The 54,654-nt window shown below is 31.2% G+C and overlaps 2 protein-coding genes and 1 pseudogene across 24 annotated transcripts; all 3 read left to right on the top strand.

The window, feature by feature from the left end:
* Nucleotides 1-9,125: 9,125 nt before the first annotated feature.
* Nucleotides 9,126-10,788, top strand: LOC107891178 (probable aspartyl protease At4g16563; annotated as a pseudogene).
* A 12,944-nt stretch (nucleotides 10,789-23,732) lies between these two features.
* On the top strand, nucleotides 23,733-34,986 carry LOC107891179 (protein TRANSPARENT TESTA 9). 23 transcript variants are annotated; one of them, XR_005918182.1, is made up of 23 exons: nucleotides 23,733-23,974; nucleotides 24,236-24,287; nucleotides 24,592-24,668; nucleotides 24,760-24,893; nucleotides 25,117-25,213; nucleotides 25,401-25,458; nucleotides 26,438-26,546; nucleotides 26,683-26,803; nucleotides 26,901-27,090; nucleotides 27,828-28,177; nucleotides 28,721-28,809; nucleotides 28,983-29,038; nucleotides 29,590-29,652; nucleotides 29,823-29,963; nucleotides 30,224-30,329; nucleotides 30,484-30,558; nucleotides 30,704-30,753; nucleotides 31,190-31,340; nucleotides 31,432-31,598; nucleotides 32,407-32,705; nucleotides 33,085-33,270; nucleotides 34,593-34,682; nucleotides 34,816-34,986. XR_005918182.1 is itself a non-coding variant. In XM_016815879.2 (21 exons), exons 1-20 carry the CDS (start codon nucleotides 23,922-23,924, stop codon nucleotides 32,683-32,685), a joined length of 2,418 nt encoding a protein of 805 aa, XP_016671368.2. In that variant the 5' UTR covers nucleotides 23,733-23,921; the 3' UTR covers nucleotides 32,686-32,705; nucleotides 33,219-33,621. The 23 variants fall into 23 exon arrangements, 17 of the variants coding, with proteins under 17 accessions (XP_016671368.2, XP_016671367.2, XP_016671366.2 ...); XR_005918184.1 differs by having other exon boundaries at nucleotides 23,734-23,974; nucleotides 32,410-32,705; XR_001682137.2 differs by having other exon boundaries at nucleotides 33,219-33,270; nucleotides 34,593-34,986.
* Nucleotides 34,987-38,327: 3,341 nt separating this feature from the next.
* LOC107892520 (protein SMAX1-LIKE 3) lies at nucleotides 38,328-41,709 on the top strand. The gene is made up of 3 exons (XM_041100778.1): nucleotides 38,328-39,935; nucleotides 40,039-40,291; nucleotides 40,411-41,709. Exons 1-3 carry the CDS (start codon nucleotides 38,743-38,745, stop codon nucleotides 41,545-41,547), a joined length of 2,583 nt encoding a protein of 860 aa, XP_040956712.1. The 5' UTR covers nucleotides 38,328-38,742; the 3' UTR covers nucleotides 41,548-41,709.
* The last annotated feature ends 12,945 nt before the right edge of the window (nucleotides 41,710-54,654 follow it).

Here is a 54,654-nt window from a genome sequence, read left to right as displayed (position 1 = left end):
TTGTGTTTACTTATTTAAGTTTAAAGTGTAGGTGTCTTATTATAGTTATTATTATATAATTTTATGTTTATAATCCATATATATGTAAATCCATATACGTATTCATATTTTATTTTTATTTCTTCATATGCTACATATATGTACATATTTACATTGTTTTATTATATATATGTACTTTTATATTTTTATAATTTTAATCATATTGTTATTTACTTATTATTTAAGTTCTCATGATTATTTTAAGAGAATATTTTATTTTATTTGCTTATACATTGTTATTTGTGAATTGTTGGTTTGTTCTTTTATTTATTTTATTTTGATTGCTATTGCTTGTATTTTTTTATATACTTTGTATTTATTATGGTTTGCCATGCATATCAACAATGTAATTTGTTTTCACATTCTCTTATTACGACTTCATGTTTCGTTTACTCAATATGTCAAAACTTGTTTTAAATAAATGGCATTTTGTGTTTAGATTCGAGAGGATCGTACCCTAACTTACTGGGTTTCGATTTTACGATAAATCTAAATGCACGAATTTTCGAACTCAAATTTCAAAACGATCTCGGGATTAAAAAAGGAAATACGTCCTAACTTACTGGTCGTGAACTCATTTTAAACCCGAGACGGCTAAAATATCTTTTAAATAAGTAAAATTCTGGCATTCATTCACGTATTGGGAATTTGAGACATTGTATTCTAACTTACTGGATATGATTCTCTTTCTCGAATAATGTGAAATGTGCCCACTTTCCCAAAAAAAATTTTCAACGTTTTAATACAAGGATCGTATTTTTAAATTCTTCTAAGTTTTCAATTTTCGACATTAAGACATTAATAATCAACTAAGGTACCAATTTGGGCGTATCGAGGGTGCTAATCCTTCCTCGTGCGTAACCGACTCCCGAACCCATTTTCTGAATTTCGCGGACCAAACTTGTTGTTTTAATAAAATCAAACCATTTATTAAAAACAACCGCTTTTCGAGGTGATCCAATCACACCTTATAAAAAAAGATTGGTGGCGACTCCTGTTTCATTTTTTTTTTCAAAACCCAAGTCGACCCCGTTTATCCAAAAAATGGTGTCAACAATATAGAGTGATAACCGTTCAGAAGAGAGACTTATAAAAGGATCCAATTTAATCCAATTTGATTAGAAGAATTCATCTTTTATTGACATAATTTGATTATTGGAGTATTTCGTATATTTCTAAAACGGATAATCAAGAGACAAATACTTTGGCGAAGCTGGCACACGAGGGAAAACATAATTTGGGAGTTTTGAAACATTCCTGATCAGGGGGACTGGGCTAGCTTATATAGTCCAAATGTATCTCTTCTTTCATTTTCACCAAATATATATATAGTGACACTAAATTATGTATATATTTTAGTCTTAATTTATTGATATCCCGTCTTAAAAAATATTTACTCTGATACTATATAACACCTGGTTAGTGGGAAACGGGGGATCTCAACTAAATTAAGGAGGCTCATTAATTGTATGGTGTTTCAAGTTGGAAATGGCAACGGTTGACCAATCTTTTTGAGTAGATGCTCAGTCACTCTATTTGCTTTCTGTACATTGTATTGAGGCAGGATTGAGTTCCTCTAAAATTGTGCATGAATATAATTTAATTCTCTCTTCCAAAAGCAGAAATAAAACATGATCTGCATAAAAAAAAAAGATTTTGTTTGGAGACGATTAGAATATCTTAGGTTTGCTTTAGTATCTTCCCAAAATCATCATCTATTTATTTATTTAAAATGTCATGAAGAAAATTATGGAGTTAAAAAATTGATGAATATTCCCCAGATTTGGTGTTATCTGGACATGATCTTGAAGAAACTGTCAAAGCTTAAGTTGTGATTAAATTAAAATAGTTTCTTCCTTATAAGATTCCTTGATAAATTATTGCAAAGGCAACAGAAGTTCTCATTTTTCCAGGAACACATAAAATGAATGGTGTGTAGGGCCTAGGCCCCAGTAATCCCCAAAGCAAGTGGGCTGTCATTTCTCTTATTTAGGAATGCCTAAATGATGGTCTTACAATGCTTTCAACATTAAAGGTTTAATTGATTTTGGACCTTAATTTGGCAATGGTTTTTATATTGGGTCTTACCTTCTTCTTTTTTTATTCAAGTTAGTCTTTAAATTTGATCATTGTTGGTTTTTCCTTTGGGTTGAACTTTCTTTTTGTACAAGTTAGTTCATGAACTTGGCAATTGTTCCTATAGATGATAATATAATATTAAATTAATTAAATTAATTGAAAATATTATTCTTTTAAGTGATAAGTAACTCTTATCTAGTTATCATATTCTACAGTTTTTGTAGAAAAACTTTATCAGATTAATTTTATTCTAGATTATCAAACATGTGTAAAAAATTAAATCATTCAGAACATTAATTTTTAATTGATTTTTTTAACAATTTATCAAACAATGCCTAACTTGGACCCACAAAAAGTTCAAGTTCCAATGTAGAAGCATTGCCAAGTTCATGAATTAATTCGGACAATAGAGTTCAAGCCCGTTGTAGAACATTGTCTAGTTCAAACCACAATAGGATGAGTAAAACTCGATTCAATTAAAAAAATCGAAATTTGCTTTGAATTTCAAATTAATTGAATCGAATTATTCTAGTTATTAGGTTTTTTTTCAAATCAACTCGTATAAGTAATTCAAATTTTCAAGTTTAAGTTGAGTTGAATTTGAATAACTCAAATGACAAATTGATGTCAATATCCCTTGGGTCCGTGATAGTTTTGAAAATGTGTAAATTAGTCCCTCTCAAAAAAATTACAAAATATTCAAAATGTTTATAAAATATGTTTCCAAAATTTTATATATATATAAATTATAAATTCTATAAAAATTATTGAAAATACTGAAAATTATATAATAACGCTAAATTATTTTTTTAAAAATTCCAAAATCATCAACTTGTGTCCTAAGGAAATTATCAAATCAAGGTTAATATTCTAATTTTTTTATCTTATTTTGTTTTTAAAATAGTTCTTAAATATATATATATATGATATTTATGTTTTTAAACTTCAAATTTAGTCATATTATCAACAAGATTTCAATATGGCTAATTTAAAAAAGAAATTATTTGACTTGAATAAATTTATTCGACTTAACTCAAATTTCATTTCACTTGATTCTATTAAAAAGATTTCAAATCAAGTTAGGATGACAAAACAGAATTCTTCAATTCAACTAACTCAAAAAATTTTCACATGATTCGATCGAATGCTCACCCTACACCAAATAATACATTAACGCAAATAAAACCTATTTGTTTTTATCATTTCCTTGGTTTGAGAAGGAGAAAAAGAAATATTATTCCATGAACTTTTAAGGAAAAATGTCTAAATAACCCCCAAACCATTTTAAAAAAATCAATTAAGCCCCTCATAACTTTCTACATTCAATTGAGCATTCGAATTGGTGAAATTCATCAAAAAAGCCCTTTGATCGCCATTGGCCGTTTACTCGTTGACGTGACTGTTAACGACGCTAAGGTAGTAGCGATAGTTGCTGATGTGGAATTGAATAAAAATATTTAATTTTTTACTAGAATGAACTAGGACAAATGGTTGTCCAGGTTCATTTGGACCAAGACAACTATTTGTCCAAGTTCATTTGAAACATAATTTTTTTTAAAATAATAAAAAAAATTTAAAAAAACTATAAATTTAAAAAATATTATTAAAAGTTATCAGTTCTAATTATTTCAAAAAAAAAAAGTACAAGATTTATTAGTCCAATCCGGGCACCAAGTTAAGCCATTTATTTTTCCAGAAAGGCTGTTGGGCAAAAGCCTTCAAAAATGAGCTTCTCACCCGCTTTGGGGCTATTAGATATGTTTAGGGTCCAATAGTTAATTTAAGAACATTTATCTTTGACTTCACTGCCATGAGTTTTGGACATTGGTACAGATGAAGAAGTTGATGAATCAATCATGATTTATTGAAAAAAGGAAAGAGGACATTTGTTTTGTTACACCGAGACATTTGTAGGCACAATATGACATAAAAGGTTGGGGTTGGGGGTTTCCACTTTCACACTGTGACAAAATCATGAGTGTGACACCCCATTCACATGCATTCCCTTTTATCTTCCTATCTTCATCGCCTAGTCTACCCCCACCACCACATGCAACTCATGCCTCTCTATCAATTTTTATGACATTTGGGCGTGAAAAGGTAAAATTGTGTCATGGGTTTGTCGATGATTTTAAGGGTACATGTTTTTCACTGTGGAAATGGAAAATACCTTGAGTTGCCTTAAACTAATGGTTTGCATAACATTTATAAAATCTCAGTTGAGTTGTGGAAATGGATTTGTTGTAAAGAGAAAGGCATGTTTGATTTTGGTGTGAATTCCTACTCTTCAACCTTTGAAATTATCCAGTCCACTCAATTCTACCGGTCCCATGAAAGCTGCTGTGTCAACGCTTTCAACGGCTAATGAATTCTTTTCTTTTCTTTTTACTTCACCACTAATTTAAATTTTTAATAAAATTATCTTGTTTTACGTTAATATATTATATTAATCCAAAAAGAAAATAAATATATTTATTTATTTCTTTGATTATACGTATACATCAAAATTTGATATTTATGTAAAAAATGAAAATTAAAAGGGGTGATTATTATGAATGGAAAAGGAGAAGTAGTGTTACTTAAGGATATCAAATAGTTTTTTTTTATTTAATAAATGGATGGTATATATTTATATTTAATATCATATGATTAAAAAATTACATCGCACTTCAAAATAGATTGTCATGTTTGTTGGGGGTGCTGCATTTCTTCTTTAATTCAATTTAAGAGACATTTAATTGACTTGTAGGTGGTTGAATTCCTAACCAAATATATATTGATATTCCGAAGCTAAGGCACTCATTAATTTTATTTTTTTCCTAAAAAAATGCATGCCCAACTATACTTTTAATTAACTTAATACAGAAAATAGCATACTAAAAAATTAGAATATATTTAGATTTAAATAATGTTAATTTTAAACCTAAAATAATTAGAAGAGAAACCCAAACAAATAAAAAAAATATTGAAATAATTATAAATTTTTTAGAGAAAAACAAAAACTTATAATAATTTAGTGCTTTCTCTTTATCAATCTGCTTCTGAAACAAATTAAGCCTGGCCTCCATAAGCTGTCACGTAAATTATTTTCTTTCATATAATAATTTTTTTCATCCACAAATTTTATAAAAAAATATATTATTTTAATTTTTTATTCTTTTAATTTTTAGATTTGTATTTTTAGGTCAAATTACTCTAAAATGGATGAAAAAGTTAATATTTTTAACTTTGTTAATGTGACATAATGTGGATTGCTACGTGAAAAACATGTCAACATTTAATTAATTTTAAAAAAAATTTAAATATATTTTTTAATATTTTAAAAAAAATAATTAAATATCATCCATGTGATAATTCATATATATCACATCAATAAAGCTAATAAATGTTAATTTTTCGTTCATTCTGAATTATTTGACAAAAAACTGTAAGTTTAAAAATTAAAAGAGATAAAAAAATTAAATGAATAGTTCACTTAGAGAGCCAAAGATGGTATGAAACTGTGATTTTACGTCATCATTATTATTTTTCTAATAGAAGAATGACAAATCATATTTTTCCTCCTGATTTTTAACTTTTTAGTTGAATTTAAATTTTTTTCATGAGAAAAAAAGCTAAAAATCAAAAGGAAAAATTTAATTTGCCATTCTCCTATTAAAAAATGATAAAAATAACAATCCCTTCTCAAATTCATTATATATATTTTCGTTTTGGGGCAGTAAATGTAGGGCAAGAGGGAAAGGAAAGAAAGAGGGAAAGAAGGGAGATAGGGAAAAGTTATCCCTTTTTATATTTTAAATATTATATATGGAAAATTTATTTGATTTTTAAATTATATATTTAAAGTAATTAATACGCATGTATACTAAATAACTTCTTCAATTTAAATAATAAGACTAAATGATAAAAAAAAGTCATTTAAAAAAATGCGAAAATAGGTAAATTTTTGAAAACTTATAGTAATAGGCCAATTTTGGTATTTTTAGAGAAAACTCATAAAAATGCTTTCAGGAAGCGTTTTTCTCTATATTAGTACTAAAAGTGACAACATCATTTTTTTTAATTTTTTGATGCTACCTATTAATGTGGAAATAAAACTTATAAAACATGCTTTTATTTAGACTCGAAGTCTTATTTCTCTTGTTTTCTTAAGTAATGTGATATATGAGATATGTGTATATATAGACTCATGAATATATTTGCAACTTATTTCTAAATAATGTGAGATTACTTCCTTTTTGAACTAACAACATAAGATTAAAGGCTACATTACATTTTATAATTTTTTACTTCTAAAGTTTAAAAATTTTATTTATAATGTAACAAATGTTTTCCTTTTATGTTTTAGTTTTTTTTTTTTAGAAATTTTTTACGTGTTGATAGTTGTATTTATATTATGGTTTATTTTGAATAAAATTTTGTTTAAAGTGATGTGTTGAAATTTATTACAATTGTATAACTCATTTATATAGATATTAACACATATATTAATATTGTATTCACATCATTTTATTATTTAATAATCTGATATAGAGATTTAGTTTTAACTTTAAATTCATTTTCTTAAAACTAACACACATGGCTTATACATTATATAAATATAACTAATACGATATTATATATAAAACTTTAATCTATTTTTTTGGGATCGTAGAGTCATATTTTAGTATTAAACAAAGCATAAATGATTTGCTTGCCATTGTTAATTTCTTTGACACATAATTTCGGTTACCAGTCTTTGGAATTGCAGAAAAAGAAAAGAAAAGAAAAGAAAATATAGTGTAGCATTTAATTTTATGTTGTTAGTTAAAGGAGGAAATAATATCATATTATTTAGGAACAAGCTGCAAACATTTTCACGAGTCTATATATACTCATATCTCACATTGCTTCAGAAAACAAGAGAAATAAGACTTTTGGTCTATATAATGGTATGTTTTGTAAGTTTTATTTTCACATTAAATGGCACCAAAAAATAAAAAATAAAAAATTAGTGCTACTATTTTTAGTGTTGATGTGGTGAAACTAAAAACATTGTTTTGAGTTTTCCTTGAAAACACTTTTAGCTGTAAGCGTTTTTTTGAATTTTCCTTAAAAATACGTCTAGAAGCGTTTTACCAAAATCAGTACATTCCCATAAATTTTCAAAAAAATAATCTATTTTTTGTAATTTAAAAAAAGGTTTTTTTGGTAATTTAATCAAATAATAATGGATTCAAAATATTTACTCCGGACTTCAAAAAAAAAATCTGCACATTGACTTTGAACTGATTTAATATCCATCTCTAAATGATTATCATAAATTTAATTTTAATAATTAACTAAATATAATTTAAAATATTAATTCAATTGTACATGATAAATTTAATTTTAAATAATAAAATATAATTTTGGAATATTAAAAGGAAATTTATTATTATTAGATACAAAGGAAAGTTTTAACTCCATAAGCGAGATTATAATTTTCTCATGTATCAGACCTTAAGTTATATTTAGAAAATAAGACATATAACAAAATCTCAGTCCAATTTATGAAATAGAAAAATTTCACCACCTATATACTACCCATATTTAAAATTTTTAATCAATATATCCACTTCCAAATTAATTTAAGATGAACCACAATTTGCTAGTGAAAAGTTTATATATATACATATATTATATTATTGTTACAAGATCATTTTTAAATCTGTCTAATATCAATACCCAACCAAGTAATGCACCCTAAATTATTATCATAAAATTAAAATTTTTAATTAAAACTTTAATATATTAATAATGTTATAACAAATTTTAAAAATAAACATTTTTATTTAATAAACCCTGTAAGTCTTTTTTTTTTTTAATAGTGAGAATATAACTTACATTGGGTTAAATTCTGCATTAGCCTCTCTTCTCTATGTAAGTTATGGATTTAGTCTTTATACTCTAAATTGGTTTATTTTAGCCCATATACTTTTTTGAATTTTGAAAATTAAGTCTTGACCCAACTATTAGCAGTTAAATTATGCCACTAGTCTTGTAATATACGTAAATTTATAGATTTAGGGTCTGTTTGATTGCCAGTAAAATGTTTTCCGTAAAATAATTTCTGGAAAATGTTTTACTTTTCTGTAAAATGATTTACTAGAAAATATTTTCTGCTGTTTGGCAGATTTCCTGAAAATATTTTCCGGAAAAGTTATTTTTACATATATTAATATATATTAATAAATTTTTATATTTTAAATTATTTTTACATATATTGCAATGATTTATTTATAATAATACTCAATTATTAAGCTACAATATTAATCGTTATAAATTGAAAAAAATTAATATCAAATAAATTATTTATAATTGTGTTACAAAAAAAGTATTGAATAATTAAAAAAACAAGTTACTGAAAAATCGATAAACAGAAGCAATTTTCTACCGGAAATGAAGGAAGGAATGAAGGAGGCGATAGAGAGAAGAGCACAGAAAATGTCTTACAGAAATTGAAAGGGTAAGACATTTTCCTTAAAATGTAACACATTTTCTCTTGTTTTGGAGTTCATTTTCCAAATGGAAAATGTTTTCCGCCAATCAAAAGCTGAAAAAGTTAAAAATGATTTTCTGGAAAATCAATTCCGTCAATCAAACAGACCCTTAGTCTATTCTCTCCAATTAAATCATTCTTAGTCCTTATACTTTTTTAAATTTCTATCTCGATACAAAAGACAACCATTGAATCTATTAAATTACCTTTGTGTAAATGATATATGAAAATAATAAATTGATATGACATAACGCATGCGATAATATATGTAAAAATCACCAATTACAGGTACAAAAAAATGGTTATGGACTAAATCCGTAACTTGCGCATGATAAACGAAGTGGCATAATGGATAATTCAGTGTTTTACAATGTCAAAATAGCATCACCGTAATCGAACATGATACCTTGGTCCAGTTGTGCTGTTTACCGTTGGTATAGTATTTCTACTCTCTCTCTATAAAGAGAGAACGGGACAAACATCATCCCCACCGCTATGCCTATTCCCCCACTCAAATTCATTTCACTTTTAAATACCAATTAATATTACTTACACTTACTTCCCCTTTACAAATAGATAATCCAAAAGCAGAGCAAAAACAGAGATAACCATTCTTTTTCTTTTGTTGTTGTTGTTGTCGTCGTCATGGCTTCTCTTCCTTTCATCTTCTTCTTATCTTTCTTTATAATCTCCACAACATTGACGTCAGCCGGCGCCGCCGCCGCCACCATCAAACTCTCCCTCTCTCCCTTCCCTCACCCTTCTTCCTCCCATCCTTACCAAATTCTCAACAACTTAGTCACTTCTTCTGTTGCAAGAGCCCACCACCTCAAACACCCCAAAGCCAAGGCCGATAATACTACCTCTTCTCTTCTCAGGGCTTCCCTATTTCCTCACAGTTATGGGGGCTACACTATCTCCCTCAAATTTGGAACTCCGCCTCAAACCCTTCCTTTCATTATGGACACTGGGAGCAGCCTCTCCTGGTTCCCTTGCACCTCTCGTTACCTTTGTTCCCAATGCGCTTTCCCCAATGTTGACCCTGCAAAATCCCCACTTTTGCCCCTAAACGTTCATCTTCCAAGAAGCTCGTAGGTTGCAGAAACCCCAAGTGTAGTTGGCTTTTTGGCCCCGACGTTGCGTCTCGTTGCCAAGACTGTGAACCCACTTCCGAAAACTGCACTCAAACTTGCCCTCCTTACCTAATTCAATACGGTTTAGGTTCCACTGCTGGGCTTCTATTAGTAGAAAACCTTGTTTTCCCCCAGAAAACCTTCCAAGATTTCCTTGTCGGGTGCTCCATTCTCTCCAACCGACAGCCCGCTGGAATAGCCGGGTTCGGTCGGAGCGCTGAGTCTTTACCCTCCCAATTAGGCCTCAAGAAATTCTCTTACTGTCTCGTTTCTCGCCGGTTCGATGACACCGGCGTCAGCAGCAACATGTTGTTGGAAACCGGGTCGGGTTCCGGTGATGCCAAGACCCCAGGCCTTAGCTACACACCGTTTTACAGGAACCAAGTGGCTTCAAACCCAAATTTCAAAGAGTTCTACTACGTAACTCTACGTAAAATTCTGGTGGGAGATAAGCACGTCAAAGTTCCGTACAGTTATTTGGTCCCAGGATCAGACGGTAACGGTGGCACCATCGTGGACTCGGGATCAACATTCACTTTCATGGATAGACCAGTGTTCGAGGTAGTCTCGAAAGAGTTCGAGAAACAAATGGGAAATTATATAAGAGCGCGTGAAATAGAAAACATATCGGGTTTAGCCCCATGCTTCAACATTTCGGGCTATACTTCAATAAAATTCCCCGAATTGAGTTTCCAGTTCAAAGGAGGAGCCAAAATGGCATTGCCTTTGGTTAATTATTTCTCATTTGTCGGTGATGATAAGGTTGCGTGTTTGATGATCGTTTCAGACAATGTGGTCGGCCAAGGCTCACACGGCGGTCCTGCAATAATACTAGGGAGCTTTCAGCAGCAGAATTATTACATCGAATTTGATATGGCAAACAATAGGTTTGGATGGGCTGAACGAAGGTGTTAGTGAGCTGCACTTTGTTATTTTGTGTTTTGGCCTTGAATATGGAAGTCATCTTTTTCTTTTGCTTCTATTTTTAATGGAATGGTGACAAAAGGGTTATTAGCTTCTTCTTTTTTCTGTCATTTTTAATCAAAAAGTTTGATGATATTGAAAATTTTAATGCATCAATATACTATTATAACAATAATAGTGGCATCTGAGTTAGCAGCTTCCTAGTGATTTTCTTCCAAAGTAAGTATTCTTTTCTTTCAAAGGTCTCATCATCTTCCCTTTGGGCATCTTTCCCTTTTTCTCTTTATTTCATAAAATGGGGGCAACAGCACCTTCTTTATTACCTTCCTTTTTGGTGATTTCCTTCATGTTCAACTTTCCCGTGAAATATCATTATTTGGGTAAAGTTGCTTCCCAAAATTTACCCCGATTTTAAAACAAATATCCATTCCCAGCTGAGCTGATTTATAGTTTAATTCATTGAATCCTCTAAAAGTATTTCTAACTGTTTATTAAACCCATTTCTCTTCTTGTATATCTGTTTCACTTTAAAAGTAATTCAGAGAATTTTTATTTTTATTTTTATTTTTGTATTGAACTCTATTTCAACCAAAGATTTGAACGTTACACTATTATTTGAGTTTTATAAGAGTATATAGTTGCTAGGGTAAGACGACCATGAAAAATAGCAACACATCTTCCAAATCATCTGAAATTCTTACAAAAAGTTATCTTAACACGTTGATGGGGTTAGCCGGCTGTTTTGTCCACCTATCTACAAAACAAGCGAAGCTGTGGGGTTCAAACTTGGAAGTGATACATAGAATAGGTAGATTGTCTACAAAATGAAAATTAAATTACATGAAAACCAGCAATAGTAGTAGGACCACTTTGGTTGATAGTCTAGTGTTTCAAATGGGGTGTACAGCCATCCAATTCTCATCTTCTCCACCTATTCAATTTTAGTTTACAACAACACATATTATACCCTTTTTCCTTTTTCCTTTTTCGAATACTACTGAGTGTCTCTATTATAATTGCCTCAACAATCATGAATTCATGAACGACCTTTCTTCGTGCCGTTGATTATCAAGGGGAAAATATATATATACTCAGCAGATGAACTCTAAATCAATGTTGACAATGACTCTGAGTAGGAATGACATAACTTTTAAGTCATAGAAAAGAAAAAAAAGAAACGATATTTGGTGTGTGAATCACACGGATCATCAAACTTTGAGGTAGTTTGTGGCTTTTTTGGGGCCGCCTTCTAGAAATAATGTATGGTCGGCCTATACATTACTACAATGGGATTGTTTTGCTAGTGGGGGGGCTTCTTTCATTGGAGACTTGCACATTGCCTAAGTCAATTACGCCTGATGTTTAATAAAGGTGAAATTTCATAAATCTAAATTTGGTTTCCACAATATGACTAATCTTTAAAATGTTGTACAAAAAAAATTAAAATTTTGTTGATTGAACGCGTGTAATGATAAATAAATAAATAAATCATTCTCAAATATTTAATTAATCTTAATTTCGAATTTGATGATTATATAACTTTCAACCCTTCTTTTTCAAAAACATATAAATTGAAAGGGTATGCGTTTTGTTTCCCAATTTTAGTCAATTTTACCCTTTCGTAGTCATGGAATTGGAAAAAAAAGAAAGAAAAATTACAGGGTAACCAGTAAAACACTTTAGGACTATGAGTCGATGGAGACGTCTTGAATTATCCCTAGCAATACAATTAAATTTGAAAGATACACATATGCCCATGGGGATTCATCCGCATTTACCATAGGCGATGGGGATTTGTAAAACCATATAAATGCTGAGACTTTATGCCCTGCCTGTAGGTACATTCATCCATTCTGTTTTATATATTAAAAGTTAAATTATATTTTTAAAAATGGATCCTTTTTTGTTAAAAATTTAATTTATTTCTACTACTGAAAATTGGTATTGTCAACAAAATGACCAAATAATGACATGTGGCGTGTCATGTATATCTCATATTGACATATTTAGACTAATTTTTAATAGAAGGACCAGTTTACTTTTTGATCTAATGTACAATGACTACTTAAGCCAATCCAAATCAATATAAGATTCGATACGAAGAAAATCTAAATCCAAAAAAGTCCAAACTCAATAAAATTTAAACCCTAAAAATTTCCGAATTTTATAAAATAAATTGAAATTTAAAATAACACCATCCAAATCCACGGTGGCTGGATACGTAAAAATAAATTGGATGTAACACTTTTTCATTTAAATCCTTCTAACTTAAAAGTTATATTCCTTCCTTTGCACGTAAATAAAAAAGCAGAAAGAATTGTGGAAGTTAAGGTCTATTTCTCTTTTGCTACATTACTTAAAAGTTTTTAACTAACTTTCAATTTTAATGGGCATTAAATTGGATTTATTTTAACTTTTTCAAAATTTTAATTACATAAAAAGTTGCCCTTCTCATCAGCCTTAATTCAATTAATTAAATATTAATTACATAAAAGGTTGTCCCTCTGTTCTAAATTCTAGTTTTTTAACTCCTTCAAAATTTTAATTACATCTCATGTTATTTTCGAACTCAAGTTATTTTTAAAGAATATGAACACTTGACTAATCGATCATAACTTGAAACTCAATCCACCTTTTCTTATGATGCAATTTAATTATATTTCATTAATTTACAAATTAAAATTTAATTAAAATCAATGCAATTTATTTTTTAATATTTAAAACAACTATGTTATTAGTATACTAAAACTTCCATCAATTTAAAAATACATTTTAAAAAATATAAAACTTATTTAAATATATTATTAAAAATATAGTAATTAAAAAATCAAATCAATTAAAATTTAAATAATTTTATTGTTTATAAAAAAGTTATAAAATAATGAGAAACATTATTAAAAATCCTTTAAAGAAATTAAATTAAGCCACAATCAGTTTAATAAATTAAAAAAACTTTGCTATACATAATACATATTAAAAAAATGGATGGTGATAATGGATTTAATAGTTAAATTAGGATGATTTTTACATATATTTATTTAAAATTAAACATATATATTATTATGTTTGAATTTCTTATTTGTAAAATGTTGATTTCTTTAAAATAAAAAATAATTAAAAGTAGTTTAATTAAGAATACAAACCGGTGATTATTTTATAAGGAGAGTTAGTATTATACATGAAATTAAAAGTATGATTTTTTATTTTCTATTTTTTTTATTCAGAACTTTCTTAAAATTTGCAAAGAGATTTTAAAAGCCCAAGTAGAAATTTAATTCGGTCTAGATATACACAATAAATTTAATCAAAAAGAAAAAAGTGTGACCCTGAATTCTCTTTGTTCACTTAACCTCACTTTCCCATTTTCTTTTATCATTTAACGTCCCTATAATTGTATTTCTTTATAAACTAAACATAATGTATTACTATATTTTAACTCTATTTTGAATTTTGTTGCTTTATTTTTATTTTCTTGATTTTTGCGACTAAAGCTAAATTTTTTTATTAAAATTTTCTATTCAATTTTACTTTTAAATGATTTGAAAATTATTAAAATTAAATAAAAATGGTCATTTTAAAAATAAAATTATTTTTTTCTTTTATGATGTATTTAATTTTATATTTCAAACTACTTTATTTCATTGAATAGGAATTCTAATTTAATTTATTATTTTTAATATTAATTATTTAATTTTTTTAATTATTAAAATAAAGTACTTGAAATATTTCTTATTAGATTTTATGTTTTTAAATCATCAAAACTGATATTGAACAGTAAGATTTAATTAAAAAATCAAGATTAGTTGTAAAATTTAATAAAATTCAAAGCTTCATAGTAAAATTAAATCATATAAGAGTTGAATAGCAAATTTACTCATACTTACTTATAGTGTGATGGCAAATTTGCACTTCAATCTTTTTTTTTATATAATATAAGAGTTTGGAATGGAGCAATATAATTCGAACCCGTATCAAATAGACAAAAGTTCTAATCACCACTCTATTCAAATCAACACTAATATAAATGTTAATAAATTATTAACTTAGTTGGAATTAATATTGTTGAAAACTTTTGAGATCATAGATTTAAATAAATTTAAGTACGTAAACCTTCTAAACTTAAACTATCCTTGGCCAAGCCACGCCAATGTTGTCATCACGAACATAGTTTAGCACTTCCTCTGATGGTTGCACAAAGGAATGAACACCCAACGAGTAAATGTAACGACCCTATAGTCAGGGGTATCGGAAAGTGCATTCTCAGGACTCCGTTCCCATAAATCGGACTCATAAATATTTTTAATAAATATTTACGAAGCTAGTTGCGTAGTTAATTAGGTTCCGGTTAGGCGAATTTGCTTGAATTAAGAGTTATTATAGTATAAGGACTAAATCGCATATAGGGTGAAAGTTGAATTATAGATTAAAAATTAATAGAGGGACTAAAGTAATAATTATCCAAATTTTTAATGTGGTAGACGGCATTAATGCTGTATTGTATATAAAATAGTTAATATATGTGTTATATATTATAATTAATTAAATGAAATTGATATGTATATATGTATTATTTAATAATAATAGTTAGTATAATAAAACAAAATGGGAAATAAAAGAAAGAGAACATGCAAATTAAAAAGAAAAGACAGAAAAAGAAAAAGAGAAAGAAGAGAGGAGAGGAGAAAGACACACGGTGTCCTTTTAAGTTTTAAACTTCAATTGGTTAGTTGATTTAGTCTCTTTTTTGTAATTTTTATATTTTTGGAATCCTAGTGTTTAGAACTACCCGACCCATATTGAAATTTTAACAATTATTAAGATTTTAAATATTGTTAATATTGAATAATTTTAGTATTAGGGATTAAATTGATAGATTTTTAAGCTAGAAATGGAAAAGGATTAAATTGTAGAACAAATTGTAAATTTTGTGTAATAGGGTCTAAATTGTGAAAATTTCAAATTTTAGGGGTTTAATTGAAAATAGGGAGCTAAATTTAGCTTAAAGTGAAATTAGTATAAAAATATAGGATTAAATGTGAAGAATAAAAATTAGTCTCGGTTTAGAGACTAAATTAGAATTTAAGCAAATATTGAGTACAAATTGAAATAGTCAATTTAAATTGAATTGTGTTGCATTAATGTATTTTAATTATTTTAATTCTGTAGCTAACGTCGTACCGGAATCCTTAACTAAAAAGAGGAAGGACAAAATCGACGTTGAATAGCTCAGAATTCACGATTTGTGTTTCTATAATCCAAACTAAGTTATAAATTATTGCATATGGTAAGCATTGGTGGTGAGAATTAATGTGCTTTACAATTAAATTGAATACATAGTTAATTGAATTGGATTGATTTGGCATATGTTATGAATGTATTGAGTAATTGGAAATTTGAAATGAATATATGTGTAATTGTGATAATGTGCAAATATGATAATTGAATATTGGTTGTATTTGAAAAATGAAATGAAACCTATTAACTGCATTGGACTAAGTCGAATATAAATGGCATGCCATAAGATAGGAAGAATTCAGGGATTTCCTTGACTTCAAGTCGATAAGTCTTCAGTTTAACCAATGAGACACTAGGTATCAATTTATATAGCGCTGGGCGTAATTATTACTTCGGATTTATCCGATGAGGCACTGGGTGCCATGTGTTGATTGGATTCGTGTATTCGTCCGAGCCCGAGTTGTGTTAATAGGGGTAAATAAACAATAAAGTTTTATATTTTATATTAAAATGACATAATATGTGGAATGGAAATGAGATAATAGATTGAAAAATGAAATGTGAAATTGTTGTGAACAAAAAAAAGAGAGTTATGTACTCATGAATTGAATATGGAATGAGTTGTGCCATTGTATAAATGTAATGTCGATTGATATATGGAAGCTATTTATATAGCAAGTGATGATAATTGAAATAATTGTTAAAGCCAAATCAAGTATGAAATCATGTGAAAGATTGAATATGATATAGAACGATGCGTTAATATGTATGAATTTGAAAGGATGATATCTTGTAATGGTATGCTTAGTTATAATAATGGTTGAATAATTCGATTTTAGCATTCATATATTATTATGTCTTTAATTGTTCAGATTATAGAAATATCACTAAGTTTTACTCAGCGTACGGTTTTGTTTTCTGTGCGCAGGTTAGGCACTTATCTTTAATTTCTGATTTAGCATCCAGCAACGATCCCAATCTCAAATGTGGTGATGTATATCTTTTATAATGGCATGTACCTAGGATGTATTTGGGTTTTTAATGAATTTGGTATATGTTATGTAGTTGAGTTTGAGTATAATGTTGGTTTGGAATGTATATAAACATATGTTATGTTTGATGCCGTAATTTGGGTATGTTATTTTGAACCTAAGATTGTTAGGTGTTTGTGAATTTACCAATGATGTTTAGGTGGTTATGAACTAGGAAAAATGGAGTGATTTTGATATGTTTGGAACTTTGATTTGAATGATGTATTGATGATATGTTTTGATGATATAAATGTAGTACCAATGAAGGTACATTGGTTAGGCACCTAGGATGATTGCTTTGGCATGTTTTAAGTGTGTTTAATTGTGTTTTGAATAGGTTAAACGAATGGTTTTTAAGTTTCTTAATGCCCAAGCAAGTAGGAAATGATAAACTTGTTGTTTAATACACATTTTAAGTCCACACAGCCAGACACACGGGCATGTGACTTAGCCGTGTGAGACACAGGGCTAGCACACGGGCGTGTGAGACCATTTTGAGAGTTTATACGGCCTGGCACACGGACGTGTAGCTTGGTCGTGTGACCTAAGTCAGAGAGCTACACGGGCACGAGCACGGGCTGAGACACGACCATGTGTGTAACAACCCATTTTTAGTGAAATCAAAACAGTAGTTTCGGGAACACAAATTCGAGTTCGAAATAAAATTATTTTAATATTATTTCATGGTCTACATTATGATAGAAATGTCGTATGAAAATTTCATAAATAAATTTTACTGATTTTATGTCTAATATGATAAAAAGGATCAAATTGCATAGAATGCAAAAAGTTAAATTCTAGTCGCTAAAGGGATCAAATAGCTATGGAATTCAAAATTAGATGTCCTTATATGATAAATAGACCATTAAGAGGAGTTAGTAGATAAGTATGATGATTCATCCATGGAAAATTAAATAAAAAAAGACTAAATTGGAAAGATGAAATAATAAAATATGATATTTTAATTAAATAAGAAATATCATCATTTTATATAATCTTTCCCAAATAAAAAGATGGAAACCATAGCCATGAAAACCTAAGCTCAAGCCAACTTATTCTGCTTAATTAGATTTGGATAGACCAAATACGGAGTTAGAACAAGAAAAAGAGAAGGTATCGGATTAGTAGATTACAAATACACGAACACTTGTCAAGGTAAGTTCGTGTAACTAAATTGTGTTTATTTATATATTTGAATTGAATGTTATATATGTGAGTCGTGAAATTGATATTTCTATGAAATTGATTACATATCCGACAAAGCCCGATAAATGTTAAGTTCCATTTGAATAGATGAAATTTCGATGGATATAGGGTTTTCGAAATGGTTGTGGTTCTGCATATGTTGCAGATACACCATAGCTCGAAAGAGCGTCCCGTTACTAGCCCTCTCGAGCTTTCTATTATATGGTTATTGCGAGCTTTCTGTTAATAGCTCTTCGAAGCATCTCGATCGGTTGTGATCCTGCATGTGTTGTGGACACACCGCAGCTCTTATAAGCATCCCGATATATGGTTCTTTGTGAGCTTTCTGATTAATGGCTCTCCAGAGCTTCCCGATATTGACTCGCTTCAACTTCCCGATATATGACTATCTAGAACTTCTCGATTAATGGCTCTTTAGAGCTACCCGAGTATTGGCTCGCATGAGCTTCCTGATTATGGATCTTATGAGTTTCCCGTTATATAGCCTGGATAAGCTTCCCATTATATGGCTCACATGAGCTTCCTGTTATATAGCTCGAGAAAGAGCTTCCCGATTATATGGTCTAATGAGCACTCCCAAATATGAATTGACGAATTATATATTCGTACACTTCGTGTGTACTACCCGCGTATCCATTGATATTTTAAATGATTCAACGAGTAAAGTTTTGACACGAGATATTATGAAATTGAGACAAAATGTTATTAGTATATACTTGAAATACAAGGATATGAAGTGTTCATGTTTCATGGATATTTGATGTGAAAATTATATGTATATGGAAATTGAATATTGATGAGCTCATAAATGTTTCTTGATATTCATGTGAATTACATGTCTAACATGCTTGATTAGGATATGTGTTAGGGCTTTTGGCCAAAATTGCTTGAGTATGCTTGTATGTTTACCTTTAATGTAAATGAATGGTAAGTTAAATTCCCATTATACGAACTTACTAAGCATTAAATGCTTACTCTGTTTTATAGTATTTTGGAAGCTCGTTAGATTAGAAGCTTGGTGGAGATATCTCACGCTATCCATCAGCTCGTTTCAGTATAAATAGTAAATTAAATTTTAGGTTATAATGACATGTATAGGCTAAAAGTGGTCAATGATGGTATGTATGTGATTGATTGTGATTAGCCATTGGAATGGCTTATGTTAGACATATTTTGATGATTATATAAGAGACCATATCATGTTTGATATATGTGTGGATGAATGAGTGGAAATGAAATGTAAATTGAATGTGTATATGATCATTTGGTCAATAAGGTAAGTTTATATACTTGATTGTGTGTGATATAATGTTATGTTTAAGACTTGTAATTGGCTAGATTTATAAGACTTGAATTAGTTTGTGATTGTGTTGAAATGTATTTGTAGGTGTAAGGCAATTTGGGTAAGAAATATGGCTTGAAAATAACCTTATTTTGTCCACACGGGCAGAGACACAGGCGTGTGTTTCAACCGTGTGTGACACACGACCTAGTACATGGGCGTGTGTTTTGGCCGTGTGTCCCCTGCATCTTTAAAATGTTGAAAACAAAATACCCAAAATTGATCACATGGCCTGGCACATGGGCGTGTGGCTTTGCCGTGTGACCCCTGCACCTACACACGGCCTAGCACACGGGCGTGTGACCCAAGTCAGAGAGTTACACGGGTATGGATACAGGCTGGGACACGGCCGTATGCCCTATTTCGAATGCCCACACGGCTTGATCACACAGGCGTGTGTCCATTGCACTTTGGAAAAATTTTGAGATTTTGTGAAAAATTCTCTGAGTACCTGATTTAGTCCCGACTTGTTTCTAATGCATATTTTGGGTCTCGAGGGCTAATTTAAGGGACAATATAATTGTATATGATCTATTTCTGGTATGAATGTTAAATATTATGAAATATCTGTAATTGATCTGTAAATTTTGGTAATGCTCTATAACCCTATTCCGGCGACAGATACGGGTTAGGGGTGTTACAGTGTGTCCCTACTTCGAATGTCCACACAGCCGTGTGACCCCTGCAGTTAAAAATTTCTAACTTTTTTTTAAAATTTTCAAATGTTCCCGATTTAGTCCCGAAACACTTTTAAAGTGATTTTAAGGCCTCGAGGGATCGAATAAGGGACGATATGCTTGTATAATATTGGTTTATGTTATGTTCATTGAATGTTTTGAAAAGAATGATTATGTTACATTTATTTGGTAATACTCCGTAACCCTATTCTGGCGACGAATACTGGTTAATGGTGTTACAGTAAAGATGAGCCATAGAAGCTAAGCCATCTGTGACTTTGCTTCCCTCTCTATATGTATGCTACACCTTAATGTTTCAAGGCTGTTGTAAAATCATAATAATATCTCAAAGAATCGCTGAGTGATGTCGAACTGCTAACCTATTTCGAATCAACAGAGTCACAATCAAATTGTCTATTTCCAAAATAGTACGATATAGACCAAGATTCCATGCTAGCTTGAGGTCATCTAACACACTTCATAGTTCTGCTTCCACAACAAAACATCGACCAATATTTCCACAAAAACTCGACAACCAACATCCTTCATGGTCTTGGATTACATCGCCTGCTTTAGCTACAACATCATCACCTATGTGCGCCATCAGTGTTAACTTTATACCACCCATTTTCCAGTTTTTCCCATGAAACAACTTGCAAACACCACTCCTCCCACTAGGACTAAGTTGATCCTTCATTTGTTGTATCGAATAATACAAATCTCACATTCTCACACTCCTTACCAATATGCTTTCCCCCATACGTACTTGTTCCTTCGACTCCATAAGTTCCAACAAATGGTTCCAAAGAGAAAAGTCCAATATGTAGCCTCACATGCAAAGTATGACAGGTTTGAAAGATTAACCCGAATTCACCCCTTCATATCCAACGTCAAGAATTCATGCATCATTCCTACTTTCAGAACTTGTTCCCAAATTGCTCTAGCTGGTATACAATGTCTCAAAATATGGCTAATACTCTATATGGAATCCCTACAAAAATTACAACGTGTACATGCAACTATATGTCATTGCACTTGACGCTCATTTGTTAGCAAATTGTTTAACACTACCAACTAGAGGAATACTCAAATCCTCTGTAGCCCAAGAAAATGCCAAATCAGTTCCCAAGTCCTGTCTCTCACAACATCAATCGTACCAATAAAAAATGCATAGGCTAACTTAACCGACAACGCTTCGTAGAATCAAAATTCATCCTGAAAAATCCACTATATCATTAAGATCAGAAGGTTTATGAGCCATAATACACAATATTGCACTTGCTGAGATCAAATGCTCAAACTCCATCCATTTCCACCCTCCCTCCAATGTCACCATAACTATAACCGGGCACATGGCCATTAGTAACTTCTGATAACTGAGTACAACTATCAATCAAAGGTCCACAATCTTGAAGCCAATTAACATGCCAAAAATCCACCTTCGTGCTACTTTCAACATTCCAAAGAATTCCACTCCTAAACTTATCCCTGACTCCACACAACCCTCTCCAAAGACGAGAAGCATTAGAAGGATTGAAAGATGTTAGGATTACTCCTTGCCGTTTATATTTTGTCTTCAGCACTCATACCCATAATTGGTCTAATTTACTAAACAAATTAAATCCGATCTTCATAAGTAAGACATTATTTTGACATTCTATCTTTTTAAATCCAACACCTCATTAACTCGTATTTTTACACAAATCTTCCCAACTTACAAGCTGTATATCTCCCATCTCCTCAGAATGACCCCATACAAACCTCTATATAATTTTCTCCAGCTCATGGAAAATACCCTGAGGAATAACAGTTTATTGCATTGCATGCACCGAAATTGTTGCTAGTACTGCCTCAGCAAGGGTAATACGACTGGCTAGGGAGAGCATTTTCACTTTTTAACTAGTTAGTTTTTGTCGCATGTTTTGAGCAATGTACTGGTAGGTAACCTTATTGACCCTTTGATGACGCAAAGGGACACCATGTACTTTCCTAAATCTTCAACCTGTGAAGACCCAAGGCCATAGCTAAATAGCCTCTCACAGATGGGGAGAGACATTCTTAAAGAAAAAAAATTGTGTTTTTCCACACTCACTGATGTCCTGAACTAGCAAAAAATATATCAAATGCTCTCATCATAATTTTCATTTGCTCAGTTGATGCCTTCGATAATAAGATAAGATCATCTATAAAGAATAAGTGAGAGATACTCAACCCAATCCGCACAAGCTTAATAGGCTTTCAGTACCTATTCTTTAACCTTTTTCAATAATCAATTGAGCAAATCTCTCCATACAAAGAACAAATAGATAAGGAGAGAAAAGATCTCATTGACGGATACCTCAAGAGGGTGTAAAAACTCTAGATAGCTCTCCATTCCAAATAACCTGCATAGTCGAAGAGGTAACATAGTGTGTAATAACATGTATCAACTGAGTGGGAAGCCTAATATCTGACAAAGTGCCTTTAATGAATCCCCAATTGAGCTTCTCTATATCAATTTTAACAGCCATCCATTCTTATCAGATTTTTTATGCATAGAGTGAATAATTTCTTATGTTATAATAACATTGTCCGTTATACTCCAACATAGTACGAAACTTGATTGATTAGGGAGATCCCACATTGGAATTAGTAATTTCCTAATAAATTTATCAAAAAACATAACGATATAAATACCATCAAAATGATACATATTTGTTGCTTTGCAAAAGAAATGAACTTTTAGTAATTTCCTAATAGAGTTGGAATTTGATTAATAGCTAGCACAAACTTAATTAGCCCTTCAATATATAGTATAAATTATATTTATTCTTAAAAATTGTTATAAATTTGTGATGTTTCATAAGAATATTTATTTATTATAAATATAAGAATCTTTATAGTTTGAATTATGATGTGTAGAAGCTCGTGACATGGTTTGAATTTGTGGTGGTTGTGTTCCTTTCCACCACCTTTTATTTTAAATCAAATTTTTTTTTCGATATAATTTAGATTTTCAATCAAGCGTTCATACTTTTTGATTTGTATTTCTTTGAACTTTATTTTCTATGAGTTGCAATTTCATTCTTCTTTTCTTTGTAAAGATTTGAAAATTAATTAGGCCAATGAATCTCTGAAAAAAAAGAGTATAAATATGATTTTTATCTGTATTTATGAAAGTGAGATAAATCAAAAAAATATACATAAATATTTATTTAACATGTAAATTTTAATTTTGTATAATTTTATATATGAAATTTTAATTTGGTTTAATTTTCATAAATTATTAATATAATTATTGATAAAAAATTATTTTATATTTTGTATTGCATACACAAATAATTATATTTATTTTATATAAAAATAGTTTAATGCATTTATTTCTTTTAAATATATATAATTGAGTAAAACCAAAATTTGAAAAAAAAAATTAAGAAACATTTGTTGTTAAAAAAATTTTTCCATTTGGTCATAGGTTCGGTACTAAAGTTGACGTGAAATTTAAAAAACGTTGAACGTTAGTTGGCACGGACAGGACACAGCATTTATACCAAAACCAAAGCAAAAGCCTCACTACACTTCCCATGCCGCGCGGACCCAACTCAACCGTAAAATCCCTTCTTCCAGTAAGCCAAAATTCGTTCCCCCTCTGCAATTTCTCTTCTTCTCTTCCTCGAGGGTTTCTTCCCTCCCTAGAATAATAATAATAATAATAATAATAATAATAGAAAAACAAGATCTCTTCCATTTTTCACGATGTGGCGCTTGCTTTGGCGATCCATCGATCGCTTCTCTCTTCAACATTTCAAGTAATTCCTCTATCCCTCTCAAATCTTTTATTATGCTTACACAAATTCAAACTCTAATTAAGTGTATTCCATTAAATTACGATGTGGTGCTGATTTTTCTTCTTTTGAATTTTGTTAATGTTTCTCATAATTGTGATTATTTTAATTAGGTTTCAGCAGTTACTTTTTCCTCACATTATCTTATCGATTCGTCATCAATTGTCATTGCGATGATTATTATTTTAACGATTTTTGTAAAAAAATTCTTGTTCGTGGATATAGATCTGTAATTACCGAATTGCGGCAGATCAAAGTTGTCAATGAGCAGAACAGGGTAACTTTTTTTACTTTTAAAGAATTTTATGGTAGTGCTATTTCAGAGTGTTATTCTATGTATATTGTGGCGGTGAAGGTTGAAAACTCCATGAGTAGGTTCATATGTTCTCCACGTATCTGTTTAATTATAAACAAGGACGTCAAATTTCAACTGATTAAGTTTGGATATATAGTTAAATGGGCAAGTGACTATTGAACCCGCTTGTGGAGTTTTTGAATTCTGGTGTCTTGGATAATATTCATAATGATTAATATATGAACTTCTTCCCAAAATAGCCCTCTTTGTTCTTTCTCTTGTGCAGGATACAGTGGTAGATCTTCTACAAACGATTGTAGAGATAGTGACATATGGTGACAGACAAGATCCATTAATATTTGAGTATGCCTTACTCAGGAAACATCTTCTCTTGTAATGATTATGCCTCTCGGTATATTTGTGAAGAACTCTGAGTTCCATCAATTTGTTGTAGATGTTTCATGGAATACCAAGTTTTAGCAGAGTTTGTACGGGTACTAAAGATCAGTACAAGTTCAACAATTGAGGCTCCATTGCTTCAATATCTAAGCATAATGATCCAAAACATGGATAGTGAACATGCAATTTGTAAGATGCTTAGTGCCATAGATATGTATGTTAAAACATCTTGGTTGTTTTTCTCTGTCTTTCTGTTTGCATGTTTCCGGAAATGATATCAAATATAAATGTTGACATTCCATGTGTAGACAATTGCATTTAACTTTTCTGCCTATTTGTCTTGTCTCTGAAATTATTTCTCTCTTATGCCTGCTCTTGCAACTTTGGTGACGCATACAATTTTTTGATGCAGACTATTGTTTAAGCAATGACTATGTCAACAACATTGTAGCACATCCATATAACTTCAATGCAGGAGATCTTGCTCTTTATTATGTGTCTTTTTTAAGGTTGTGTTATTATTCTTTTTCCTTTATATTTCTGAAGCATAGCAATATAACTTTCATTTATTGAAATAGAATTTTCCACTGATTTCTTTTTCTTGCTGAAAATATCGCCTGACTTGATTATTAAAGATGGAAACAAAATATTATCTTCATGTTTTTCATATCTTATTTTTTTTTTCTGTTAAACCAGAGCAGTGAGTAGCAAAATAAGCAGAGATACACTTTGCCTTCTTGTTAAGGTTCATGGGGTAAGTTAAAGCTTTTCAACTAGAGTTCAATAGCTCATTTCTAAAGGACTTCATTTTAAGTTTTACTATGTCTGTGCTCGGTGGTTGATGTAACTTGGAATATTTTTATAATCTCTTTATCCATATAATTCATGCTTATAGAATGCTCAAACAATTGAATTTTTTGCTTAAACAAGAAACCTTGATGCGTTCAATGCTATATAATGGCATTGTTTAAGTGATGTCTTTAACCTTTATTCCCTTCTCTACCCTCAATTATATATTAGCCTGCTGCCTTTAATAGAGTTGTTGATGTTGACCATTTGCAAAGTGATATATTTTGCTCTTAGACAGAGCAGATGAAGAAAGAGGAATTTCTTCCTGTTGAAGCTTTTGTTAGGTCTATTGAATAGGCTTGTGCATTTTTAGGTTGTTCAATCAGAAAAAAGAAAATATAACTCATGGATTTTGGTTGAGCCTAGAGGCATGGTTGCCTTTCACTGTTTGAGAATCCTAAGTTCATCTTCACACCTACCTGAATTGCCTTTTATCATTAATGTTAAGATAGGGAGATTGTAGAATAGCCCAAAAGAAATACAAAATATGTTTGACAACTTTCTTATATATAGATGATAAAATGCGATCTATTGTGTGTTTTATGGGTGTATTTCATTTAGGTACCAATACTCTCTGAAGCTTCAGGTTAAAATTATTTAGCAGAATTTCTTTTATATATTTGCTTGTGCTTGTGTCTATTTCCTAACTAGCCAGGATATGTTGTCTTCACCTTCCTTGCATTTGCTTCTGTGAATGGAACACTCTTTCTTCTCTCTTTAATGTCTTCATTTTATTTTTTTTTAAAATATATATATTATTTTCAGTTTTTTAGCTGCGAGGCATTTTTTCCTAAACTTGCATGATTTATCTTCAATTTTCTATATTGGTTGTTAAATTAATTAACTCCTGTTGTTTCACCTTTTTTAACCCTTTGTAATTGCAGGATGTAGTGGTCTCATTTCCCATGTACACTGAAGCTCTTAAATTTGCTCAACATGAGGAAAAGATGATTCAAACAGCTATACGAGCATTAACTCTCAACATATACAATAGTACTAATCATCTGTTGTCTCCTTAAATGATGAAAGAGATTCATAACTTTTTGGTATCTTAAAATGGCTACTTTATTGAATTTCTGGTATCTTAAAAATTAAAATGTTTGCTTTATTGTTATCTTGGTTTATGCAGTCTGTGATGATAATGTCTATCAGTTTATAACAACTCCTCCAGCCTCAATTTACTTCTCAGACTTGGTTTCTAGTTTAAGGAAGCAATGTCTACAACTAGATGCCCTTGTCAATTCCTCAGAGTATGTTCCCTTCAATTTGTTAGAGAATTGTTTCATAATTAATTCTCTTGTTAATTTTTAAAGCCTTAACTTTAAAGGCAAAATCTACAATGGGCAGGGATAAATGCACTCATCAAAGGAACAAGGACATATTTCTGAAAACTGATAAAATTGTAGACGATCTTTTCTACTTCAAGGACATGCTTTCTGTTGGCGAATCTCGTTTAAGTAGAGTTGTCACCCAAAACCTTCTGAGTTTACTTATACTCCCCTTGTTGCTTCCACTACTGAAGTTAGGAGAGAATAAAGTAAGTTTATGATTCTTTTTGTTCTTGGTTTTGTACTTCTAATTCTAAAGAAATTTACAAATGCTTTAAAAGAATAGAGGTATCTAGTGTGTGACAATTAAATTTCTGATAGATCTGCTTCTTGCTTATTTACATGTTGGGGTTTGTATTTTTGGAATAATATCTTGAAAATCTTTCATGATCTCCAAATTCAAGCTGTCTGGTTCTTTTAGTTTCATGCTTTGATTTTCATTATTGGACCAATCGTTACTTTTTACTTTGTCATGTTTTAAACAGTCAGGCAGTGCTCTGCCATTATGAGCAGAATCCAGAGGGAAGGGGATGAGAATATTATTTTCCTTGGATGTTCTTAGATTTGGTCTTGGACTTATCTTCTTTCCTCTTGGTTTTTAAAATTCGTCCACCACCTGCAAATGAGGTAGAATGGTATTCAGGTGACCGTACTGTAGGCTTGGTTTTTGGTCCATACGCCATATTTAGCATTTCATCCTTTCCTCTGAAAGGAAAAAAAGATAGGAATACAAAGAAAACAATGGAAAGGATATGGGACGACACAAATTGGAACAAAGAAATAGAGAGGAAAAATACAGCTTCAAAGTAGAATTTTGTTGGTGGAATATATAATTGTATCTTTACACCTGTATGTCAGCTGTGTTAACGCTAGTGATATTTGAAATCTGTTATTCTGAGATTTCTTCACATGGAACATTCATTCATCAAATAATTTTCTGTTTCAGGGTAGCTACCACATCTCAGCAGTCACTTCTTTGTACATAGTTTCTCGCCTTCTTCAAGTTGTTGGTGGAAAACACTTGATAAATGGAGTGGCTGGTCTTCTTTTGTATCATTATATGGCATTATGTGAGAGAGATGCTATTGCTACAAATGGGGATACTGCTGGTAGCACAGGTGATGCAAGTCCTCTTCTCCACTCGTTGAATGATATAAACATCAAGGTATCTGGTCATGAGGCTGAAGGAGAAAAAGAAATCAATATAAACTATCTACTTCAACATTTAAATGTGCAAACATCCTCAAATTCTCATTTTGATGGCAGCCCTAGGGATGATAATGTGTGTATAGAGAGGTTGGTATTTTTCTATTCTGATGTCATATTTGATCTTGAGTTCTTGAAAGTGTCAATAAACTATTTTCAGTCTCATAAAGAAGGGGATATTGATAAATTCTTTCTTATGGTTTTATTTTCTTTCTTAAGAAGTAATGCAGAGATTAATGTGTAAGAAGTAATGCAGAGATTAATGTGTATACTTAGGTCTACTGGCAGTATTTTATTTCACCACTAAGCTGATTCCAACTAAAAATAAAATTTTATTTGTGTTACAACTTGGGGATGGCTTCACCAGTCTGGAGGCTTAGTTCATTCTCAAAAGAGTTAACCATTACTTGGTGGCATTAGATATGTTTTTATTCATTCGCTGCCTTAACATTTGACCATTACTTGGGAAATAGAAATCACAGACAACTATTTAGGCACTCTCATAACTGAAAATATATGGAAAGCAACTATATATGTGATGAATACGTAGGTGATGCAACAGTTCTTTTTATGGTTGCAAGATTGCAGTGAATTATAATTTGTATTGATTCTTTGAAATTATTGTTGGTGCAGGTTTGGGATATTTGCGTATTTGTTTTCAGACAATCATAGTATATCATTAGCATCTTTATTTCTATTGCTTACTCTTGCAGAAAACAAAGGTATCTTATATTTTTAATCCTTTCACTATATATATCACAGTATTCTTCTTTGGATATAAGACATAAATCCTTGCATCAATGTTTATTTTTTATTTCTTTCACTGCACCTTTTTTTTTTTTTAATTTTTAATTTTTACAAAAAGGGAATATTGTAATTTTGGCTTATCCTATAGATCTGGAGCATTTTCCAGCATCATTGCTTGGAATGAGTCAAAGTCAGGGCTTGATGGTAAGAATGGATCTCATATATGTCTGAAACTATATACTAGATCAAGCTTGTCTAATAATTATTTGGATGGATGACCACCTGTTCTTCCTTGAGCTATCATGTTATTCCTTTTTTCTTATTCTCATTGGTCTGAAGGGTATAAAAATTACTTTTCCTGATGAGAATTGCTGTTGCAGTACTAGAGGGATTGCATCAAGTTCTTGCTGTTGGGATTTCTATATTTAGTTGTTGTTTTGTAATTCCTATTTCCAAACAAAAAAATATATATATTATCAGTAGCTAAGTGGTATGTTAGCAATGTTCAACTCTGGAGTCGTCAAAAATTATACATTTATTGTCTTGGGGTGATTTTTTTTTCTTTTCCTATGCATGTCTCTCTTCCTTTTGGATGATATTTTATTTCTTATTTAACGCATAAATTATTTTGAGAATGGTTACTTTTTCAAGTATAGGGAATAAGAATTGTCTAGTTATGGTTAGTATCTTAAAATATGATGTCACTTAAAAGTTTTCGTCTTGGAAAATGATATTTTGCCGGTTTACTCTCTCAGAACAACTGTGAGTCAGCTTTTCTGAAAGTGGATGGAAGTATTCTTGTGAGACTTATGCCTCAGGTAGTGCATTAATTGGGTACTGTTACTTTTCTTCCACTCCTCACCCTTTTCTCTGCACTTTACATTCATTTGTTGATTGACATTTCCTGGATTTTGGTGCTTTCTTTCATGGTTGTCACCTTTCTATATTATATGACTTCTCTCTATTCTTTCCCTTCTTTTTAAAATAGATTTTGAAGACATTATTGAAGGTTTTAGCATGCCAACCACCGGTTTCCCCACCAATGCAGTGGCATACAGGGTGGTTTTTGAGAAAGGTACTTCAATGTCAAGGAAATAAGCTCACTGATGACAATATCCACCTATTCAATGTAAGCATCCTACTGATTTGCCATGCTTGCCATAAATTAATACTGCCAATGGAAGTATTGCTGCTTGCAACATTTTCATATTAGAACAAATTGGATGAGATTTTCTTGTTTATGCATGGTGAGATGTTGAAACCTTTACTTAGTTGTAGCCTGCTATTATTACAAAGTATAATCCATCTTTAGCAGGTTGGATTTCTCTAAAAATTTGTGATTATGTGAAAATTTTCTAAAGTTTTATATTTTCTAGTTATTGTCGACAGACTTCATATGAGCAGTCCCGTGAATGTCTTCAAAAGGAACTTGATGGATGCTGGTTTGATCATATCCCAGATACCATAGGAAATGAGTGGGGAAGCTGTAAAAAAGGTATCAATTACAGTGATCCAATTCATGTTTGTATTTCATCTTCTTAAACAAAAGGTGAAAATTTTGCAAGATATGGGTTTGGAGGGATGTGGTGAGTACACATCTTCTGCAAAATGGAATTAAAATTGATCTTATCTTTTGTAATTTCATACAGCTCTTGAACTACAATTCCATGTTAAGGATCCCTTATTTACGCTGGAGCTTGAAATCTGCCAGCAAGCAATTGATGGTATTGGGCCTTTCTCCCCTTCTCCTTACTTCTCATTTATTGATGCATGTGCAATTTGTGTGTTAACGCTTAATAGAAAGTTCTTCTCTCGTGATTCTTCGTAAAATTCTTACGCGTATTGCTTTATATCATTTATACATTGCAGGCAATTTTAACTCTTGCTTTGCTTGGGAGAGGATGGTTGATGCAGTGAAGGTTTTTTATAACTCCATAATTATAGTTTTGAATTAATTTGTATTTATTTAGTGGCTCATGCATTGTGTTCTCAGCCTTATTAGAGTTCCTAGCTATTGAGTTGGCTTTGTTGTCCACTGTGGACATATGCATACAATGTATCTAAAAAGGAAGTCGAGTTGGTGTTTGTGTTCAAAATGATGCTTACATACAAGAAACATAGAATAAGAATATGGTTTTGTGCTCGTGCAGGATTGAAATAATTATTCCTTTGAGTGTCTACATGACTGAACTATGAGTTTTTTTTCTAGCAGTTTGACTTTCAATTATACAGTTTTGTGCTTTGAGATATAATTTCTGTTGTTTTATGTATCTGAACATATTCCCTACAAGTTTGCCTTTTTAGCGCTCACTGTTGTTTTCCCATTAAAGATCTCACAGAACTTAATAAATGTAGGTTTTGATTCTCCATCTTCAACTCAAGGCACTTATTTTCATGGGATGTTTACTCGAAAAACCCTCACTAGAGTCACCAAGTGACAGTGATTTGGGTAAAACTTATAGCAGAGATATTTCATCTCCAAGCTTTGGGTCAGAGGTCTCTTTAGGTTGGATATTGAATCATGTTCCGTCTGCTATCCATGATATCTTCTATAACCATATATATCCTCATTCTCCCCTTTTATTTAACTTTTGTAGGATCAGGAATCCCTTGCAGGATTGCTTTCTCGTATGCTGGGGTCAGGGATATTTACCTAGTAGCAGTGGCCCGTGGAATTTCTGGAAAATTGATTCTTGCCGAGAAGCATCCATTCCGGAGTCAACGTGGTGTTGTGATTGCCATTGCTCCACTGGCAGGGTTAAGTGTGAGTCAGAATTTTGCTGATTTTCTTTTCCCCTTTTCCAATTAATGTGATTCTAATGAGGACAATTGAAGATTTGTTTCCTATGACCACTTACTTGGGCATGTTCTTTTCTAATCAAAATGACAAACATAATAAACAAATAAACATGTGTTTCTTGGGTAGCTTCTAAGATTTCCTAATACATCTCTTTACTGACTCCTTTCTAAGTTAGTGCTGTCCTGTATTTGATCTATTATTCATCATAAAGTTGGTGCACCTGAAAGGTTATGCTTCTTGCAAAAGAAAGACTAATATTGTTAGTGACCCAGTCAATCCTTATCCTTTCATATCGTTACCATAACAGATATATCTCGTCTTAAAAGGTCAATTGCTGGAAAATTATGAGTAGAGCTGAAGAGTGTTAACTGTAAAAGTTATCATTTAAATGAAGGAATGAGCTCTGGTGTATAGAGAGTGTCTCGTCATTTAATATGCTTCCTCTTCCTTCTTTTTTTCTCGATACCTTTCTATTAATACAATTTATTTTTTCAAGGTAAAACAAAATGCCTAGTAAAAATGAAAAATCATGGTCGAGACAGTTATAGTGCAAAGCCATTTGAATTTTTATGTACTTAGGAAGAATCTGTTTTATTATTAATAGATCATAGTGATTTGTAATGGACAGCTTCTGTGCCTTGTGTACTAATTGTGTTGTTTGAAATATGCAATTGATGAAAAGCTTTGATTTACTTAGAGACTTGAAGCTTGAATTAATTAATTGATTCTCTGATAAATTAGCAATGTTGTTTCTTTCCCTGTTCACTTGAAGCAGCCAAGGATAGATGAGGACCATCCAACATGGTTACATCTTCGGATAAGAGAATTCGAACCAAATTTTGTTAAAGCTAAAGGCAGCCAATCTAAGGTTTCCACTCCTCCTGCTGATGGGAGATGGACACTTGGTTTTCATAGTGCTAAGGCTTGTGAGACTGCTCGGTTATTGATTCTTGAGGAGACTTGTAAGCAGAGGTCCTCCGTTGAGAGCATGCTTGCTCCACTGCTTCGGGAAGATTATCTAGTAAATGTTTTGGATAGCCAAGGCGATTAAAGCTCCAGCCCTAGTTCTAGGTTTGCTTATTAACTAAAGAGAATGGATTTTCATTTTGCAGCGGTTTGGTTCACCAAAGAATTCTGTACAATTTTGCAAAGGAATAGGTGTTTACTATGGTGTTCTTTTTTTCCCCTTTTAAAATCTAATTCACGTAACTCTGTCAAGGGATCTTATTTTGTTCTTCAGGCATTATTCTGTTGTCAGTGTGTAAAAGAAGAATTTGTAGTTGACATGTTTTATGAAATATGTAGACATAAGTGAAAATGACATTGCGAATTTGAAAATTAGCTGCACCCATTTACTCTTTTGTTGTTTTCCTTGCCCTCTGAACACATACTTCATTATGAAATGAGAAACCCTTTCTTCTATCTTATCTCATGATTTTGATGTACTCAGGGGACGCATATATTCAAATCTTGCAGATTTGGTGTTGTAACTTATTGATTTGCAATCTTCTATTTTTGGTGTGGCTTACTGGCTTGTACGAAGCATCTCATGTAAAAGTCCATTTGCCGTCTTATCATATTCAGGAGTGCAGCTATGGAGCCCCTGCCTTCCTGTCTGAAGTTTTGCATGTGCACGGTGCGTCAACTTCTCTCTCCCCCTCTCTCTTCCCTTATCCTTGCACTGCATTCCAGCTCTGCATGAATAGTCAAAATTGGACTATGTGAAATCTTCTGTTCATATATCTAAATTCATCATTTATGAGAGAGTCTTAAATTTTGCATGGTTATTTGTATGAAGTTTACTTGAGAAATAAGTTTAAGACAATCACATATTCTACTTATTTAACCTATGTCTATCTCAATGATGTGTGTAACGCGTACACATTTATTTGATTATATGATTGATGTAAGTAATTATTTGGGCAACACACCATGGATGTAGAATATATGCACCGGGAGGGGATGCGGAATGTCATCCTCCATTGTACGAGATTTTCTTTTCATATGTTCATTTCAGGCAAAGACACAAATAAATTCCATATGCACATCAAGAAGCAGCAGGAATTTATTCCATTCATGCTCATTAGTGCAGAGAATAAAAAACTAAATAAAAGGATTAGGGGGGTATTTTGATGGAAATAAATGCAGTTACAAAAGTTAATTATTAATATATATATACCTAATAAGCAGATATGAGTGATTATAAAATAATGGGAACTTTTTAGAAAAGGAGTGTGGTACGTAATATCATCACCTTTTACATTAACAAGGCTGTCATGTCAAAATTAGAGTAACTTTTGTTAGCAATGTTAAAAACATTTAAAAAGTCTGGGCGGCCACCCAAAAAACACTATTTAGGAATTCCCTTTCTCTTTTAGAGGGTTCTGTTCCCTCTCTTGGATATTGCTTTCCTCCACATGGCCACCTATAGACCAAAAGATGCTCATTTGAAGCTTAAAAGCATAAAAATGAGCGTCCCTTTTTAGTAGATAATGCCATATTTTACTTTTAATATTTGCTTTTATGAGAGAGTGCTTTACTTTAAGCAAAAGAAGAAATGAAAATTATGTATATATTTATATATGTAATTAGGAGCTCCAATACAATGTGTTGGTTCCCTTGGGAAAAATTAAAGGATTTGAGAAGGAAAGAATAGAAAAGATAACATGCCCTCTTAACTTTCACTTTTGAGACCCATATCATCTCTTTTAGTCTTCCAAACAAAGATTAGAATGAAACAGTAGGGTTTGGCTTTTGTTGTATATTTATGATTAGCTTCTTTAAACAAAACTTTAACGGTTATAGGTAGCTAGCTGGGCCTGGGGTATGGCCTAAGAAACTGCATATATTCCCATCTCTCTTTCTTTCTAACACTCCTTTTCTAGCATTTCAGAATTGCTTTGCATTGCATTCAAATAATTTAGTGCCCCCCCTCCCCCCCTTTGTATGTCTTTTTAGGCCAACAAAGGTACAGACGAAGCTTTTTGACTGCAGAAAAATACTCACTGGGGAAAAGAATAAACAGTTGAGAGTTTTGGATTATTTGTTGTAAGCAATTCCTTGGGTCCTACTTCTCTCCTATTCCTTTCTCCACACCCCTCACATACTATTTGCAATTATGCAATTGCTTCATCAACATTTTTTTTCTTATGTCAACTTTTCATATTCATTTTTATCATAGGGTATCAATACTTCAAAATAAAATGAAGAGAAGATAAATATTGTATGTAATGTGACCGTCTCAGCAACATCGAGAATATTATGTAGTATTCAATAAGCTCTCTTGACATGTATCAAGATCCTTGAAGAACGGATATTCATGTCAATAAATGGTTACATCACTAAAACCAGATATGATGTTTTGCTTTGGATTTTAACCATTCTCCTACGGTTTCACAAAAAAAAAAAAACAGTTATCTCTATATGGTTTGAAAATATATTTATTTACCCCGAAATTTATTTACTAAGTAATTTTTTATTTATAAAAAAGATGCTTATATCCTTGTTTTTACTAACCATCTATTTTATACTTATTGTTATTCTTTCTTCATTTTTAATTACGAAATAAAATTACATTGAATTACTATAAAATTAAATTTTAATCTAGTTATATTTTAAGTAAAATTTAAAACTACATTTATTAATTTAATTGTATATATTATTAACTTTGAGATGAATTCATTAAATCATTTTTATTCAAAATAATCATTAAAATTTATAAGGTTTGATGGTAAAAAAATTATTAAAATAACAATAAAAAAACAAAGGAAAAGAAAAAAATTAAAAATATTTCTATTTGAATTTAATTTAATTATTAAAATATCATTTTAATTTTTTGAGGGATAAAATATTATTTTATATGTTTTCCTTCTTTTGGTTTTAACTAATTTTTTTATCATCAAAACTTTAGAAATGTTTAATTATTATATTTAAGAATTAAATAGTTTAATGAATTCATATCACATTTAATATATAATTTAATTAAATTTTAAATGTTTAATATTTATTTGAATAAAATTCTATTTAAACAAATAAATAAAGAAGAAGAAAAAAAATACCAACAAATGGTTAGGTGCAATAGTAAAGACTACCCAAAAAAGAAAGAAGAACAAAAGTTAAATACAATTAATTACCATCTAGAAATTTTATTAAAAAAATACATGAACTGAATTGAAAAGCACATTACATTTAAACATACTAGTATTAGAATATAATATTATAATAATTCAATTTAATAATTATTAAAATAATTTTTGGAAAAAAGTAAACTAATTAAAATAAGAAAAATAAATTAAATAATAGTATTTAATAGGGACGGTTTTATTAAATTCACATTTAAAATATATATTTTTACAACGATACTCAAAATGTGTTTTATCTTTAAACATTAAAGCCTAGTTTTAAAAAATATAAGAATGGTACCCAAAGAAACCACGACAAACCTTGGCAGGTATGTCATCATGTCAAGTCATTTAAAATGCTAAATACCTTCTTGGGCTTTCAATACAAAAGGGCATTCTTCTAGTTTTTCTTCTGGGGGTTTTTTATATCGGCAGCTATGAAGTTTCCATTAACATACCATGTGAGCCTAATATCTTTCTTATCAGACTGCAAATATTGAAGGGTTTGACAAAGAATGTTTTGCATTTCTGCAAAAAAGGAGAGAGAATGTTGTGCATTAAAAAAAGAAAGAAAGGAGAAGAGTTAGAATTAGAATTAGATGATTGAGGAATGAAAGGGAGATCTCTCGGTTTCTGTGCAACAAAAATATGCTTTGATATTAGTTATATATATGTATATGAGAATTCCAAGATTTACATAGTGGTGTGAGTGTATCTCTTCTTTCTATGTAATGGCACGCTGTCACTCAGGAATATAAGAGCAGTAGTAAATTAAGATGGTCCAAACCAAAAGCCTATATCTCCCACTCACCCACCCTTTTATATCTTGTATTTTGCATGGCTCATAATAATATATATTCACATGTTGTTATAGCAGAATCATATATGAACCCCATTTTCTCTTCTTTAATGGAAGCCATTAATCAAAAGTATATGATTTAGGGTCTGTTTGATTGTCAGTAAAATATTTTCCGTAAAATGATTTCGGAAAAATAATTTATTTTTCTGTAAAATGATTTACTGGAAAATATTTTCTGGTGTTTGATTGAATCTGTGTAAAATATTTTCGGCCGTTTGGCAGATTTCCTGAAAATGTTTTTTGAAAAAATTGTTTTTACAAATATTGATAAATATTAATAAATTTTTATATTTTAAATTATTTTTACATATATTGCAATGATTTATTTATAAGAATACTCAATTATTAAGCTACAATATTAATCGTTATAAATTGAAAAAAAATTAATATCAAATAAATTATTTGTAATTGTGTTAAAAAAACAAGTATTGAATAATTAAAAAAACAAGTTACTGAAAAATCGATAAACATAAGCAATTTTCTACCGAAAATGAAGGAATGAATGAAGGAGGCGATAGAGAGGAGAGCACGGAAAATGTCTTACGGAAATTGAAAGGGTAAGACATTTTCCCTAAAATGTAACCCATTTTCCCTTGTTTTGGAGTTAATTTTCCAAATGGAAAATGTTTTCCGCCAATCAAACACTGGAAAAGTTGGAAATAATTTTTCGAAAAATCAATTCCTTCAATCAAACAGACCCTTAGTGGAACATATGTTCCAATTCCATGCAAATTATTAAGTCCGACAGTTTTAAAAAAAACTCGTTGATTTAATCTTTTTATGTAATATATATTTATCAAAATCTTATAGTAAAATCAATTTTTAAGTACAATCACCACAAGTGCCTTGTTTCCAAATGATTTGATACCATGTAATTGGATATGGTAAAAAGAAACCATACTCGTGAAAAAAGAAAAAAAAAATTTGCCCTATGGGACTTTGGAACTTCCTCATCATATGATTTTCTTTTTAAATTTTGCTTTTTTAACTTAGATGATTTGTTTATTTTTGAACTAAAGAGAGGGTCCAAAAGCTCCCCTAACTTTACGAAATAATGAAGAGAGAGAGAGTTGTGCTTTGGAGTTGTGTATATTTCTTAATAATCCCAATCAAAAATATGTAATATTTGCATTTTAAGGCTATAAGTCAAGAAATGAAATTATGCAATTTATTAAGGCTAAACCCCATTCTCTTCTGGGTTTTGAGGGATTGAAATTCACTGCAAAAGCCTCCTTTCTTCTCTCTCAGCCTCACTTTAGAGCCACCAATTTGCTTCTCCACAATTCCACATTTGCCCATGCTTTTATATACTTAAATCATTTCATACTGCAAGGCCTCTTTTGTCCTTTTACATTAATTCCTCAACCATGTAATTACTACATCACATACTTTCACTTGGCTGATTTCACGTGGATAAAAAAGAGTCTGCTTGAGCTATGGTATTAATTAAAAAGGTGGCAAGATTGTGTAGGCTTCAAGGTTACAAAATCAAAATGATTATGTCTAGATTTTGTTGGTGTGCACTGCACTCGAAAGATAAAGGCGTCGTTTGTTGATCATTTTTAGGGTAAATATACCATAATGTTAATTTACTTACTATATTTATTTATTGCATAAAAGAGAGAGACCCACTTCGGTTAGCAGTACCGTATAATATATATAATATGGAAAAATGAGATAGAAAAAGAGAGTAAGCAAAGCTGAGTTGCCTTTGATACTGCTGCATCCGTCCTGCTTGTCAGCACATGCATTCCACTTTCCACTACAAAATCGACTTTGGACCCCAAAATTTAACCTCACCTACAAGAAAAGCATAGCCCACCATCTCATATATTTCACTCTCTCTCACCACCACCCCCCAAAATCTAAATCTCTCATCCTACACACTACACTACCTTACATAACTCCCTTCTCCCACCTTTCACCCACTGCACTACCTCTTGTTTTCTGCTGCCGCCCTAACCCCTATCATCCTATCTCATGATTTCCCTCATCTTTTCCTTCTGTTCAAGCTGCAGCATCCATGAAACTTGAACTTCTCCAACTTTCCTTCATCTAATCATTTGTTCCTAAGCGTCCTTTCACCACATACTTTTGTATAAAAAAGGGTTTTGGGAGAGACAACAACATGAGAGCTGGGGGTTGCACAGTGCAGCAAGCTCTAACAAATGAGGCTGCTAACGTCGTAAAGCAAGCTGTTAATCTTGCTAGACGGCGTGGCCATGCCCAAGTGACTCCCCTCCATGTAGCAAGCACCATGCTGTCAGCTGCTACTGGTTTGCTCCGCACGGCTTGCATTCAATCCCACTCCCATCCCCTTCAGTGTAGAGCCTTAGAGCTTTGTTTCAATGTTGCCCTCAATCGCCTCCCCGCTTCGTCATCCAGTCCCATGTTGGGAGCCCATTCCCAGTATCCTTCAATCTCTAATGCCTTGGTTGCTGCCTTCAAGCGTGCTCAGGCTCACCAAAGACGTGGATCCGTTGAAAACCAGCAACAACCACTGTTAGCAGTTAAGATAGAGCTGGAGCAGCTTATAATATCTATATTAGACGATCCTAGCGTAAGTAGAGTGATGAGAGAAGCGGGGTTCTCAAGTACACAAGTCAAAAGCAACGTGGAACAAGCTGTGTCCTTAGAAATCTGTTCCCAAAACGCTCCTTCCACAAACAGTAAATCCAAGGAAAGTAGCAATGGTAATTTAGTCCTGTCTCAATCTCCTACAGCTTCTCAGGTTGGGAATAGTAAAGTGGAGAAACAAAGAGGATCAGATCCCATAATTAGGAACGAAGATGTGATGTTTGTGATAGAGAATTTGATGAAGGAAAAGAGAAGAAATTTTGTGGTGGTAGGAGAGTGTATTTCAAGCGTACAAGGTGTAGTTAGAGCTGTGATTGACAAAGTTGACAAAGGAGATGCTCCTCAGTCTTTAAGAGATACCAAGTTTGTAAACCTACCCTTCTCATGTTTTGGGCATCTAAACAAAGTGGAGGTTGAGCAAAAACTTGAAGAGTTAAAGAGCCAGGTTAGGAGCTGTTTAGGCACAGGGATTGTTTTGAATTTAGGAGATCTCAAATGGGCTGTGGAGTACAGGACAAGTTCAAGTGAGCAAAGTAGGGGATATTACTGTCCAGTGGAGCATATGATCATGGAGCTTGGGAATTTGTTGGGGGAGAGTGGAAGGAGGTTGAGGCTCATGGGGGTTTCTACCTTCCAAACTTACATGAGGTACAAATCTGGCAATCCATCCCTCGAAACTGTTGGGGGTCTTCATCCTCTAATCCTTCCTGCTGATAGCTTACGCTTGACTCTCATCACTGACTGGTAATTAATTTCATCTTTTCATAAATCAATTACTCAGATTTATTACGGCCTTATTCAATCTTTCATAGATTTTTTTAAAATTAAAAAAAAAATTCTTGTTCAGTGATGCGCAAAGTCAGGTCACAAGCAAGAAAGTAGAAAACGGGTCAAGCTGGAGGATTTCGCTTGATAATGGAGGGGATGAGAATAAGCAACAGCTGACTTGCTGTGGTGATTGCTCCACCAAGTTCGAAAATGAAGTTGGAAGCTTACAAAGCAGCAGTGCATGCAATAGTGAGTCCACCACCACTTCAAGTCTCCCCCCATGGTTTAAACCATACAGGGAAGATAGCAGAGGAGTTGGTGCCAATGATAAGGTTATAATCACATTCCCCAGGATAATCTTCAAACCAAATTATTGTGTCCAAACCACATCCATATACAAAGTTGAAAACTAACTTTTTCCTTTTGTTTTTATTTTTTCTCTACCTCCCAGGACTCTGCCCTAGTCAGACAACTTTGCAAAAAGTGGAATTCGTTTTGCAATTCAGTCCATAAATTACAGCCATATCCCATATCCGAAACAACCCATGCATTCTCTTCTGTTTCTCCTCCTTCCTCTACTTGTTTCTTTTCAAATGACAAGCACCATGACTGGCCTGCGCTTGAACCTAGACAGTCTTGGAGAGACCATCCTTTATGGATTTCTGAAACACTTGAAAAGACTGCTGAACCCACCAGTGCTAGTTTGAGATTATATATTCCAGAACATAATTACAAGGACCCCAAACAACTCTTATCCCCAAACCCTAATTCCACCCCCAACTCAGCTTCTTCCAGTGATGTGATGGAGATGGAATATGTTCACAAGTTCAAGGAGCTAAATGCGGAGAACTCGACCACCCTTTGCACTGCATTGGAAAAGAAGGTGCCATGGCAGAAAGATATAGTTCCTGAGATCGTGAGCACAATCTTAAAATGCAGGTCAGGGATGTTGCGAAGGAAAGGCAAGTTGAGAGATGGTGAGTGTAAAGAAGAAACTTGGTTGTTTTTCCAAGGTGTTGACGTTCAAGCTAAGGAGAAGATAGCCAAAGAGTTGGCAAGGCTTGTTTTTGGTTCACAAAACAACTTCGTCGCCATTGAATTAAGCAGCTTCTCATCCACAAGAGCAGATTCGACTGAAGATAGTCGAAGCAAGAGATCAAGAGATGAACAAAGTTGCAGTTACATGGAGAGATTTGCTGAAGCAGTTTCCAGCAACCCACATCGAGTGTTCTTCATTGAAGATGTTGAGCAATCAGATTATTGCTCTCAAATGGGTTTCAAAAGAGCTATTGAGAGAGGAAGAATAAGCAAAGCAAATGGAGAAGAAGCTGTCCTCAGCGATGCTATCATCATTTTGAGCTGTGAAAGCTTCAGCTCAAGATCAAGAGCTTGCTCCCCTCCTGCCAGGCTAAAATCCGATGAAGAAAAAGTGGGTGCATTGGCATTGGAGGACACAACAAGTCCTTGTGGGTCATTGGACTTGAATATGTCCATTGATGATGATAGTCTCCTAGAGGAATCAATCCATGATATTGGGCTTCTTGAATCTGTAGACAGGAAGATCGTTTTCAAAATTCAGGAATTATAAAAATAAAATTAAAAAATCCTGTAAACCCTTTCAAGTAATTTCCCTTTTTTTTTTCTTTTTTTTTTGGTGAAAATTCTCTTTGTTCAAATAGTCTTTAGATTCTTAGACATTTCTTAGGGCTGGATTAATACAAGAAAAACCAACTTGCCTGTTTTTGTAAAATTACTTTACGTGCATCACTTAAGCTTCTACTCTATTATTTACATACAAATTAGTTATCTGATAAAAATAAAATATAATAATTTATCATGGATAGAAAAAAGTTGAGTACCCATCCACGTTAATTTATTAACATGTACACCACTAAATATTAATGTAATAAAATGCCATGGCATGGTCAATTCATGAAGTGATGAGATGCCAACTAGGGTTCTTTTCTAATTCAGGGATGTTCTAATTGTGATAGACATTAAACGATTACAATATTTGAAAGGAGATCATTTTGATTGCACAATATCAATATATATATACCTTTGATTACAAGGAAGTTTGATGGAGGGAAACAACTTGGAAATAAGACCACTGGGCAAAGTGCCCTTTTTTTCATTTCTATCATTTGAAGAATAATGGTGTCAATTAAATATATTATTCAAATAAGCCATAATCTCTGCATGTATTCTATTTTATTGCTAAATTTAGAGATATTGGTTACTGAAAGTTGTTTCTCAAATAGCCTTCTTCCACAGTTTCAATTTGGACAATCATATGCTTCATAGTCTTATAGACAATCAACCATTGCACCTTTTTTTATTTCTATATCTTCTTTGGGTTTTTAGAAATGGGTCCCTAACTTCGTCTAAAAGGGAAAAAAAAGGGTCCCTAACTCCCTATATCTTTTTATTAAATTATTTTTCTTGAATGATTCAACCCGAGGACAGCATTTTGGAAATATTTTGGTAACAAAATATTGGATGCTTCCAATTAGTATATATAAAGTGGTAAGAATCATTTCTATTTCCTTGCAAAAGCAAATCAGAAAGATTTTAGGGTTTGATAAACATTAAAAATGAAAATCTTCTCAAATTTAATTTTACTTGGATTGTCGATTAAGTTTTAGTTTGATTGGTATCATTATTGTTGTCTGTGTAAGAGAAGGTGAGTTCGAATATGTAAAAATGTGTTTATCCTCTTATTTAAGAGTTAAAGAGGAATTATAAATATTTCAAATTTAAGATAAATTTTAGTAATCCAAATGGATTACGCTCTGGTTACTATCTTAATAATGAAATATAAATATAAAATCAATTTGAAATATTTAATATAAATATCCAAATCAAATCAGCTTCATGACCTGCCTTTATTTAGATATCATGACTTCGCTGTGATTTTTTTTCTCTGTTATTCCTATATTACCTAAAAATATAAATGTCTGTAACAATATTAATATTTATTAAATTAAATTTTGTGAGCCTTAGTCAATGTCAAGATATCAATATCAATGTAATTACACTTTAATTAATGGCCTAGTCAACTTCCATGGGGAAATTTAAGGGCCTGTGTCTATTAAGTCTCTTCATTACCTTAATCACTAATATATAAACTCAACCTCCTTTAAGCGACGGTGGTTTTTGAACCCTATGTGATGGCATAATAATTAAATGTGTTTATCGTTCTAAGTGTGATTTAAATTCGAGTCATGCTAATTATATTTATTGTTTGAGCATTGCTCTGTTATTATAATTAAAAAAAAGAAAATGATTTTTTTTCATGCTTTAGTACTTCTTGTTTTAAATGACACAGATTTGATTCTTACTCATCTCTAACGTTGCTTATCATAAAAGTGGATGAAGTATAGCAACATTCAACTGAACATTCATTATTTGGTAGAGTAGGAAAATGGAAGGAAAGAAAATAAAAAATTTAAAAAATTCATAATTTTGATCTAATATACAGTTCTTTCTCATTTTCTTTTTTCGGTTTTTATACGTTAGAATAGAAAATGATCCTCTCTCCTATTAATTTCCCTACCAAGCACACTCAAATTTGATTTTCTTTTTATATATCCACTCCCTCCTCCTATCGCTCAATTTTTAAAACTGATATTTACAAAATGATAGACGAATAATGTTTTTAAAATTATAATTATAACTAAAAATTTGAATAATCAATGGGGGTATGTTAAGCAGATATGCAATTGGATGGATGAATTAAGTTAGTGTATATTACTAAAATGAGAAGAAGAAAAGAATATATGGTGTGTTTAGGCTTAGAAAATGGAGCTGCTTTAAGATGGAAACTTATTGCTTTTGACTTGAACTGAAAGTGAAGTTGCCCTTCTGTCGTCCTTACTAACTCGCGTTTATTTCCTGTTGTTTGACTCGAGTCCTATCAACACAACCATTTCATTATATTAAATGCAGCCTATTTTCTGACAAGCAAGATAGTAATAAAAAATTAATGAATAAATCTTTTGCATTTCTTTTAGGATGAATGAATGAATCTTTGATCGGAAGTTTGATTTTCTTTTTGTAGAATTAATGAACAAATCTTGAAAGATGATGTATAATAAGAAAAACTGCAAAAACTTGTATATAATGGTTTGGATATATACCAAGAATAGCATATATGTATATAAAAAAATTATGGAATTGAATATTAGTATATTCTGCATAAATACTGGAAGTGGAGGAGTTAGTCATGTCACACATATGATAGAAAATAATTTATATTAAACACAAATTGGAGTGAAAAAACTACTTTCATTCAGCATATATATTATTGGTAAAATATGCTTTAAAGTCCTCTATTTTTTTTGTATATTTGGAATTTAATTTTTTTTTATTTTTTAAATTTTAAAATTTTGAAATACTTCTTAACAACCATGTAATAAAAAATTGACACTTTAATGAACTTGAATTTAACCGGACTTTTTAATTTAGAAAATAGAGAAATTAAATTGATGGAAATAAAAGTAGAATAAGGGTATAATCCAAAACGTAAGGGTTGTGCAACTTTTTATTTCTGCTTTAGGCTTTTGGAATTAAAATGGAGAAAAGCAAAATCTTCACTAATATGAAAAGAGAAAAGAGATGAGCACTTCTTTTTATGCTTAATTTCTGATGCGTTTTGTTTTCTAAAAGAATATAACACTTTTTTTAAAATTATTTTCCCAAACCCCAAACATTCTCTCTTCTTTGGGGGAAAGTTGAGGTATTACCAAATCCAAAGTAACCCTATTTTACTACCATTAAACAAAAGGTATTTTAAAATCCACAAATTTGATCCCTTAATTAAAATGTATGAAGTGAAGGAAAGAAATGGTATACTTAGATAAGCATCTCTTTCTACTTTAGAATCACAAAAAGATTATTATCTCATGACACCTTTAATTTGGACATAAGAAGGGAATTTGTCGTTTTTAGCTTTTTAAAAAGATTAGGGTAATAGGAATTAGTGCTATTCAGATTCCATACCTCTCTTTCTTCTTCTTTTAACTAATCCAGCTTAATGCTGATTTTATATTCTAATTAATCAACTCTTTTCTTCCTTTATTATTTTCCCTTTCTAAAAGATACAACCCTCCATTTAACACTGCCTTTCTCTTTATCTTCTTAATTCTTCTTCTCCCCCCCCCCCCCTTTTTTTTTTTCTTCTTCTTCTTTCAACTTTTCACCTTTTTCTTCCCATTTTTCATTGCTTAATGAGGTGGCAACATTCTCTTACTTCTTCCACATTAATGCCTTTTCAATTGCTTCATCTTTAATTTCTACTTTCTTACTCAAAATTTCATTATACCCCCAACGCATAATTCTTACCACGTTTATTTCTACTCATAATCTCTCTCAATTCTTCAATTGGATAGAAATCAGATTTATAAGTTCTAAAATTAACATGTTTTAACATTATTTTTAACGCATTTTTAGGTGATTATCCAATGTTAATTACAAATTTTATGCTCTCAATCCTTTAAATTAATGTTTTGATGCTTCATAGAGTACTTGGAAGCAAAAGGAGCAAAAATCGAAGCATCGGCGCAAGCTAAAAAAGCCACACAGGCTGAATCATTCCACACAGTCATGTGGTAGGTCGTGTCAATTTCATAGGATTGCGCACCAAACTACAAAAAATCGTGATTTTTAGGTTTTTCAAACATTCTAATACGTATATATGACAAAAATAAGAAGATATGAAGGAGCCGTCAGAGAATATCCAAGAAAATAACTCGAAAAACACCATTGAAGTCGACTTGGAAGTAGATTTCCGTCAAGATTGAAGATTCTCAGTTGATTTCTTAGGAAGTTATCATTAGTTTCTTTATTTCGTTTAGTTTATACTATGTCTTGGATGTTTTTATTTTCAAGTATGAACTAATTTTCTAAATACGTAGGGGAGATGAACCCTATGATGGATTTTGTCGTTTGATTTTTATTTTACGCAATAAATATTTAGTTTCTTGTTCTCAATTATGTGTGCTTAATTCTTACTTTAATATTTCTAGATTATTGATCCATGTTTGATGTGCTTAAATCAGCGGTTGAATAGACCATGTTTAAGATTAGATCTTGCATAATTGAGTGGAGTTGTATGCAATTCTAGAAATAGGACGACATAAATCTACCGGATTAGAGTCAAATCCAATAAAGGAATCCGTAACACTAGTTAATGCGATAATAGGGTTTTAATTAGAAAAAAATTTCAATTAATCAACCTAGAGTCAGTTGTTCTTATGCTTGAAAAAGATATTTGCATAATTTAGGATTTCTACGGATCAAGATGCTAAGTAAAGAAATTGCGTAATTTAGATTGATAGTGACATATGAAATCTAGGCGGATTCTTTCTTGGTTGTTATTCAATTATTTTCGTGATTTGTTCTTTGTCGTGTTCGTTAATTAATTAATTTAGTTAATTTTAATTTTTAATCAATCACTCGAATTATTCGGTTAAATAATAGAAAAACAGTAATTACCAATACTTGTAGTCCTTGTGGGAGCGATATCTTTACTGACTGTATCTAAACTATTAATTGATAGGTGCATTTGCCTTAGTAAAATTTTTAGTTAGTTCCGTGAGCATTACGGACTTAAATGCACTTGAACTCATATTCTTTTAATTCTTACAATAGCAATAGTGTCGATGTAACTAAAGTTTAATTGGCCAATTCTTTATTTTTTGGGCATAATGACAAATTTAGCTTTTAACAGTTAGATCTTTTGTTAATTTAGCCATTGTTCTTCTTCTCTTTTTTTTTTTAGTTAAATTTGACTCCCAATTTTTAAAAAAGAAAATTCAAGGACCCACAAATTTTAGAAAACATTTTCTTATTACAGATTTTCTTTTCTAGCATTAATGAAAGAAGGGTAGTCGGCTCTTTAAACTAAAAACGTGCATATTAATATTTATATTGATTAAATACATTGTAACTGATAATTAGCAGGTTTGATATTTAAATATACATAAGTTTGATTTCTTATTTTAGAGTGAAAAATCATATAAAAGATGAATAATTATCTTATATATTGTTATTGGAGAAAGAATGGGAAGGAATTGTGATTCCATATGATTTCTATCTCTTTCCAATGGAAGAATAATCATATTTTCTACTCTATTTTTAGTTAATAGTGGAGTAAAAAAATGATACAAACGAGTTTAAATAATTAAAGAAAGACATTTAGTGTCACTTTAAATGAAGAGTGGGTGAATGTAATGGCGTTTAATATATGTAAAAAAATATGTGGGTAAATCATATAATTTAATGATGATCTGAATGATATATGGTAGAAAAGAGTGTGTTATCTTAATAATTAAGATACAAACCATCCTCAAAAGCAGGAAGGAAAGAAGGAAAATAAAGCTGAGATGGATTTAAGAATAAAGACGATGTACAAAATGTTAATTAAACCTACAGAAAGTGGGTGTCCCTTTAAAACCAAAAGCTCTTCTCTCTTTTTTTATATGGTTTTATTTTAAACCCTCCCCTGGTTGGAATTGAATACTTCCTTGCAGGGGCAAATCTATTCATCATTTTTTGTACCTTCACCCTTTTTCTTTTTTATTTTTTTCACTCAGCCAGAGGCGTCGCAATTACATTAATGGGAGAAAAAGGTGAACCAATGTGTTTTAGGGTGGGAAAAAGTTGACAGAGATTTGAGAAGTGGACAAATTTCATTGATTTCTTTATATATATTGACGATGATCGTAGATAGTTTAGAAAAATTAAAATATTAAAAATATTTTAATTTAAGTAGTAAAGAAATAATTTTATGTTTATTGATGGTACAGATTCAAATTTCAATATTTGCAATATTTTTATTGTTTTTGAAATAAAATATATAAATGTATTCTCGTGATAATATAATTTATTTAAAAGTGTGTAGGATTATTTTAGTAATTTCTGAACACTAACTTAGCTTAGTTACACAAATAATAGACAAAAAAAAATGTGGGTAAAATAGTTTGTGGCTTTTGAAGTACACCCATACATTATTTATGTTTAAGAAGCTAGTTTATAAAATAATATTAGTGTTTTAATTTTAAAACATATTAAATATAATTATATTTTATTTTATTAATTTCATTTAAATAATTTGAAGTTTTTATTAATGACATTTTAACTTATTAAATATTTAATTAAGTTAGATAGCATTTATTAGAAATTATTTGTACTGATTTTAATTAAATTATATGGTATTTATTATTAATTATTTATAGTGGTCAAGGATCAACGGATGATAACAATGAATGTATGTTTAATGTTATAAAAGAAATAATCCAAAAAATATGAAGGTTAAAGTAATTAAATAAAATTTTGTAGGATGTTTATTTTTTTCCTTTTAATTTTAGTTTAATCTTATTGTCGAATATTTTCTTAGACTAAGTTTGATTTTAAGCTTGTATTATTCATAATTTTTAAAATAATTAATACTCCCCCCTCCCTACTAAATTGATCACACTTTACACTTTTATTAGTAAAATATTTTAACTTTTACCTCTTTTTCTTTAAAATATATTATGGATAAAAAATTTTAAAAAATTATTATAAAAAATCTCAATGAAATAATTTTAAATATATATTTATAGAATTTAATTGCTTAAAATATTAAAAATAATTAATGTCAAACTCGTATAGTAATGTGTGATGTAATTGCATTTTGTTAGGCAAACAATATAAGAAATTAAAATTCTTTTTAATTACAAGAAAATGTAATTAATTTGTAATAAAAAAATATAATTAATTACACTGTCATCACCCCCAAAAGGGTATAGAGATTATAAATCAAGGCTTGTATAAAATTTATAAAGAACTTTACCAAGTTACCATCTAAAAAAAGAAGGAACTTTACCCTGTTTTTCTTCTTTGAGATTAAGTAATAGAATAAGATATGGGAAATATGAAAAGGTATAAGTGGAAGTAGTTTTTTTGTCAGAGAATAGGAATCTAATCAAATTAAAGGAGATCAACTTTATCCTTAACCTAACCTAACTCTTTAACTTTCTTTCCCTTAGCCAATAGCCAATATATATATAAAAAAAACAACCATGTTGACGACCAAATGAAATTCAAAGGTTTCGACCAGCCTGGAGAGGGCTGTGGCTGTGGCTACCACGTAAACATCAGTTATGGCTATCCCTGTCCACCCCAATTTCGTAATTAAAGATTGTTTTAGGTGTTGAAATTTTAGATGAATTGATTAAAAAGAAATTGAAGTTTTTCCGCTTGAAGGGCATGACCTACCTTCTACTTCTCTCAAACCAACGAGTATCCATTCATTTGGATCAAATAAAGCCTGAGAAGTTCAATTTTGCGGATGCTTGGGGTGATGATGTTGCATCATCATTTGGATATCAGCAGGATATTCTGGTTCTTGAATATATACATACAAATATCTCTGTATGAAAATTCATCACATTTATTGTGGGTATCTTATTATTTTTAAGAAAAAGGAAAAGACATAACCCTATCTAAATTTCACTTGAAACGTTTCACCATCAATATGTGAAATATCCAACTGAAGAGCTTTTAAATAGGGAATAAACATGTCTCTTTCTTTTGAAACATAAGTAAAATTATATCAGTTTTATGAGTCCTAAAATTCCCTCACACTGACGAATATAAGGACTAAAATTTGGCCCATCAAAATGGGTGGAGCCCCTTAATTGTCCCTCTCTTCCAAAATGAAAATCCCGTATTTTGTCCCAGAAAAGGGATCAATTTAAGGCTCCTTTTTCTTCTAAATATTAATATACAATACATTATTCATAGTGGAGGGTCTAAAACTTGAGCCAAAAGCCTTACCAGGATAACAGACATACTCATTAAGGCAACAACCCTTCTTTGCTTTTTTGGAAGCCAATTAAGCTTATTCCTTAACCTTAGCTTTTACTTTTCCAGGTGCCCTTGGTTTATTTATCTATCTTTTCCTTTCATTTGGAAACCTTTTTCTAACAACCATTACAATTAATAATTCATAACTAATAACTTTTTGGGGAACTCTCTTTCTTCATCTCATATATAGTTTTTTCTTTCTGCCTTATATTCAAATCATGGTGCTCTTTTATCATAAAGCTTTCATATATATTCTTTTAAGACCCTTGAAGCATATATTGCTTTTACAACTAGCATCAAAGGACAGCTTATTAAATTATTTATTATGAAATAATAATAATTGTGAGAGGGTTGCTGTCCCTGAATTCAGACTGTTTAATCCTCCCACCATAAAACATCATTTTGTGTAAATTAAACACACACATACATACAACTTGGGAACAGAAACCACCTTTTAATTCTGAAACAAAGTAATATTTGGATTGGCTCCAACTTATAACCCTAACATCTCTTACCAAATGAATTCAAAAGCATTTCCCAAGAGACAAGATTGAAACAAAGAGGGGGGGGGCAATGCAGTAATTTGCATGGATTTCCAGGTTTTATGAACAAACAAAAGAGAAGAGAAGAGAAGAGAAGGGGGAAGGCCCCATCTTTAAAGACCCACCAATGAAGTGTTGGCATCTACAAAAGACAACATAAGCATGGAGACAAAGTTTCCACACACCTTAAACCCCCCCTCTTTTGCAGACTTTAAGAAAAGGGGAGCTAACGTATGGGTCTTTCCATAAGGGTCACTCACTGTCCCCAATTCCCTTCTTTTTTGAAATTATGGTGAGGGGGGAGGGAGAGTCTTGCATTGCATGAAAGTAAGGGAAATCTGGGATCCCTAAAGTCTCATTCATAACAATCCATGCATAGATATTCCCATAATTCCCACCCATACCCAGTTATTTGTATTCATTACTTCTTTTTCCATCTTTTTTAATCTTTTGGGGGTGGGGGGGAGAAGTGTTGCTTTTGTATGGGTGTTATTTTTTATCATTTGAAAGTGATGAGAATTGAGGGATCCAAGGAGTGAGGTGAGGGAGAGAATAAAGAGATGCCATATAGTACTTCATGTGCTGCTGTTTTCTGTTATAGTTTTTTTCCCTTTTGGTCAAAAAGATAGTTCTGGGACAACATAACACGCCTGTATATAAAATCAACAAGAACACCCCCTCTACCATTTTGATGCTGCTTTTCATGATGATTGTTGGGTCGTTTTCTTAATCCATTTTTTGGGACAAGTGAGAGAGGATCTTCATCATACACATCAACACTATTAATCTTCTTCTGGCCTCGAATGTTTCATACAGTCCATTATATTGGGAAAAGAATTGCTATGTTAAGCCCATCTCCACAAAACCAGCTGGCATCATTGGGCCTGTTCTACACTTTGGGAAGCTTGCTTAGACCATCACCATACCTTCCAAATTTACCAACCCATATGATTTCTTTTCATTTCCTTGGGAATCTAATGGTGTTTTTTATTATTGGATGAACTCTTAAAAATGAAGCTAAAGTTAAAAAATCTTGCTTAAAATATATACTTTTCAAATATTTGAAATTTAATCCCTATACTCTTTTTTCTAAAAATTTTGTAACACCTCAAAATCCGGTCCAGAAGTTTTGACCGGATTCAGGAGGTCACATTGGCTATTGAAGTGGCCCAAAAACAAATTACTAATCGAAATTCTAAATTTCTTTTCAAAAACCATTTTCTTCCTATGTTTAACGAATCCGATAAAACTTAACTTATGTTTTGCAAACAGTGGTTTAATTGTCGCTAAAATTTAAAAAAAAAACCAAGTTAAAATTCCTTGATCGATTTGGAAACACTTCAAAATTTGCTAATCGTTAATCGATATTACAAAATCAATGTAGCAGTGGAAAACACATTATTTTACTATTACTCAAAATTCGTAAAAATGTTACTTTCATATTTGATCGTTTATTAAATCATCACAGTCTCAAAAATCCATGTTTCTATATTTATAATAATCATGCATGGAAACACCCGTTTAGTTCCAATACGAAAACCCATAGCTTTCAAAGTCCAAGTTTAATTCAGACCAAACATCAACTTACAAGTCCAAATGAAACTTACACCACAGCCCATAAAATTTATTTAAAGTCTGTATGAAAACAATTTATCAAAGTTTACGAAAAACTTTATTAAAAACCAAACCGAATTGAAAAAAAATTCTGAGACCTCCGATATGCCGAGTCCAACACCTAAACACAAGGGTTACCTGAAAAGGAGAAATTAAGGGAGTGAGCTACGAAAGCTTAATGTGAATCTTAAGCAAACGTAATTACACAGAGTCGAACAGTTCACTAAGTATTACAAAATAACTAAATCGAATCGTTAACAGAAATCTTATCAGATTGGCATATCGCATTTTTGTAACACCTAGCAGATAAGCAAAAACGTATACACATAGAACTGATCGAACTTGCAATGACCGAGATCAATACAATTTCAAATATCACATCGAATTTAATGCATTATTTCACATTATCCTTAGACAAACATGCAAATTGCATTGAAATGCAAAATGTCACAAAACCCCCACCTATCTAGTCTCTACACATCATCTCCAATCAACCGTCACACACTAAAAATAGGGTCTTTTTTAAACCCTTCCATCCTCTACACACCACCATCAGGTTATGGCGGACCCATCCAACCAATCCACACCATGGAGTGGTAGTATGCCACTTTTAGTAATGCGGAAATACTGCTAAAAATATAAAGATGTAGCGAAACTGCTAATACAAACTTCCTTCACTTCAAAACCATGTCCCAATCACAAATGCAAATGCAAATGGTATTATACATACATATATACAGAATTGAACATTCTCATATTTAGTTACCAACGGCTCTCAAACATATTTATAACCAACATCAATTAGCCAGATGATCGACATACGTAAATTTTGTTTAACACTTTCAATCAATTTCATATTACAAAATTATTATAACAAGTCATCAAGGAAGAAAACATAAATGAATTCATGAAAAGTAGTTTTGAGTGTGACACTAAAGACAATTAGTCCACATAAAATACAAAGATAACTTATAAATGAAAATGAGGAACGAGCATTACTAATAACTAAACAACCTAATGCAGGATCTAAAGCGGTCAAGAATTGGATGCATGAAAAATCCTTGTCTTGATAATAATAAATGGGTATTTTGTAATATAAGAAATGATAAAAAGAAAAGAAAATTAAAATTAGCTAATATAGTGGGAAACCATAAGAAATGAATAACTCCAAGAACATAGAATCGTTCGTTTGTGGTTCGCACACCATAAAGTGGATGAGTGCTAATGGGTAGGTCTTAAGTCTATCAAAATAATTATGCAAGTCGTAAGTCAAGTTTAAAAAAAAAAACCAAGAAAGGTGAAACTGAAAATTACAAACTGTAAAAAGTTGAAAAATCTGCAAACATAGGACCACACCAACCCTTGCTACAAAACACGAAATTAAACCACAATATCCATCCGCAATTACGACTATTAACGTGCTCCCAAACGCCAACAAACGATCGATTTGCCACCACAATACTAATTCGATAAAACTTTGATGTCAACAGTGAAAAAAAAAGGAAAACGAATGAACTCCAATGAAACGACAATCAGCAATTATATTGAAACAAATAAAATCGGTAAACTAAAGAAATGGTGAATCAAAGAAAGGAATAAAAATAGAAACGATGGCAAAAGGAGAACAGGTAACCAAAAATAAATGTCTGAAAAATTGGGAGAAAGAAAAAAAATTAACCTCCTCTAACTCCCACAAAGACTCAAACACGAGACTTAAGAGTAAACTAATAAGCATCTTATTACTAAACCAGCAAGCTCACTCTGTCTCTAAAACACGAAAACAAATTTAAAAGTCCCATCACACCCAATGACTCATCCTACAAACTCTAATTCTTCTAACCCAGTCCCTCTATTTTTCAAATTTCATACCCAATTATTAACAATCTTAAACTTTTTGTTTTTAAATTTATTTGTGTGAAATTTTGAAAAAAAAAACTCACTTGATAGTCATGTAATTAAAAAAATTATTACAATAAACTTGAATTTAACAAATTCTAAACTTTTAAATAGTACAAATACTTATAACATATTTAACCAATATTTTTTATTATGTAAAGGTATAATATGGGAGGGCAAGCACTATTAAACTTATTTTGTGATTCATGATAGAGTTCCTTGTTGTATGGACAAGAAGTGACCACATTAATACAAATGGCCCACCCCAACCGCAAGTTCTATTTGTAAAAAGTATATAAGCATTCACGGGAACTAGCCCGGTTCATGTGCCCATTTCACCAACTTCACTTATATTTTATACGATATATATAAAAGAATATTTATGAAAATTTTAAGGTTAGGGATAGTGTTTTGAAAATACTTTTTTTTAGTTATATTTAAAGTGGATCTCATTTTTAATATTAAGTTTTAAATGTGGCTTTCTTGCCATTAATAATAAACTTTAAATAATAAATAATTTTAAACATAATGCATTAAATTATAACCAGGATTAGAATTTAAAATTAGAATTTCAACACAAATTACAAAATAATATAATTGCATCGAATTATCATATAGATCATACATCAAATCATATATATAGGCTTATATGTTAAATAAGTCCTTAAGAAAATGCAAAAAATTAAATTAAAATAATTAAGCCCCTGTATTAAATTTGCACTCAATTAAATCCTTGTCGTTAACTAAAATAATCAATTAAGCCTCTCCGTTAACCATTTTTGTCGTTGACC

The sequence above is a fragment of the Gossypium hirsutum genome, chromosome D09 (assembly GCF_007990345.1).
Source record: "Gossypium hirsutum isolate 1008001.06 chromosome D09, Gossypium_hirsutum_v2.1, whole genome shotgun sequence".
Taxonomy (NCBI): domain Eukaryota; kingdom Viridiplantae; phylum Streptophyta; class Magnoliopsida; order Malvales; family Malvaceae; genus Gossypium; species Gossypium hirsutum.
The sequence above is the reverse complement of the archived record's forward strand: the minus strand, read 5'-3'. Positions and strand labels throughout refer to the sequence as shown.

Excerpts from the sequence above, each read along its gene's own strand:
- LOC107891179 (XM_016815879.2), top strand. The coding sequence starts at position 23,922 with ATGTGGCGCTTGCTTTGGCGATCCATCGATCGCTTCTCTCTTCAACAT. Across the intron at positions 25,459-26,437 it reads TTCTTGTTAAGGTTCATGGG|GATGTAGTGGTCTCATTTCC; the intron begins GTAAGTTAAAGC and ends TTGTAATTGCAG. Across the intron at positions 30,559-30,703 it reads CTGCCAGCAAGCAATTGATG|GCAATTTTAACTCTTGCTTT; the intron begins GTATTGGGCCTT and ends TATACATTGCAG.
- LOC107892520 (XM_041100778.1), top strand. The coding sequence starts at position 38,743 with ATGAGAGCTGGGGGTTGCACAGTGCAGCAAGCTCTAACAAATGAGGCT. Across the intron at positions 39,936-40,038 it reads TTGACTCTCATCACTGACTG|TGATGCGCAAAGTCAGGTCA; the intron begins GTAATTAATTTC and ends ATTCTTGTTCAG. Across the intron at positions 40,292-40,410 it reads GAGTTGGTGCCAATGATAAG|GACTCTGCCCTAGTCAGACA; the intron begins GTTATAATCACA and ends TCTACCTCCCAG.